This window comes from Coregonus clupeaformis, unplaced genomic scaffold (genome assembly GCF_020615455.1).
Source record: "Coregonus clupeaformis isolate EN_2021a unplaced genomic scaffold, ASM2061545v1 scaf3076, whole genome shotgun sequence".
In the NCBI taxonomy this organism is placed as follows: Eukaryota; Metazoa; Chordata; class Actinopteri; order Salmoniformes; family Salmonidae; genus Coregonus; species Coregonus clupeaformis.
The window spans coordinates 1-56456 of NW_025536530.1; the positions used below are offsets into that span (position 1 = coordinate 1).

General features: G+C 43.7%; 2 protein-coding genes and 2 pseudogenes across 2 annotated transcripts; all 4 read right to left on the reverse strand.

Annotated features, from left to right (window-relative positions):
- Positions 1–12394: 12394 nt before the first annotated feature.
- Positions 12395–24303, reverse strand: LOC121543618 (diphosphoinositol polyphosphate phosphohydrolase 3-beta-like). The gene is made up of 5 exons (XM_045220048.1): positions 23861–24303; positions 18224–18334; positions 16492–16536; positions 16144–16231; positions 12395–12676 (listed from the first exon to the last, which is right to left on the reverse strand). The coding sequence occupies exons 1-5, from the start codon at positions 23954–23956 to the stop codon at positions 12468–12470; spliced, it is 549 nt and encodes a 182-aa protein (XP_045075983.1). The 5' UTR covers positions 23957–24303; the 3' UTR covers positions 12395–12467.
- A 16667-nt stretch (positions 24304–40970) lies between these two features.
- Positions 40971–44150, reverse strand: LOC123489621 (ubiquitin-conjugating enzyme E2 N-like). Its single transcript, XM_045220049.1, has 5 exons — positions 44109–44150; positions 43698–43721; positions 42036–42282; positions 41798–41938; positions 40971–41484 (listed from the first exon to the last, which is right to left on the reverse strand). Exons 1-5 carry the CDS (start codon positions 44148–44150, stop codon positions 41438–41440), a joined length of 501 nt encoding a protein of 166 aa, XP_045075984.1. The 3' UTR covers positions 40971–41437.
- A 616-nt stretch (positions 44151–44766) lies between these two features.
- On the reverse strand, positions 44767–48870 carry LOC123489622 (annotated as a pseudogene).
- A 1953-nt stretch (positions 48871–50823) lies between these two features.
- LOC123489623 lies at positions 50824–54949 on the reverse strand (annotated as a pseudogene).
- Positions 54950–56456: the final 1507 nt, after the last annotated feature.

The window sequence follows — 56456 nt, forward strand, 5'->3', positions numbered from 1 at the left end:
ACAGACTCCAACCTCTCCACATGTCATGAGCCCTCTCACTCCACCGGGTTACCACCTTAATTGGTTTCCACTAGCTTCCACTCTGCTCACCTCCCTCTCTCTACTCAGCCTAACTAGCTCCACCTGTCCCTGCTCTGCTCGGCTCTAATTACTCTGCCAGCTGCGCTGCATTACCCACTAACCTCTCCCAGTATTTAAGGCCCTGTCTTTCAGCTCTCCGGTGTCAGATCGTCTGCAAAGCTCACACCCGGAACCTGTTTGCTCGCGCTTCTGGCTCACCCTGGTTTTGTGACCCCGGACCTGCCTGGTTTTGGATACTCTTCTGCCTCAGGAGATCCAGACCTGCTTCTGCCATTACGACTCCTGACTACTCTTCAATCCCGGTAACTCTGACCAGCCTTCTGCCTTGCTACTACGTATTTTGGATTTCCCTTGAACTGTACTGCTGCCTGGTTTCATTCCGCCCGTTGTGTCTGTGTTTCCTCCCCCCAGGACTTCTGGACCACTAACCACCGGCGTCATCGGACGCATCGCTGCCACTGGGGGGAGGCACAGACCCAGCACATCGGACGGGATAACCCCTGGAGCCTTCACTCACTCCCTACATCCCTTTCCCCTTAAGTTTAAATAAACTTTCTGGTGTGACGCAATTGTGGTCCTCTTGTCGTCTGTCTGAACCGTGACAGTACGATCTGACCATCATGGACTCAGCGCACACTTCCCCCGACATGGAAACCGAAGAGCCTGAGCAACCCACCGCCATGCTACGCCTGGAACACACTGAGAGAGAGCTAAGCCGCATGAGCGGCGTCATCTCCTCTCTGCTTCAGGTCGGCCACCAACAGCATCAGCAGTTCCAGCAGCACCAGCAGCAGTCCCAGCAGCAGCAACAACAACTCGCCATGATCATTCAACTCCTCACCAACCTGACCCCAGCCAGTCTGCCCACCAGCCCTGCCCCCGAGTTACCTGCCCGGTCATTGCAGCGCTGCTCCGGAACCCAAGATTGGAAACCCCGAGCGGTTCAACGGCGATTCAACCCAGGTCCGGCCATTCCTGACTAGCTGCCGACTTCAGTTCTCCTTGCAGCCAAGGACCTTCGCCACGGAGGGGGCTAAAGTTGGGTATGCCATCACTCACCTGACGGGCCGAGCTCGACTCTGGGGAACAGCAGAGTTCGAACGTCAAACCCCCGCATGTGCAACCTTCGACCTGTTTGCTGAGGAGATGCTGAAGGTGTTTGACCTGGATTCCCCAACCGCAGAGGCGTCTCGTGAACTGTTCAGTATTCGACAAGGCAGACGTACAGTCGCAGACCATTCCATCGACTTCCGAACCCTGGCTAGACGAAGTTCTTGGAACACACCATCGTTGGTGGACGCGTTCTTCCATAGTTTGGCTGACTATATCAAGGACGAGTTGGTCTCCCATGAACTGCCTTCCACTCTTGATGAAGCCATCGCACTGACTGTCAGGATCGACAGTAGGATACAGACCCGTCGGTCGTGGGAGGGGGCGCCAAGGTCCACCTACTACCGGCATTCGGGAGATCCGACTGGGCTCCTGTCATCTACTGCCACTCACCCAGGTCAGCTTGATCAGTCTGAGCCTATGGAGATTGGGCGAGCCTCTCTCACTCCTGCAGAGCGCCAGCGACAGCTTCACCTCAAACCTCTGCCTCTATTGTGGAGGTGATGGACATCGTGTGGTAACCTGCCCTTTAAAGGGCCGAAGCTCACCGGGCATAGGGGGAGTCCGGTTGAGTTCAATGACCATCCAGTCCTCCGACCGCAAACCCCTGCTGCAAGTTCACCTCCGCCTCCCTGACTCAACTCACACCCTGGCTGCTCTGGTGGATTCTGGCGCCGAAGCCAACATAATGGACATCAAGCTGGCACGCCAACTGGGACTGGAGAACCTCCGTTTGACACCTCCTATTCCTGCCCGGGCACTGGACGGACACTTACTCGGATCGGTCACTCATGTCACGGCCCCGGTCTCGATGGGTCTGTCCGAAACCATCAAGAAACTATCCAGTTTCACCTGCTCCCCTCTCCAGGCCAACCCCTCATCCTGGGTTACCCATGGCTCCGCCCGGCACAACCCTCAGCTCGACTGGGTGACCGGGGTGATCAGGGGAGTGGGGAGAGGACTGCCACCGAACCTGCCTGCTTGCCGCCGCACTACCCCTCGGCCAGTACCTACTAACTCCGCTCCTGACCCCTCCAAGGACCCTGTGGTCGATTCTGCCAAGTCCCTGCATCGTTGCAGCTCTGACCTGGGCTGTTGAGGAACAGGTGCTGGAGGCTCTCCGTAACCAGCCAGGTCCCAGCACTTGCCCAGCTGACCGCCTTTTTGTCCCCGAAGACCTGAGGTCCCAGGTCGTTCAGTGGGGACATGACTCCCCGCCTAGCTTGTCACCCTGGCTCCACCCGCACTTACAACCTGCTCGCCCAGAGGTTCTGGTGGCCCTCTCTGAGGAAGGATGTCGGGAATTCGTCCCAAGCCTGCCCCATCTGCAACCAACACAAGTCGTTCTGCCAGCCCCCAGCCGGATTGCTGCAGCCCCTGCCTGTGCCCAGGAGTCCGCTGGTCCCTGCTGCGCCTTGCCCTCCTCCTCCACGGCTCGTCGATGGTGGTCTGGTTTACACCGTCCGCCGCCTGCTTCGGTCCAGACGGAGGGGTAGGGGTCTCCAGTACCTCATTGACTGGGAGGGCTATGGACCTGAGGAAAGGACCTGGGTGCCAGCTAGTCGGATTGTGGATAGGACTCTCATCACCGCTTTCCACCAACGGCATCCTGATCAACCTGCAATCCGTAGGGGCCGCCCCAGAGGGGTCCCTAACCGTCCGGCCCGCTCGGCTTCCTGTCCTGTGCCTGATCCTGTCTCGGGACCTGTCCCATCTCCCGACCACGGCCCTCCGGCTTCCTCCGAGGATGAGGACGTTCACTGGACCGTTCGGAGGAGTTCCAGCCCTCCTCGGCTCCCCTCCTCCCGCCCGGCGTGGTGTTGCTCTTGGGACTTCTGGGGCCGTCCCTTGGGGGGGGGGTTCTGTCATGAGCCCTCTCACTCCACCGGGTTACCACCTTAATTGGTTTCCACTAGCTTCCACTCTGCTCACCTCCCTCTCTCTACTCAGCCTAACCAGCTCCACCTGTCCCTGCTCTGCTCGGCTCTAATTACTCTGCCAGCTGCGCTGCATTACCCACTAACCTCTCCCAGTATTTAAGGCCCTGTCTTTCAGCTCTCCGGTGTCAGATCGTCTGCAAAGCTCACACCCGGAACCTGTTTGCTCGCGCTTCTGGCTCACCCTGGTTTTGTGACCCCGGACCTGCCTGGTTTTGGATACTCTTCTGCCTCAGGAGATCCAGACCTGCTTCTGCCATTACGACTCCTGACTACTCTTCAATCCCGGTAACTCTGACCAGCCTTCTGCCTTGCTACTACGTATTTTGGATTTCCCTTGAACTGTACTGCTGCCTGGTTTCATTCCGCCCCGTTGTGTCTGTGTTTCTCCCCCCAGGACTTCTGGACCACCAACCACCGCGTCATCGGACGCATCGCTGCCACTGGGGGGAGGCACAGACCCAGCACATCGGACGGGATAACCCCTGGAGCCTTCACTCACTCCCTACATCCCTTTCCCCTTAAGTTTAAATAAACTTTCTGGTGTGACGCAATTGTGGTCCTCTTGTCGTCTGTCTGAACCGTGACACCACAATGGCCAAGACCAGAGAGCTGTGTAAGGACATCAGGGATAACATTGTAGACCTGTATTTTAAGAATAATGACTAAAGGATTTCACCCCAAATACAGTATAAATGTGTAAACTGTGTTATAATTATAATGTAGTATCAACCCACTAACAGAGGGGGGCGAGACTAAACATTCCAGGGTGAAGGAGAAGGTGGAAACTGTTTAAGAAAGCCTCCTAAAGGTGGGCGGAGCAAAGTGCGCAGGTACGAAGCGATTATTTGAGAGGTACCTATAAAATTCCAACGATATCGGGAGTTGGAGCCGGCGACCTTGGTTACTGACACGGTGCTCTTGGTTACTGGGCTACCAGCCGGCCGAAATGAGTTTAAGGTTGTGCCGTTGTTTGATTAGGTGATAAGGTTATGTGATAAAATGTAATGGGTAATCGGACCATAACTAAAGTGGTTATAGAAGTAATGTATAAATAGTAGAGAGCCAATAGAGGGTTCCATTGAACTATTATGTTGTGTTGGGCATTTGAATGGCATAAGGTGAGATCTGTGTATATGAGGGAATTCAATGGCTGGTATGAATGATAACCGGATACTACTTAGTATTTGGTTGGTTAAATGCTGAATAAAAGATTTGAGGCGTAGTTGGGGGGTAACTAGGAAGACACACTTATTCAATGGTGTCACGATCGTTCAAGGAAGTGACGGACCAAGGCGCAGCGTGGTAAGCGTACATTTTATTTGTACTCAACAGGAACAGGCCGGACCGGGCCGACGACGCGCACCCCTGGCTTGGTGCGGGGAGCAGGAACAGGCCGGACTGGGCTGACGACGCGCACCACTAGCTTGGTGCGGGGAGCAGGAACAGGCCGGACCGGGCTGTCGACGTGCACCACTGGCTTGGTGCGAGGGACAGGAACAGGCCGGACCGGGCTGGCGACGCGCACCACTGGCTTGGTGCGGGGAGCAGGAACAGGCCGTACCGGGCCAACGACGCGCACCCCTGGTTTGGTGCGAGGGACAGGAACAGGCCGGACCGGGCTGGCGACGCGCACCACTAGCTTGGTGTGGGGAGCAGGAACAGGCCGGACCGGGCTGACGACGCGCACCACTGGCTTGGTGCGGGGAGCAGGAACAGGCCGGACCGGGCTGGCGACGCGCACCACTGGCTTGGTGCGGGGAGCAGGAACAGGCCGGGCTGGACTGGGAACACGCACCATTGGCTTGGTGCGGGGAGCAGGAACAGGCCGGGCTGGACTGGGAACACGCACCATTGGCTTGGTGCGGGGAGCAGGAACGGGCCGGGCTGGACTGGGAACACGCACCATTGGCTTGTTGCGGGGAGCCGGAACGGGCCGGGCCGGACTGTGGATACGCACCACTGGCTTGGTGCAGGGAGCAGGAACGGGCCGGGCCGGACTGGGAAAACGCACCACTGGCTTAGTGCGAGGAGCAGGAACGGGTCGGGCCGTACTGGGAACACACACCACTGGCCTTGTGCGGGAAGCAGGAATGGGTCGAGCCGTACTGGGAACACGCACCACTGGCTTAGTGCGGGGATCAGGAACGGCCCGGACTGGACTGGTGACACACACCACTTGCTTGGTGCGAGGAGCGGGACTGGGTTTCCTTATAAACCTCCGCTCCCTTCGCTCCCTCTGCTGCCTAACCAGCTCCTCTCACCGTGCCTCTACACTCTCCTTCTCCCTTAACGCCTCCTGTAGCTCCTCCCTCTGACCAATTAACTCCTGCTCCCTCTGGACCAATAGCCCCGTAACCTGGTGGCCTCCCTCCTAGTCTGCAGATACGCCCTGTCACTGCCTCCTGCTGCCCCGTCGTCCACGGCGTGTGCCCCCCCAAAAAAAATTATTGGGGTTGCCTCTCGGGTGTCTGTCGTCGGCACGGTTGGCGCCGTTTCTCCTCTCCTGCCTGGGCATTTTCATTCATCGCCCTCTGGTAACGGACGGCCTCCTCCTCCATGATTCTCCCCCAACCGAGGAGGACATCTACTAACGTAACCTCCGGCGTTTGCTCCTGGACACGCTGCTTGGTCCTCTTTTGGTGGGATCTTCTGTCACGATCGTTCAAGGAAGTGACGGACCAAGGCGCAGCGTGGTAAGCGTACATTTTATTTGTACTCAATACACGATCAAAACAACAAACCAAACGATACGTGAAGTCCTAGGTTAACACCAAAACAAACCTTACGGAACAAGATCCCACAATGACTAGTGCCAAACATGCTGCCTAAGTATGGTCCCCAATCAGAGACAACGAGAAACAGCTGCCTCTGATTGGGAACCACCCTGGCCAACATAGATCTACACGATCTAGATCAACAACATAGAAAATACAACATAGACACTACACACACTGGCTCAACATTTAAGAGTCCCCAGAGCCAGGGCGTGACAAATGGGGAATGGGTGTAGGGAGAGAGAGTTTTTACGTGTATTAAAAGTTGCATTAGATAGCTCTAGTAGTATTCTAGATAGGTCTATGAAAATATGTTACAAGTACGAATGACATTATTTCCTAAGAAGGAAGATTTGTAGGGAAGGTCCCCGCGCCTCCCCCATAATGTAGGAAGGAGCAGGAGAGGGGGGGAGAGGTGAGAGACAGTACATAGTTCAGATGGTAGGAATGTCATTAAGTGTATGCTTATCAACGATATCAAGTATTTGTTTTATTGATTGGGGCCGAATCAGAGAGAACGGTTAAAGAGATTGAATAGCGAACTGAAATGGGTTAGCGGGAAAATACAAATAGTTGGTACATTTTATAACGATAATTTATTTTCGTTACGGGGAATCAAGTGGCATTGGCTGTTGTGCTGGGGAAATAGCACCAGCCTGTGGTGGGTTCTGGATTTGTTACAAATAAACTTATATTTTAAACTAAAGTGATGGAATAGGCTACAATTATAACATTATCAGAAAAAGGGCACAATATAATTTGTAATAGTTATTACAATTATTATTGATAGTTATTACAGTTACTATCATTGATTCAGTAATGATATAAGGATAGTAGAGGAAAGGCAAGGAATTAAATCTCATTTATGGAAATAAGTAGAGTATGAAATATTAGGGAGAAAATGCCATTAACTGAGGGAACATTTGATGTAACCGTGATTGTATTGGCTAAAAACTGAAATATGACATTTACAAGGGGGACAGGAACAATAGAAGGGGAGACAGATTTTCCTAGGGGGTTGAACAAATAATTGATAATGGATCATTTGAAATGAGATCACATGTAGCAGATTTAGGGTAATCAATTAAATAATAATTGGATACTCGAGGAATTTTGAGTGGTTTTATGGATTAGTTATGAGGAATTAGATTGATACAAACATTATTGATGGGTTAGGACTGGGGATATCTGTATCATGTTTTGTGCGTACTACCATCTTTAGATTACTGATGGTAATTGAAGGTTAACAAAATGTATAACCAGGAGAAAGAGATTAGTTTATCTCATTGGAACATTGTGAAGGGAGCGGCACCAGGATTAAGCAAAGTTCAGGCTAAAACCTGTCTCTCATTTGCTATCTTCTTGATTGATTACAGCAGGAGGGGGGGTTGTGTTAGGTTTGAAATATTTAAATATGGACTTGTCATGTCTAACAATCAGTCTTCAGGTCAAGCCCGGGAGAGCCGGGGTAGAACAGAGTTTGAACTAAACATAAGTGTTTTTACAAGATAAGAGATTGATTGATTGGATTACTAATTGATTCTGAACTGAATGAAAGTCGAATTTAGCCACCATAAAGACAAAGGAAGTGGGAGGAGCAATAAAGATGCAAAAGACAGTCTCAAAAATGAAAGGCATGGCAATTGGTTGATAAATTACCTAAGTGATTGTTTAGGTAGGTGGTAATATTGACACATGAGCAGAACTATGTGTCAAGAGGGGGGAAGAGGCTAATTGTAGGATTAAATAATATACGAAGGAGAGGACAAAATACTTTAAAAAAAAAACATTTTTCCCAGGGAGGGGAAAAATTAGGAACCTTACCATCCCTCTGACTGATGTGTGGTGGGCATGCACTAACAAAGGGAGCATTCGACAGACATTACCAGAAGGATGGGTGGGTACTTGTGCACCAGTATTGTTGGTCCAACCTGTAAGAATTAGTCATCAAAGACCAGTGACAGGAATAATAATCAGGAGGAAAAGAAATATAGGTCAGGAAGGAAATAGCCCAATTTGGATAGATGGTATAGGCATCCCCAGGGGTGTTCCAGACTAATACAAAGCTATGAATCAAATATGGGAGGGGTTTACCACAAAATTTTTCTGGTGGGTGACAATAAACAAAAATGTGGATTGGATTAATTATATCTATTACAACCAACAACGATTTATTAACCAGACTAGAGATGCAGTAAAGGGGATCTCCGAACAATTATCCACTACCTCACTAATGACTTGGGAAAATCGGTTGGCTCTGGATATGTTGCTGGCAGAAAGGGGTGGAGTCTGTAAAATGGTGGGGGGCCATTGTTGCACATTTATCCCTAACAACACCGCACCGGAGGGGACGGTCACCAGAGCTCTTACAGAATTAACTGCACTAAGTGAAGAATGAACTGAGAACTCAGAAGTTAGTACATCGTGGATAGGGTGGTTTGATGAAATATTTGGTAAATGGAAAACCATAGCAGCCACCATCTTAGGAGCGGTCAGTGTTTGTATGGGTATTCTTGTATTATGTGGTTGTTGTCTTGTTCCCTGTGTCCGAGGATTTGGGAGTCAGGCGTTGGTGAAATGCAGTATCTAAAACAATGATGAGAGATGGACTGACTCCGGACTCTGACCAGGGGAATGTGAAAAACGATCCTCCAGGCTTGGTGGATGACGAGTATTTGGACCCTGAAAGACCGCAATTGGATGAAATGTTTATTAGTTCTGACGTGATCTCTGAGATTAATCATGCTTGTAAAATACATTTATCCTGAATGTGAAGACATTTAGTCAAAGGGGTGGATTGTTAGATTAATTTGTATTTTAAGAATAATGACTAAAGGATTTCACCCCAAATACAGTATAAATGTGTAAACTGTGTTATAATTATAATGTAGTATCAACCCACTAACAGAGGGGGGCGAGACTAAACATTCCAGGAGAAGGAGAAGGTGGAAACTGTTTAAGAAAGCCTCCTAAAGGTGGGCGGAGCAAAGTGCCTTTGTGTGTCAAGGGGTATAAAACAGGAGTGTATGGGTTTTGGCGCCAGAGCTCTCCATGAATAAAAATACAGATCATTCTTGCTGGTTGTGGACCTTGAATCATTTATGATTAAAACCAGAGCCTTACAACCTCTGGTAATGATTCAAGCTTAGGTTGAATTAGAGATAGAAATTCTCGTGACAACCGTATTGAGGGGAGGATGGATGGGGCCATGTATCGCGAGATCTTGGCCAACAACCTCCTTCCCTCAGTAAGAGCATTGAAGATGGGTTGTGGCTGGGTCTTCCAGCATGACAACGACCCGACAAACACAGCCAGGGCAACTAAGGAGTGGCTCCGTAAGAAGCATCTCAAGGTCCTGGAGTGGCCTAGCCAGTCTCCAGACCTGAACCCAATAGAAAATCTTTGGAGGGAGCTGAAAGTCCGTATTGCCCAGCGACAGCCCCGAAACCTGAAGGATCTGGAGAAGGTCTGTATGGAGGAGTGGGACAAAATCCCTGCTGCAGTGTGTGCGAACCTGGTCAAGACCTACAGGAAACATATGATCTCTGTAATTGCAAACAAAGGTTTCTGTACCAAATATTAAGTTCTGCTTTTCTGATGTATCAAATACTTATGTCATGCAATAAAATGCAAATTAATTACTTAAAAATCATACAATGTGATTTTCTGGATTTTTATTTGCAGTTGATTCACAGTTGAAGTGTACCTATGATAAAAATTACAGACCTCTACATGCTTTGTAAGTAGGAAAACCTGCAAAATCGGCAGTGTATCAAATACTTGTTCTCCCCACTGTATATGGGCCATATGACAACCTTAAAAATATTGAGGGCCATACAGTAAGTCTCATGCATCCCTCCTAAGTGCCCTGGACCAGTCATCTTGTGTCTGTTTCCATCAAGCATCCTTGTGGACTTCCTGTTCTATACTGTCTTTTTATTGGAAGATTAACACAAAGTAACAACTGACCCACCCACTAACACAACCATGCACCAACAATGTACCAAAAGACTGGAGAAACACTGAACAAAATGAGTAGATGCAGTACAGACAGGCTGGAGTCAAGTAATTCCCTTTTAATTAATGATTATTCCAAACAGAATAGTCTTCAATCCACTTTATCCAATTTCACTGTACATATGATCATAAAGGAAATTCTGTTTGCATTGATAAACAAGTGAGTGCTTCAACACACCCTAGTGAGACAGTGCCTGGCACAATCAGCACACATTCACAGCAGTCCCCCACACATTCATTATACAGGGACTGTTTAGTGTCAGTAATAAGGGTCCATGGGAGTTATTCATTCAAAATAAAACTACAGCTGCTGTAAATGTGTCACTCCCCCCAATTCAGGACAAATAGCATTAATGTCCTTACTTTCCTTCCTGAATGTAGTGTACCAATATGCATCAATCCTATCGATATTAATTGTTATATCCATTAAAATTAAAACGGTTTAAAGGTGATAGTTTCATGAATAACCATGTATTTTTAGAAATCCTTAGAACATTACCAAATGTACCAATTATTATCACATATTAGACATGGCTAGAGTAAGTAGATTTTGACTTTATCATTCTGCCTGGCCAATTATATAAAAAATAATTATTTTCGCCCAGGATTTATATTTATTTAATTGTCACACAGACACAATGTATGCAACATACACCACATGTAGTCTGACCAAGTGGCAGACTTTATCCAATCACAGGCTTTATAGAAAGACTGGACCAGCCAGACGACTGTCCAATCACACATGCCGGTGAAATCTTTTCATGCAACAGATTTTGAGAAGGGTCAATATCAATCTCACAATAGATCCCACCTTCATCTTTTAACACGGTTTCTTGGGTTACTTACTGGCTCCTAAACGCTCTCTCCCAAATAACTGCTTTGATGAGGCATGAGCTCAAAACAAAACAAGCATTATCCACTATGGCAGACCTGGGTCAAGTACACATATAAAATACAGTGCACTTGATTTAGCTTGCCTAGTAAAATGGAACCAATGGAATAATCCCCAAAATACAAAGTCCGCCCACCCTACAATACCTCATGTATTTGAAAGTTGACATACTGGTATGTATTTGATCCAAGTCTGCCCCAGAGGGGTGTTCTTGTAATAATGTTAATGCTGGGAGTCTGGGTGAGATAGTGGTTGAGTAATAAGATTAAAAAGTGAAACCACTTTTATGCTTGTGTAATCTCCAGTAAAGCAGTACAATTTACAAGTGTGTTCTCAACTACAATATCTCACATCCATGTCCATCGTAAGAACATTTCCAGGTTCAGCCTAACCACCATTGCCGTTCCACCATAAATCCAACAACGAAAGCACCAATTTCCATCCACTCCCTTTCTCTTTCAGACAACTTTCCTATTCGTTGTTCCATGTCATCTCATCTCTGTTCTTAAGTGGAACTGAAAGGAGGAACATTTTTACTGTCAGACCTTCACTACATGGCACAGCATTTCTCCATGAAACACACACTTACAACAATTTTATATATACAGTATATATATTTTACATCATTAGAAAAACAATCTAAAAGATGGAGAGGAGAAAAGTTAATATGGTTGCATTTCTGTTAACCAGACAAATAACTCTACACTTCTCTGCAGCAAAGTATTTACAGATCCCCTGTGTGGGGGGTTCAATCCTCATTCAGTGGTCAGACAAGATGCACAAGTGTGGATTAAGGTACATTATCTCAGCATTGAGGAGACATCATTTGTGGCAATTTAATGAAATATAGATATTATTATTTTAAAGAGGGCCTGCCTTCAACTTGTAAAGAGACTCTTTTGAAGATTGAAGTGATCATATATGGGGCGGGGTTAATAATTAAATGAGTTTATCAAATTAGTGTTATTCATGATGATGATAGATGATGACAATCAATGCAACACAATTAAAGGCAATTAAATGTGAAATGTCCGTATATAAATAAAATAAAATAAAAATGTTTGTTGTTTTTACAACTACTTGAAGAAGGGCACCAATTACTGAGGTGAAGGGGGGAGGGATAATAGTGAGCCCTTGTCTTCTGTCCACACTTTATGGTCCTACTTGAAGTAGATAAACAGTCATATTTTTGAGCTGTAGTTTGTTAGTATAGGTTAAACACCAGCCAAAGGGAATCCGACACCGTGCTAAGACGGTCCTTCCAGTGCTTTCGTCAACTGAGGTAGCATCTCTTTGTTGTCAATATTGTGCCAGCTCCCGAGGTCCAGTGACACCACCATTTTCCATCCTATTGTCAGCCAATGACCCCTTTTCTGTGGCAGCCATGTTGTGTGATTTACTTAATTATGGAAGAAAATAATAATACAATTGACCCCAATAGAACATTCTTAAAGAAGTTACTGAAAGGCATTCCTTAACTGAATCATCCAGACAGTTCCAAGTATGGCTTTGGTTTGTCCAAGTATACAGTCATTTACATACATGTCGCGTGAGTCGTGACTCTGAGGATTCGGGTATATTCATGCAAAATGTCCGTTTTCAGTGTATCTGTACAGGTAGAAGATAGTTCATGGGCGTGGGAAGGGGCCAGTCCTATCTGCGCGAGGGGCCCAGAACAGATCCCGTGGTGGGGGGGCCGTAACGGGGGAAGTTGTCATTAGGGGGCGGGCTGGGGAGCAGGGAGTTCCCGTTAGTTGGGGAGCAGCTGAGATTAAGCCGCTTCAGGTACTCAGCGTGGTCCGGCTTGTGGTGCTGCAGGACTTTGATGGCCTCGTCCACCGTGAACCACTCCCGTTTACGACCTGCAGGGGAGACAGAAACACAGAGTGTGAATCACTCCTGCTGTTGACCACCAGGGGAGACAGATGAAAAGAGTGAATCACTCCTGCTGTTGACCACCAGGGGGCCAAGCAGTGGACATTTTACACCAACCACCTGAAGGCTTTGTCCTGAGTCATTTTGAAATTGACGATCACCTGTGAAATGTTAACTTGTTTAAGGGTTTCATAAAAATGTTGACTTTGAGACTCTGGGACACTCAAAATGACTGAAATATCCCAGTATGCATTTCAAACACAAATATGGGGCTAATAACACAGAAATGGCCTGTAACCTATTGCACATTTTTACACTTTGTATTTGTATAAGTGAGGAAAGAAAGATCAACCTTGTTGAAACTGAGTTTAGATAAGAAAGAGGTTGTTAGAACATTGATACCATACAACAGGATTAGTGGAGGCCCCGGGCCTCTTCCCCTTCCTGGGGGTGCCTCCTCGTCCACACATACTTACTGGGAAACTTGTTAGTAAAGAGCAGGAATTACTGTTTCATTAATTATACCCCTACAATATCTATTCCTGCAACAACAAAAGCCTACATAAAGAGACTATCCGGTACTTTTGTATACTCTTTAGCCAGTAGTTCTGAAAGAGGCCCCCATAAATTGCGTACTATGTCACATATATGCAGATGTGTGCACCACGTCACTGGCCCAAAGCGCTTAACCGCTAGGCTACACATCCAGCCCAAAGTGGGAGGTTTAAAAAATACTTACTAGTCGCCAAAGTTCCGGAGCATGTCTTCAATACAGTCCCAATAACCAGTCAGCATTCAGAACTACTGGTGATCTCCACATGAACTTAAAGTGACATTTGCCCTTTGAGGGGTGGAGATCTTCTCACAAAAAAAATGGGATCTGGATCAACCCCATGTGGCACTGTCAATAAAATATTCTGGTATCCCTTACCAATCTGCAAACACGCCCAACCTTTGTCATATTCAACATTTATTTCCCTATTAATTTCAGCCTACCTAAAGTATTGTGAAGGGTGCTAATAGCCAGTTTAAATACATGTTTCCAGAATAGATGTTATCAGAATACATTGATTATCTCTAACAACAGCTACAGTGAGGGAAAAAAGTATTTGATCCCCTGCTGATTTTGTACGTTTGCCCACTGACAAAGATATGATCAGTCTATAATTTTAATGGTAGGTTTATCTGAACAGTGAGAGACAGAATAATAACAAAAAAATCAAGAAAAAGCATGTCAAAAATGTTATAAATTGATTTGCATTTTAATGAGGGAAATAAGTATTTGACCCCTCTGCAAAACATGACTTAGTACTTGGTGGCTAAAACCCTTGTTGGCAATCACAGAGGTCAGACGTTTCTTGTAGTTGGCCACCAGGTTTGCACACATCTCAGGAGGGATTTTGTCCCACTCCTCTTTGCAGATCTTCTCCAAGTCATTAAGGTTTCAAGCCTGACGCTTTGGCGACTCAAACCTTCAGCTCCCTCCACAGATGTTCTATGAGAGATTAAGGTCTGGAGACTGGCTAGTCCACTCCAGGACCTTAATGTGCTTCTTCTTGAGCCACTCCTTTGTTGCCTTGGCCGTGTGTTTTGGGTCATTGTCATGCTGGAATACCCATCCACGACCCATTTTCAATGCCCTGGCTGAGGGAAGGAGCTTCTCACCCAAGATTTGACGGTATATGGCCCCGTCCATCGTCCCTTTGATGCGGTGAAGTTGTCCTGTCCCCTTAGCAGAAAAACACCCCCAAAGCAAATGTTTCCACCTCCATGTTTGACGGTGGAGATGTTGTTCTTGGGGTCATAGGCAGCATTCCTCCTCCTCCAAACACGGCGAGTTGAGTTGATGCCAAAGAGCTCCATTTTGGTCTCATCTGACCACTAACACTTTTCACCCCAGTTCTCCTCTGAATCATTCAGATGTTCGGTTGGCAAACTTCAGGACGAACCCTGTATATGTGCTTTCCTTCTATATGTGCAACTATTGTCACCTTCTCACCAAGCTGCTTGGCGATGGTCTTGTAACCCATTCCAGCCTTGTGTAGGTCTACAATCTTGTCCCTGACATCCTTGGAGAGCTCTTTGGTCTTGGCCATGGTGGAGAGTTTGGTATCTGATTGATTGATTGCTTCTGTGGACAGGTGTCTTTTATACAGGTAACAAGCTGAGATTAGGAGCACTCCATTTAAGAGTGTGCTCCTAATCTCAGCTCGTTACCTGTATAAAAGACACCTGGGAGCCAGAAATCTTTGTGATTGAGAGGGGGTCAAATACTTATTTCCCTCATTAAAATGCAAATCAATTTATAACATTTTTGACATGCGTTTTTCTGGATTTTTGTTGTTGTTATTCTGTCTCTCACTGTTCAAATAAACCTACCATTGAAATTATAGACTGATCATTTCTTTGTCAGTGAGCAAACGTACAAAATCAGCAGGGGATCAAATACTTTTTTCCCTCACTGTACATTGTTATTGCCATAGACATAAGCTCATTTAAAGGAAAGGTCATTCACAGTGGCATGCTTTCACAACATTATTTTTGAGGAACAGGTCGTAGCCCATGTTTGGTAATCCTGTGTGTTAACAGGAATGAGGATTATTAGTGCAAAGGAACAAGTACCGGTATTGGTGCGGTTAAGTCGGTAAACAAAAATGAAAGAAAGACTGAGGCTGATATACTGAGTACTGTAAGATCTATAAGGACTAAAAGCTCCAGCCACTCAGGAGAAAGACTGAGGCTGATATACTGAGTACTGTAAGATCTATAAGGACTAAAAGCTCCAGCCACTCAGGAGAAAGACTGAGGCTGATATACTGAGTACTGTCAGCTCTATAAGGACTAAAAGCTCCAGCCACTCAGGAGAAAGACTGAGGCTGATATACTGAGTACTGTAAGATCTATAAGGACTAAAAGCTCCAGCCACTCAGGAGAAAGACTGAGGCTGATATACTGAGTACTGTAAGATCTATAAGGACTAAAAGCTCCAGCCACTCAGGAGAAAGACTGATGAAGTCTAAAGGGTGTTTAGTGGATTTCAGAGGTCAGGTCACACGGTTCGGTGCAGTCAGTGGTGAGTCAAGGTCTGTTTGGGAAGGCCTGGGGTAGATGACCTGCTGAGTAATCCAATCACACGTTCACATTTTACTCAACCTTTTAGCAGCTATTTTAGTCCAACTCTCCAAGGCCAGAAGGCTGGTATGGTTTAGCAGTTAGTAGCATAAGTTGAGTCTAAATCAGCCACTTTGGAATTGATGTGTTATGACTCCAAACTTTAGATTACGTGAAGCCGGATGTTATTGGAGAAATATTGAACTTGTTTGTTGCTTGTTTTCTGCAATCGCAGGCCTTTTAGTCAGTGAGACCTGTTGGTGCTGCCAATATCCTTCCTGGAATAACAGATTATTATAATAGACATTGAAGTCCTGATGTCATGTGACATTATATCGCTCACCTATGTTGACCGAGTCCTCCCATGCTTCCAATGTCTCCGTCACAGTCAATACGTAAACGTACGTTCGGTGCTTTCGGTCTTGGTTCTGCTGTAAAGTGAAAAATAAAAATACATTTCAAAATCCAGGTCGGAAGAACCTCTACCTGTGCCACCTCAAGAAAAAAAAGCCGCTTTCAGAGGGTGCACATGCTTTAGGGAAGTTTGTCAACCCTTGACTAGGCATCAACCAAATCCACTCACTTGAATTTAATTCATGTGACAATGTACACTTAGATAGCAATGACAGTTTTGCAGGGAGTAAAAACGTAACTGTCTTATAATTACTGTCAGCCCAGAGTCACGCCTTACCTCGAACACACCTAGCAGACGTCCCAACTTGCCTTTCACTCCAGCCTGGTGGGAGAGAGGAGAGAGGTATTAGGAGGATGTGAGATGACAGTATTGGGCCTATGGCAATTTGACAAACCAAAACACTGGTGTTAGATTAAAAAGGAAAGTAGAGAAATCCCAATTCTTGACAATACAGTGTGGGGGTTTAGTATGAAAACCTTTGACTGGAGTTAGGAGTGTGTGTTGAGATGTGAAGAGTGGGTGTTGTGTGCGTGTGTGCGGGTGTGTGGTGTGTGTGTGTGTGTGATGTGTGTGTGTGTGTGTGTGTGTGTGTGTGTGTGTGTGTGTGTGTGTGATCAGAACGTTGACCGATATAATGTGATTGAATATCATAACACAAACCCACCCAGTCCTGCTGTATATTTAGAGGTCAAAATCAGAGAGACTGTTTCCAAAAGACAACACCCCCTATTCCCCTTCCCTTCCCCTTTAACAAGCTTCACAAAGACAATCTGTCCACGTCCACTGGACAGGCTTTAGGACCTGTGAAGGTGCGGGAGCCAAGTTTAGCCTGCTGACGCAGCCAAGTATGTTAGGTCTCCCACCAGCTGGACCTTTGGAATACCACCAGCTCCTCAGTCACTACCCAAACCAAATCCTTCTGACCCCTTTCTCTACAAACCCACTTTGGACCCACTAAAATGTACCTCCCAACCCCTATTTCACATAGTAGAATTGCCATTTACTTCAAACAGAGGGCTCATAGAATCCCCCCAAAAAAGCCCCCTACCTGGTTTGTCTGTTTAAAAATAGAGATTTGGTTGGTTTTAAGGCGGCATGCCAGCCTACACCCAGCTGTCAACACGGTATTCACCCCAAAAGCACCTCTGCCAAAATGTGTCCTCTGTAACCGTTTTGGGAAAATAATAACTAACCCAAAAACGAGACAGCCGTCGAAAAAGTACATGCCAAAATAGGAAGTGGGTATGTGACTCCCACACTGTTGGAATACAAAGCTAAAACAGGGTCACAGCCAAGATAAAAAAGAAGTGGGGAAAATATGGTGACATGTCATAAGTGCGTTCCCGTCACCCACAATCATTGCATACATCGTGTCTCTCAGAGCTGAACCCTTTAGCGGTGAAGCCACTTTGGAGAGGACATGCTGTGAAGTGCCATTGAGATATCCCAGAAGATCGGCAAGGTCAGTCACATGCCACAAGGAAGGCAGTGGTGAATTATAGAGGGTCTCTCTCTCTCTCTCATAGTGTATATGAGAATATTTAGGGCCTACAGACATTCCTGCACGTTGCCTGTAAATGACCAATCAGGGGCCAGCAAAACGTCTGATACTCATATAGATGACATGATCACTACATGACTTGAAGCCAGAGTTTACAACTAACACATTACAATAGTCTCACCCATCGCTAAAAGGCATGTTCTTTACAGACAAATCAATGAACGACCATCAGATCAATGTGTGTTTTGTGCGTGCATATAGCTATTAGTTATACACCCATTTTGTGATTCATTTAAATGTCATCATCATTGATGATTATGGTGATCATTGATTGGATTAAAGGAAAGATTCAACCATTTTGAATGTTATATTGTTTTTGTGCATCTCTGAGTGATGTTCTATCGACTCCCGGGGTCATTATTTTAATTTTTATGTGTATTATAACATTCAAATGGGTAAATCTTTCCTTTAATATATCATGATGATGATGATGACAGGTGAACTCACCTCTTCAAACACCTCTCTGACTGCTGCGCCACAGGGCTCCTCCTCCGGCTCCATCCCTCCACCTGGGACGATCCACTGGTCCGGGTGCCGACTGCTACTCACCAGCAACACCTGGCAGAGAAAACACAATAGCTCTGTGAGTCCAGCTCCGACACAGGGCTCTATGCTCCATCACAGGGCTCTATGCTCCACCACAGGGCTCTATCTCCACCACAGGGCTCTATGCTCCATCACAATGCTCCACATAGGGCCTATGCTCCATCACAGGGCTCTATGCTCCATCACAGGGCTCTATGCTCCATCACAGGGCTCTATGCTCCACCACAGGGCTCTATCTCCATCACAGGGCTCTATGCTCCACCACAGGGCTCTATGCTCCACCACAGGGCTCTATGCTCCACCACAGGGCTCTATGCTCCACCACAGGGCCCTCTGCTCCACCACAGGCTCTATGCTCCACCACAGGGCTCTATGCTCCATCACAGGGCTCTATGCTACAGGGCTCTCTGCTCCACCACGGGGCTCTATGCTCCATCACAGGGCTTCTGCTCCACCACAGGGCTCTATGCTCCACCACAGGGCTCTCTGCTCCACCACAGGGCTCTATGCTCCACCACAGGGCTCTATGCTCCACCACAGGGCCCTCTGCTCCACCACAGGGCTCTATGCTCCACCACAGGGCCCTCTTCTCCACCACAAGGCCCTCTGCTCCACCACAGGGCCCTCTGCTCCACCTTTGCTGATAGATTGACCAGGATCAGGTCCTTTTGGGAGCATCCAAGCAGGTGCCTGAGCTTAAATTACACCACAGTCTGCAGTGTACAACGATCCATACTGATTGAATGAGCCTGTATCTGAATTTTCATGATGCAATACACACACATGACCTACACACACACACTCATGACATAGTTGCTCAGTTGTCTCTTTCACCATGCTGAGGAAACACCCAGTAGGGCAGGTCAAGTTACTGGATGCTTTAGGTAGCTTGCCTTCTGCTCCTAAAGGCTGATCCCAGATCAGCTCATCCAACCCAAGTCAGTCGAATACGACTGACGACAGTGATCCAGCTTCAGCAGCAGCTTGTGTGGCTTTCACCTTCCATCTCCCCCATCCCGACCCTCTATATCGGACCAGTGTGTCAGCATGACAGCCAGGTAATAAAAGCTAGCAGTGCGGCTTTGAGACTCCTCCGTGCTGCTCTAATGGGATTGCTGGAGGAGGCCCGTTGAGGTCCGAGCCAGGAGCCAGACAGTGACAAGTCGAGTGACCAAGAGTGGCCACACAGAGGATATGGCACGTGTCACCCTTCCACTTTAGGTCACCACGTCATGTTCCCGGGCCTTAACCGAGCCGACATCTCATCTGGCTCGTCCTGGGCTAAGAGGGGATGGAGGGTGGACAGAGGGTGGGACGGTTAGCTATATTTACGGGCGCCACATACAGATGAGGGAATCCAACTGAAGCAGCAGGGTAGCCTACAGTATGAGCCCTAAAGCCACAAAACATGAGGATAGAATGAACCTACTAACCTATTTATACTAGACTGCTAGCGCTTCAGAATGTGTACGTGTGTGTGTACGTGTGTGTGTGTGTGTGTGTGTTGGGGGGGGGGGGGTACTGTCTGTGTTTATATATGGGGGTGGGGCACTGCTGTGTGCCTTTTGCAAATAGTTTTCTTCGGGCTTTAAGCAGCTCAGGGAGGGATGTCACTGCGTTTTACAATGTCTACCGTGGAGTTTACAAAACAAAGCTAGCTAGACTACATCCCGCCCAGTGTTATTTTTGCCTCACTTTTCAAGTCCTATGTTTTCTATTTCTTGCTCAAAATGTGGTTGGATATGAGCTGCTACGAATTTAATTATTTCCAGGAAAGACATAAGCACCTCATACAAATTAATGCAATACACAAAACATTGTTAATTTCATTTATGTCAACAGCTTAGGCTAGCAAGGTATGCTCCCCTAAACAATCATGGAACACTAGGCATGGTGAGGAGCAAAACTCCACACCAACATATTAGATAGGTCAAAGGTCAGGTGCCGAGGGAGCGGGGGTGGAAAAAGCCCAAAGGGAATAGAGCAGCGTCTCCCAGCGAGATTCCACTGCGTTTTGTAAGCCTGCTGAACGGGCCAGGAATCTCAGGGAGGAAATAAACACCTACTCTCTCGGAGGAGCAACACGATGGAGGAACTCCTGTGGCTGTCAAATAAGCCAGTCTCCTACATGCCAGCCTAAGGAGGTTAGAAGTTTTAGACTGGAGTATTTTAATGCATTAGGAGAGTGGTTAGTGGTAACCAAAATAGACCTATGAAGTCAACATACGGAAGTTTGCTGCCCCTTATTTTACACCAAATACACCTACTTTCAGCCTAGTCGGTATAAAAAAACAAAGGCCAAATATATGCCCATTCCAGACCACACACATTCAATACAGCTTTAAATCCTATCTAGCAATGTACAGGTAGGGCAACATAATGTGCCTAGTAATAGGCTACCCTTTAGTCCATCCAGACCAACAATAAACTGTACTTTACCAAGTGTCAACAAACCCTTAATCTTGTAGTGACACAGTGGACTGAAAAGACACAGTGTACTGTAATACAGCCTCAGGAATGTTTCAGGGAGACACCCATTGCTGGATGAAGGCACCCATAACAGATCGCTCCTACCCTCCGGCATGAACACTCTTCTAGTCTCTACTGTTGTTGGAGGCAAATGGCCCGCCCACTGCCACTGACCCGCCCACTGCCACTGGCCCTGAGGGATGTAATGTTCCTGTTTTCCCTTGTTGGGCTTTAATCCTTGTCACTGAACACCTGACCATAGAGGGTTCATCTTTCTCCTTTTCCATTCCTTAAACAAAGTCTCTGACATCACAGGGGAGTTCCTATTAACCTACTCAGGCCCATCTAACATGTTGTGTGTGTGTGTGTGTGTGTGTGTGTGTGTGTGTGTGTGTGTGTGTGTGTGTGTGTGTGTGTGTGTGTGTGTGTGTGTGTGTGTGTGTGTGTGTGTGTGTGTGTGTGTGTGTGTGTGTGTGTGTGTGTGTGTGTGTGTGTGTGTGTGTGTGTGTGTGTGTGTGTGTATATGTGTATATGTGTATATGTGTGTGTGTGTGTGTGTGTGTGTATGTGTGTGTGTGTGTGTGTGTTTGTGCTGGAGAAGCTACATTTTTGTTCCATCTCCACAAACGGGACTGAGATTTGATTGCTGAGATCTGACCAAAGCAGGTTGAGACAAGTTCTTCAGATACAGATGGGCCGCAATCCTTCAGGGATTCAACAGCATGGGATTGGCACAAAGAGGTGGCATTGGCAAAGACAGTATTGGCCATGCAAGAGCCACAGAGGCTTTACTCCTGTTCAGGCTTAATGAGTGCATGCAAGTACGGCAGAGTAGCTGGACAGATCTAGAGCAAACTCTGTAAAGATGTTCCTGGATGGCTGCTATACATTACAACAGCTCAGTAACAGTTGGACAGACACAGGCGAAGCATTTCTTGACCTAACAATACCCTTGACCAGAGACACAGGTGGGTGACTGAAGATGGTCTCCATTAGTTCCACCACAGGTATCTTAAATATTAAAACAAGCTAAGACATTACATCAAGGTTGACTTGTTTTATAGCATGAAAAATGAATGTCAGCAACAAGACTATATGTGTAGGTAATTACTAATGTTTATAAATACTTCACAAGTAAAAATCTAAGTGGAGATTGGAATAAAGCATTGAGACTGAGATTGGGCAGTCTCATTAATATAACTCAGTGAGAAAGCCTTCCAGCTACCCAGCTGCTCTACCACAATGCAATGGGCCTATGGCACGGCACACACTGACACACAGCAAACTGATATATCTCGATTCCTTGTTCCTGAAAGAACTGGCTATGCATGAGGGAGAGAACAAGGCTCCCGCAGACTGAAGGGACAACAATTTCTCCTTGAGGCCATCTCTCTCTCTCTCTTTGTGTGTGTGTGTGTGTGTGTGTGTGTGTGTGTGTGTGTGTGTGTGTGTGTGTGTGTGTGTGTGGTGTGTTGTACAAATACTTGAGTGCTCTGATAGAGTTCTTAATGACAGATACAGACAGATAAAGTCTGCAGCTTATATATTGCATAACAGTGGTGCAGGGGAAGTCAGAGGCTGCAGTGTCTTGAACTGTCTGACACAAATGTGGATTTGAAATCCAAACTAAGGAGCCTTTCATAAACAAGTATGTTGCTCAGTAAGAAATGAAAAGCATCGCCTCTTTTACATTAATGGCCAACCTTAATAGTCTTCTCGACCTTAGTTCATGCACTGAAAAATTACATAATTTGCTTACTAAGTCTTCTATGACCAACAAATCAAATCAATGAAATTGTATTTATCACATGCGCGGAATACAACTGGTGTAGTGTAGACTTTACCGTGAAATGCCTGCTTACAAGCCCTACCCAACAATGCAGTTTAGAAATAAAAATTAAATAGTAACACAAGATATGACAACAAAGTAAAGTCATAAACAATGGAATTGGTCCTTAGATTTTGGTTATGATAAAGTGGGCCTATTTAACTTATTATGGTAGTAGGCCTAAGTCATATTCTGTACATATTGTGGCTTTAAACATTTAAATAGACCTAGGCAGAAACAATTGGAGCATGCTATATTGAATGAAAGAACACATGCACAACAATATAGCCTATAACATGGAAATAATTGCTTCCCATTTAATAAAATAAAAAAAAGTATGGAACGAGTCCTATATGTTGCTATAACTTCGGGGAAATTGACTTCGGCAGACAGTCCATTTTGTCAAACCATAGTCAGTGAACGCTTGCATCATGATGGCGCGTATAGGCTATCATGGTGAAGCCCACTTAAAACCCAGAAACTATTACGAGGCATATGTCTAAGTCTACAGCTTTTTGTTAAAGATATTCTCTCAAAACAGAAATATAAAAAACAAAGCAATAATTGAGACTACTTTTCAGTGGACTACCTTTGGTTTTAGCCTAGGATCCTGAAAACCTGTCCAACAAAATGGCCACTTCATCAATAACGCATTTTATTTTCAGGCAGCAGAGATTATAAAGTGTTAAATGATAAAGGTGATATTGTTACTAGTTTTTAAAATCGTATGCATTCGTACAGTGTTAGTGTCATACAATGTAGCAATGGCTGCACTGATGTCCCGCCCGTCATATGAAACATGCAACAGAGCGCCTCGCCCCCCTCGCTTTGCAATCAAACTAGCCCAAACTGGATAGCCGCGGGCAGTCACACACCAGTAAGGATGTATTACTAAAGCTATCGAACGTAGGCCCATAAAAAGCGTATTAATAGACTATAACACACCTGTTGTTTTTTTGTTTTTGTTTTGTTTAACATCAGGTCTACATCTCGAATCATTAGGTTTTAAAAACTCCGCAGAAGCATTTCTTTCAGACACGGCAAGACAGCCCCCGCACATCGACATTTTCTGATGAATTAAGTGGGAAAACCACAATGAAAACCTATTCAAGTCTATTACAATAGGCAAATATAGATACAATATGGACAATTGTAGGTTATAGCCGAGAGCAGTGGTTTGGTTTAAAGACAGGACAGCATCGGTCCCCTGAACTGTCAATGAGAAATATAACCATATTTACCTCTTCTTCACGTTCATTCTTGAAGCACAAGCATGCCGCTCGCTTCTTGAAGCCCTCGCCATCATAAGTCCTAGTCTGGTTCGGCTTGAACTTCATTATGTAGGTTACTCCTCTCCTCACCGGGCAGGCAACGAGATCCAGCAAATTAACTAACGAAGAGTGAGTCACCGAACCAAGGTTCTGAATGGCGAAGAGAAAACCGACATCTGTTTATCACTGAGGTCCAAGAACGCGATATACCGACAATCTACCCATTGGCGGTGTATTATCCCATTCACTCCAATCGCGTTTAGTGCGTTCTTGTCAGGGAATTCCCTCCGTGATGTTGGGTTATTGAATGCAGTTCAGTCCCCCATACTCTCTACTTCTATGTGCAATCTCTTATTTAAGTAGAGGGAGTCAATACTGTACCCTCCTCCGAAGTCCTCCCACCTTGGGTAGTGGGCTACAAGGTAGGCTTTGCGCAGTCGCTGACTGTCAATAGACAGAAGGCAACCTAGCGAGCGCTGTTACGCACGTCACCATACGTCTGATAATTGTTGGAGGATAGGATAAATGTAGGACAAATCTAGCTGTGATTGAACATCTAAGTAGTGCACACTCCATCTGACTTTATGCTTTCTTGAAAAGTAGCCTATCCTGTTTGTTCCATAGGACCATCCATTTGGATATGCTATCTAGAAATGGCACGGTTACAATTTTCTACCCTTAGGCCTATAACTTAATCAGAGTATTTTCTCAATATAACATCTAATGCATCATAATGCATATTATTTGTGACATATTGCCCTGAAATGTCAGTAACCAAGGTCTTTAAAAGACTACTTATAATAGCCTCCACTATAAACCACTGTCTTGGGGTTGGGGTTGGTGGAAGAGGGTTTCTGAGCTTCCATTTTTTCTGTATTTACACAGTGGTGGAAAAAGTACCCAATTGTCATACTTGAGTAAAAGTAAAGATACCTTAATAGAAATTGACTCAAGTAAAAGTCACCCAGTAAAATACTACTTGAGTAAAAGTCAAAAAGTATTTGGTTTTAAATATACTTAAGTATCAAAAGTAAAAGTATGAATCATTTCAAATTCTATTTTAACAATTTTATTTTTTTTTTATGTACGGATAGCCAGGGGCACACTCCAACACTAGACATCATTTACAAACGAAGCATTTGTGTTTAGTGAGTCCGCCAGATCAGAGGCAGGTAGGGATGTTCTCTTGATAAGTGAGTGAATTGGACCATTTTCTGTCCTGCTAAGCATTCAAAATGTAACAAGTACTTTTGGGTGTCAGGGAAAATGTATGGAGTAAAAAGTACATTATTTTCTTTAGGAATGTAGTGAAGTACAAGTAAAAGTAGTCAAAAATACAGATACACAAAAAAATACTTAAGTAGTACTTTAAAGTATTTTTACTTAAGTATTATACACCACTGCATTTACATCAGAAAAATAAAAAAAGAATTTCACAAATAAAGCACTGTCAATTTTATAGCCTACCTTAGCTAATCTGTGACGACTATTCATGCTATCGACTGAAAGCAAGTTGGGGAGATATAGGCATAGTCTAGGGTTGTTCTGTTTATAGCCTATAAAGGAAGGTGGGCCTACTTGAAGATGTCTAGTTTTGTGTGTTAATGTATAGCTTCTTACATCATATAAGACAGGTCCCACCTACCTTCCACTCATAGAAAAAGGTTATTTGGGGTTCTATATAGAACCTTCTTGGGGTTCCATAGATGAAGCAAGCAATATAACCGTTTTTGGTTCTACAAGGAACCATTTTTAAAAAGTGTATACACATACCAAATATATTTTTTATAGGAGTTCCTCATCATAGTCACTCAGTCTGCTTGCATTTCACTGTTAGTCTACACTTGTTGTTTAAGAAGCATGTGACAAGTATTTGCTGAGGGTGTTGTAAACAACAGTTTATTATTGAGCCAATGTTTTAGCAACTGTAAATGCACATTTGTTTTCTTACTTACTGAAACGAGTATTGCATAGCATTAGACAAAATGTACAGACTATACATTCAACAACATCTCTACTGGAACCTGAATATTATATTTGTCATTACTGGTACAGGGATCCTTTAGTTGGTATTGAAATACAAATTCTCCTGAACACACTTTTTTTCCTCTGCAGAATCTATTATCAATGTTTCGGTCAGAGACCTTTGTCAAGACAAAGTGATATACACACCTCTGAGTTCATTCATTACACCTGTGTTTCGGCGCTGTAACTCCCTGCATCACAAGCAAGAAAAGCATGTTATTGTAAGTGTTAACCCTCACCTCTAAAGATGTTGAAATACCAGTAAGACCAACATAGCCATCTATCAAACCTATGATCTCGTCAAAATTGGAATTAAATGACTAAATCAAAAGAGCTGTTTTGAGGTGTACATTAACATGTCAACTTGATTTACTTTTATAACTTGATGCCTGCAGGACAAGCAACCTACCTCACACTCTTCATCAAAGAGATTGTCACTCACAGAGTATCAGAGTTTTGGAACTGACAACCAGTGTATCATGATGTGATTGTTTTTAAGAGATTATGGATTGGATTTAAAGAAAGAAAAATTGATTAGGTCAAGGGGTGAGATAGCCTGCTTTTTCTTAACATAATTGATCATTACAGTTTGAAATGACTAATCAAAACCTTATCAGGGTAGCCTCATTGTCTTACGTCAGATAGAGCAACGATTCCGCCTGCACTGAGTGACGAGCATCGTGTAGGAGTGACGCAAGGCAACAGGGTAGCCTACTTTGATGTGTAAAAAATCTCATATGAGCGGAATTGCAAAGATGTCAGACTGTGTTGTGGAACACCAAAATAACAGATGTCTCACTGCTATCTTCCCTGTTTCAATGGATCTCTAGCATCTTTTCAGAACTTGAATTGGTCTCTAAAATTACATTTACCGAAATTATAACTTTTTTCTACCCCCTTCTCTTACACAAGTACTGTATATCTCTATCACGATCTTAGAATAGACAGGGTCTCAAAAGTCAACCCTCCCAAAGAATAGACCTGCAGAAACCTCTAGACGAAAAGTCAATATCTGTCACCACTCTAATGATAGTCTAACACATCTGTTCTCTGCCATCGCCCAGGCAATCTCAAAACACACAGAGCTTGGCTGGCTAGTCCGACTCTTCTTCATCCATTCTGTCACTTTCCTCGTTTGCTAATGATCCACTCTCTCACCACAGCCGGCCCAGATTGCCCGCGGTGCCAATTAGAGTCCAAGATGATTAAGTCACTTACTGTAAGTCACTTTTTGACAGTATTAAAGGGGAGGTGCTTTGGTCTTTGAATCTCCCAGAATCATGAGGGCATGGCCCATTGCCAGTTAATTCTGAGAGCAGCAGGCTCTTGAGCGGCAATAGCACAGCCCCCACCACCACCCATAAACCTATCCCTAATATGTCATATTAGGATATTTATATATGGCTTGTTGCGCAGCATGGGGTGTAATGTATAGGTCGTTACTACTGCCTGGTTGGGGTTAGCGAAAGCTAATGGTCCGTTAAGCGTAATTTATTCTATATCACACATCCACACTCTCTCTCTCACACACACACCACAACTGCTGCAACCAGACTCTTATTTACTATTGCTAATACTGCTAAATTTAAACACTTGCCCCCAATGCTCCCCTTTATCTGATACATGTAAATATTGGACTATAAATTGTGCCTTTCTGTATTATACTTGTGCTAAAAGTTATATTCTATTCTACTGAGCCATTTACTTGATGTTCATATTCTTATCTTTTATTATTTATTATTGTTGTTGATTGTCCAGATGGAAACTGCAAGTAAGCATTTCATTGGACCATGTGTATCCTGTACATGTGACTAATAAAAACTTGAAACTTGAAATTGAAACTATATATCATGTGATATAGTGAGTTAAGTACATTCAGATATTTGAAAGTATGGGTGAGAATTTACCAGAACTGCAACAATGTGTAATGTGAAATACTACCACCATTACTACGAAGAATAATAACAGTAATCAAAATAATGATAGTCATTATCATTAAATTATCATTGTTATATCTGTTCTTTAAAATCGTTCTGCATGTTTTAATGTTGAGACCATTGTGTTTTTTTTTCTCTAGATGTTTCTGAGCAATAATAGGTATCCATCCACCTGATGCCAGTTTTTCTTGACGTCATACTCTGACAGTGTGTGTCCTCAATGAGAGACAAATAACGGATGATGAAGTGAACTCTGGCCGTCTGCTTCGACGGCCATGATGGATCTAATGTTGCTGTTGTCACTATTGAATATAGAACTCCCCTCTATCTGTGTGAAACTGAATCCTCTCCCTCCATATCAGTATTTACCAATGAATGATCAGTGACCCAAAAATAGAACCACAAAGAGTAAAATCATGCAGTGCCATTCTAAGTTAGCATATAAGACTGTTATAAAGCCGTTATAATCATAATATGACACATGTACTCACAGTAATTGTCATAACTGATCACCAGGAAACCTGGTACATGTTCTATACCCAACCAAACAAATGGCTGTTGGCTTGATTTTAGATTTTTTTTTAAATATTCCCTGCCCTCAGGTCAATAGTACATTGCCCTCTGACCCTAACCCATAAATTGAAGGGTCAAACAAGCAAACAAACAAAATGATAGCATTACGGAATGTCACAAGGTAAAGGAAACAGAGCAACTATTGTGACAAGGAATGAGGGCCATAAGTAAACACAGCTTTCACAATTATTATATCATCACAATAACCTGCTCTTAAAGACATAAGACTGACAATGGGTGTTTATCACAGCCAGGTCTTTCTCAGGGCCTTTCATTAGGATAGGAGGAGAGCCTGAGAGAAAACATCACTTAGACACTGACCACCTGACATTATAAGTACACTATTATATGGTTGTGTGTGTGTGTCTCTGTGTGATATGTGTCTCTCTGTGTGCTTATGTGTGTCTCTCTCTGTGTGGGTATGTGTGTGCACATGTGTGTGTTTGTGTGCTTCACTGCCTCTCTGTGTATGTCTCTGTGTGTGTCGTGTGTGTGTGTGTGTGTGTGTGTGTCTGTGTGTGTGTGTCTCTGTGTGTGTGTGTGTGTGTGTGAGGTGTGTCTGTGTGTGTGTGTGTGTGTGTGTGTGTGTGTGTGTGTGTGTGTGTGTGTGTGTGTGCGCTCTCTCTCTCGTGTGTGTGTGTGTGTGTGTGTGTGTGTGTGTGTGTGTGTGTGTGTGTGTGTGTGTGTGTGTGTGTGTGTGTGTGTGTGTGTGTGTGTCTGTAATGGTATAATATTACCAACTACTGTCACCTATAGGCCTGTATCACCTCCCCCTGAGGAAAACAATTTAGTCACAATGATAGCTCTGTCTCCTTGAGCTGGAACAAACATGGACATGCTGTAATCATGGGAAGAACAGTGTGCTGAGACATAAACAAGGCCAGGGAGCGACAGATTGTGGGAAAGTTCTCTGAATCAAAAACACACAGCATGGACAGAGGATATTGTGGAGAACAGTCTGACCTCCTCCAGGTTTTTTGCAAGGAAGACAAAGGTAGTTCACTTCATTCTTTCAATGGGCATTGGGTTAATACTTGTTTTGTTATGCTTAGGGCTTCTGAAGTAGACTTGAACTGAAATAGAAACCTTTATGGTGTGGTGCCTTGAGGGGTAGAAACTTAACGGGTACCTTAAGACATGTAGTCAGCCTGGAACGTGCATGTTTATTAACCCATTACAGCCCTGTCTAAACTGGGGGAGAGCGGTCTACTAAGCTATATGGAATTGTTTTAAGAATGTCAAACCAAAGATCATTTAGCTATTTGATTTTGAATTTTAAGACGCCTTGAAGTATAAAAATAAATAAAATATTATTTTTGGCACTAAACATTCTCCATATATACTTCAACTGGTACTGGGGGACCTTCAGACAAGTATTGTGAGGTCTGTGGGTATCCTAGAGCAAACAACTGACATGTACGTGTTTGTGAGATCATAATAGTTTTGTAGGCCAAAACCGTTTGGACTCTACAGACGATTTTGTGAGAAGATCGATTTTCGGGATGTCTCAGTGGTCTGACAAACACGCTCTAGCTCTGTCACCTTTCACCGCAGATCGGAGGTGCTGAAGTATCGGCGGATGCGGTGGATTGAGACGTATACAATGCAAAACAACAGATCTCTCTAGCTTAAAATGACAGATTCTAATGGGGATTTTATCATTATGCTAATTAGATTTCCCACAGGGGTGCGGACATCAACTCTAGGGGGTTTAAGGGTGTGGCTCACAGCTCATTCAACCAACAGACCATGGGTTCCATCCCCCATCATCTCTCCTTCCTCCTGAAGTGTGCACTGTTCACTGTTCTCCACAAGTTTAAAAGCATTGAATTGGTGTATGCTAGAGGGAGTTTACATTCAACAGTAATTTCCTTTCAAATCCATGAAAGGAAGTGAATAGGTCCACACGTTGGGAGAAAGGAGATGTTATTGGGACATAACCCATTGTCAGTGACTTGTCTCCTTCATTTTGAGCAGGTCATACCAACTCCAGTCCCCTTCAGTACCCCCAACAGCACAAGCATTTTAGTTGTAGCCTCTGACAAACTCACCTGATTTAACTCATTGAGGGCTCTATGATTAGTTGACAAGTTGAATCAGGTGTGTTTGTCCGGGGCTACAAATAAAAATGTGAGCTGTTGGGGGTACTGGAGGACGAGTTAATAGGGAAACATTGATTTAGGAGGGAGAGAACTGAAAGAGCAGGTAGCTCTGTTTGCACGTTTGTGTTGCTGGAACATTTAAGTTGTATTAATTATTGATCCTTTAGGTTATAAACTTCATAGGCAATAAAGCTCTTTTGTTTTGAATTTACCCTGTCTCATGAGCATCTGTAATGGAAGCCTAAATTTGGTCAGTGGCAGCACTTCTCGGCTGACACAATTGCTTTAACCTGGCTTTATAAAAAATATGTAAATTTTAACATGAATAATAATAAAGCAAAAATGACAAATCAAATGTGACTGCAGAGAGGGTTTAGACGGACAGTGGAATTTGAGAGGTATATTATAGAGCAAGTACACCAAGTGAAAAAGGAGAAAGAGATGAAACATGCAGGACAGCATATCATCTAAGAGTAATATTTTCCACCATTGTGACTCAATTTGACCTTGGTACAGAGTGCTCTCAAGGGGGATGTCTGCAGGCCTGCGAGAGAACTACAAGATGGAGAGATGACACATAAGAGGCTCATGAAATGAATTGTAGCCCCCCTCAGTGTTAGAGTATTTGCTACTTATGTAATGCCTCATTCGAAATAAATGCTGCTGGGAAACGGAATGCCGACTCAGTTCTGGATTTGGAAGTGAAAATGGGTTGATTGGAATCTTTGGGACATCCCTACACCATTGAAGTTGAAATTTATAAAGGTTAAGGTAAGGGTAAAGGTTAGGATTAGGGGTTTAGCAAGGGTTATGAATAAGGTTAGGGATATGGTTTAGGGTATGGACGTCCCACGGATCCGAGATAGTACTAACCGTGGTAAAATGGGCAGTAAGAAAGCAGGAATTCACTGCAGCTTCTAAATTTGTCTTGCTCCAACATATGCTAGCATCAGTTGTGTGTTGCAAGCACTTAGCTAACAGTATACTAATTCTCTCTCCACCTTTTAAAGCAGATTATTCCTCCTCTGTGAGATTGTTGGGTGATGTACCCATCCTTGCTATAATCTCTGTCCAGATATTGGGGTCTTAAGCACGATCTAAACATATCCAAATAGTGTAATATAGCTTTTATCTAATCACACACAAAGCTCTCCTACTGAGTAATATTAGTTCAATAGATGTCGACAACACTTTGACCCTAAATGCCCAACACCTACAATTAGTAAGTCTACATGAACAAAAGTATCAATTCTATTTGAATTTAACAGGACATGTAATTATACTGCACGTGGTTGTTATTAAGTGAGGGAAAAAAAGTATTTGATACCCTGCTGATTTTGTACGGTTGCCCACTGAAAGAATGATGTATAATTTAATGTAGGTTTATTTGAACAGTGAGAGACAGAATAACAACAACAAATCAGAAAAACACAGTAAAATGTAAAATTGATTTGCATTTTTAATGAGAAATAAGTATTTGACCCTCTGCAAAACATGACTTAGTACTTGGTGGTAAAACCCTTGTTGGCAATCACAGAGGTAGACATTTGTAGATGGCACCAAGTTTGAACATCCAAAGGATTTTGTCCCACTACTTGCAAAGATAAGGTCACTGACTTGGAACCGAACTCAGCTCCTCCACAGATTTTTATGGGATTAAGTTGGAGACTGGCTAGGCCACTCCAGGACCTTAATGTGCCTTCTTCTGAGCCACCAAAGTTGCCTTGGCCGGGTGTTTTGGGTCATTGTATGTGGAATACGCATCCACTCGACCCATTTTCAGTGCCCTGGCTGAGGGAAGGAGGTTCTCACCCAAGATTTGACGGTACATGGCCCTGTTCATTGTCCCTTTGAGGCGGTGAAGTTGTCCTGTCCCCTTAGCAGAAAAAACACCCCCAAAAGAGCGATAATGTTTCCAACTCCATGTTTGACGGTGGGGTTGGTGTTCTTGGGGTCATAGGAAGCATTCTCCTCCTCCAAACACGGAAAGTTGAGTTGATGCCAAAGAGCTCGATTTGGTCTCATCGTGACACAACACTTTCACCCAGTTCTCCTCTGAATCATTCAGATGTTCATTGGCAAACTTCAGACGGCCCTGTATATGTGCTTTCTTGAGCAGGGGGACCTTGCGGGCGCTGCAGGATTTCAGTCCTTCACGGCGTAGTGTGTTACCAATTGTTTTCTTGGTGACTATGGTCCCAGCTTCCTTAGGATCACTGCCAAGATCATCCCGTGTAGTTCTGGGCTGATTCTTACCGTTCTCATGATCATTGCATGGAGCCCCAGGCCGAGGGAGATTGACAGTTATTTTGTGTTTCTTCCATTTGCGAATAATCGCACCAACTGTTGTCACCTTCTCACCAAGCTGCTTGACGATGGTCTTGTAGCCCATTCCAGCCTTGTGTAGGTCTACAATCTTGTCAATGACATCTTTGGAGAGCTCTTTGGTCTTGGCCATGTGGAGAGTTTGGAATCTGATTGATTGATTGCTTCTGTGGACAGGTGTCTTTTATACAGGAACAAGCTGAGATTAGGAGCACTCCTTTAAGAGTGTGCTCTAATCTCAGCCCGTTACCTGTATAAAAAGACACCTGGGAGCCAGAAATCTTTCTGATTGAGAGGGGGTCAAATACTTATTTCCCTCATTAAAATGCCCAAATCAATTTATAACATTTTTGATTTGTTTTTCTGGATTTTTTAGTTGTTGTTCTGTCTTTCACTTGTTCAAATAAACCTACTCATTAAAATTATAGACCGATCATTTATTTGTCAGTGGGCAAACATACAAAATCAGCAGGGGATCAAAATTTTTTCCCTCACTGTATGAATATAGTGCTATTTCTATTGTTCTTATGACCATTTTGATTGTTTTATTTCACTAGTCCTGCATGTTGGAGCTCAAGTCTAAGATTTTCACTGTACCCTGCAATCCCACCTGCAACCCTATACATGTGACTATTAAACATATTGCCATGGTTTCACCACTGAGCTGTGGCTTGTTTTCTTCCTGATAACACTCGGTATTTCACAACCTCATTTCAAAACGTACAGTATCTACATGAATACAGGATGTTAATCATTGGCATTTAACACAATGGTGTGTGCATGCGTGTGTGCTTCCTCTGTACCTTTGTTTGTGTCTGCTGTATATTCTGATAATATAATGCAGTGAATCGCTGTTCATACTGCGTCACACCCATGTCATCCTCCATTCTTATCACACCAATACCAAAATAAGACATCTTACACCATTATTCCATACAGCACTCTTGGAGGCCATGCACGCCACCCCTTTCCCTGCAGTCTGCACCTCGGTGGCTGGTTATATGTAAAGGTCAGCGAAGGAGAAGCCTGGCACAGCACAGTCTGTTTTTCCACTGCAGATGAAATATTCTACATAGGAAGAGATCCTCCCCCCACCCCCCACCCCCACCCCCAACCGCTCCCTGTCTTGTGGAGAGTGGATCTCCAGGCAGTGCAGACATTCACAGTCACAGTTCACTCTCATACTGACTGCAGAAGGAGAGGAATCCCATCACAACAAACAAATACTTCATAACGACGTCAGATCAAAAACAGTTATTACCATGCAACCACTAAGACTAGAGCATCACACCACAAATAATATATTTCTACTAGCGAACAAGCATAAACAATCAGAAAGTGTTATATTTCCGTGACACATTGATGACATGACACCCAAAACATACTGTCTACTGTCACTGCGAGTGGCCAGACAGTGTCCTACCCCTGTGCCGTAAGCACCTGGTGATGAGTAATGTTCACCTGTCAGGTCAAGAAATCAATGCCGGTCACGAAGGTTCTGTTTATATTTTGAGTTTTCTGAGCTGTCAGCAGTAAGTTGCCCTGTAACAACAGATAGCCTACCCTGTAACAATGCCCAGTAACAATGGATAAACTAATAACTTGTCATAAGGTAACAACCTTTTCATATACAGTACCAGTCAAAAAGTGTTAAACAAATCAAAATATATTTTATATTTGAGATTCTTCAAATAACCACCCTTTGCCTTGATGACAACTTTGCACACTCTTGGCATTCTCTCAAACAGCTTCACCTGGAATGCTTTTCCAACGGTCTTGAAGGAGTTCATACATATGCTGAGCACTTCTTGGCTGCTTTTCCTTCACTCTGCAGTCCGACTCATCCCAAACCATCTCAATTGGATTGAGGTCGGGGGATTGTGGAGGGTAAGTCATCTGATGCAGCACTCCATCACTCTCCTTCTTGGTCAAATGGCCCTTACACAGCCTGGAGGTGTGTTGGGTCATTGTCCTGTTGAAAAACAAATGATAGTCCCACTAAGCCCAAACCAGATGGGATGGTGTATGCGCTGCAGAATGCTGTGATAGCCATGCTGGTTAAGTGTGCCTTGAATTCTAAATAAATCGCAGACAGTGTCACCAGCAAAGCACCCCCACACCATAACACCTCCTCCTCCATGCTTTACGGTGGGAAATATACATGCGGAGATCATCCGTTCACCCACACCGCGTCTCACAAAGACACGGCGGTTGGAACCAAAAACCTCCAATTTGGACTCCAGACCAAAGGACACATTTCCACCGGTCTAATGTCCATTGCTCATGTTTCTTGGCCCAAGCAAGTCTCTTCTTCCTATTGTTGTCCTTTAGTAGTGGTTTCTTTGCAGCAATTCGACCATGAATGCCTGATTCACACAGTCTCCTCTGAACAGTTGATGCTGAGATGTGTCTGTTACAGTGAGGGAAAAAAGTATTTGATCCCCTGCTGATTTTGTACATTTGCCCACTGACAATGAAATGATCAGTCTATAATTTTAATGGTAGATTTATTTGAACATTGAGAGACAGAATAACAACAAAAAAATCCAGAAAAACGCATGTCAAAAATGTTATAAATTGATTTGCAATTTAATGAGGGAAATAAGTATTTGACCCCTCTGCAAAACATGACTTAGTACTTGGTGGCAAAACCCTTGTTGGCAATCACAGAGGTCAGACGTTTCTTGTAGTTGGCCACCAGGTTTGCACACATCTCAGGAGGGATTTTGTCCCACTCCACTTCGCAGATCTTCTCCAAGTCATTAAAGTTTCGAGGCTGACGTTTGGCAACTTGAACCTTCAGCTCCTCCACAGATTTTCTATGGGATTAAGGTCTGAGACTGGCAAGGTCACTCCAGGACCTTAATGTGCTTCTTATTGAGCCACTCCTTTATTGCCTTGGCCGTGTGTTTTGGGTAATTGTCATGCTGGAACACCCATCCACAACCCATTTTCAGTGCCCTGGCTGAGGGAAGGAGGTTCTCACCCAAGATTTGACGGTATATGACCCCGTCCATCATCCCTTCGATACGGTGAAGTTGTCCTGTCCCCTTAGCAGAAAAACACCCCCCAAAGCATAATGTTTCCACCTCCATGTCTGACGTGGGGATGGTGTTCTTGGGGTCATAGGCAGCATTCCTCCTCCTCCAAACATGGCGAGTTGAGTTGATGCCAAAGAGCTCAATTTTGGTCTCATCTGACCACAACACTTTCACCCAGTTCTCCTCTGAATCATTCAGATGTTCATTGGCAAACTTCAGACGGCCCTGTATATGTGCTTTCTTGAGCAGGGGGACCTTGCGGGCGCTGCAGGATTTCAGTCCTTCACGGCGTAGTGTGTTACCAATTGTTTTCTTGGTGACTATGGTCCCAGCTGCCTTGAGATCATTGACAAGATCCTCCCGTGTAGTTCTGGGCTGATTCCTCATCGTTCTCATGATCATTGCAACTCCACGAGGTGAGATCTTGCATGGAGCCCCAGGCCAAGGGAGATTGACAGTTCTTTTGTGTTTCTTCCATTTGCGAATAATCGCACCAACTGTTGTCACCTTCTCACCAAGCTGCTTGGCGATGGTCTTGTAGCCCATTCCAGCCTTGTGTAGGTCTACAATCTTGTCCCTGACATCCTTGGAGAGCACTTTGGTCTTGGCCATGGTGGAGAGTTTGGAATCTGATTGATTGATTGCTTCTGTGGACAGGTGTCTTTTATACAGGACGAGCTGAGATTAGGAGCACTCCTTTAAGAGTGTGCTCCTAATCTCAGCTCATTACCTGTATAAAAGACACCTGGGAGCCAGAAATCTTTCTGATTGAGAGGGGGTCAAATACTTATTTCCCTCATTAAAATGCAAATCAATTTATAACATTTTTTTGACATGCGTTTTTCTGGATTTTTTTTGTTATTCTGTCTCTCACTGTTCAAATAAACCTAGCATTAAAATTATAGACTGATAATTTCTTTGTCAGTGGGCAAACGTACAAAATCAGCAGGGGATCAAATACTTTTTTCCCTCACTGTACTTGAACTCTGTGAAGCATTTATTTGGGCTGCAATTTCTGAGGCTGGTAACTCTTATGAACTTATCCTCTTCAGCAGAGGTAACTCTGGGTCTTCCTTTCCTGTGGCGGTCCTCATGAGAGCCAGTTTCATAATAGCGCTTGATGGTTTTTGCGACTGCACTTGAAGAAACTTTCAAAGTTTTTGACATTTTCCATATTGACTGACCTTCGTGTCTAAAGGTAATGATGGACTGTCGCTTCTCTTTGTTAATTTGAGCTGCTATTGCCATAATATGGACTTGGTCGTTTACCAAATAGGGATATCTTCTGTATACCCCCCCTACCTTGTCACAACACAACTGATTTGCTCAAACGCATTAAGAAGGAAAGAAATTCCACAAATTAACTTTTAAGAAGGCACGCCTGTTAATTGAAATGCATTCCAGGTGACTACCTCAAGAAGCTGGTTGAGAGAATGCCAAGACTGTGCAAAGCTGTCATCAAGGCAAAGGGTGACTATTTGAAGAATCTCAAATATAAAATACATTTTGATTAGTTTAACACTTTTTTGGTTACTACATGATTCCATATGTGTTATTTCATAGTTGTGATGTCTTCACTATTATTCTACAATGTAGAAAATAGTAAAAAATAAAGAAAAACCCTTGAATGAGTAGGTGTGTCCAAACTTTTGACTGGTGCTGTGTATATATAGGTATACATATATACACAGTCTATTAACACAAAACACTTAAAATTAAACAAACATTTTGTGTCATTATCTCACACGTGTTTTTCCCTGGTGGTTAAGACGTGGAAAGGAAAGCCACCATTTTCGTAGAATGACCCATGTGCCCATCCTCAGAATGTAAATGCAGGAAATGATTCATTGTATTATGGTCCTGTCTTCGTTTATATGGCAACAGTGACAGTGAGTCACTCAGTGTATGCACTAATCCTCAGAATTTTGGTTCCAACTGCCATGTCTTTGTGAGACGTAAAGTAGATGAACGGATGATCTCTGCATGTGTGGTTCCCACCGTGAAGCACGGAGGAGGAGGTGTGATGGTGTGGAGGTGCTTTGCTGGTGACACTGTCTGTGATTTATTTAGAATTAAGGCACACTTAACCAGCATGGCTACCACAGCATTCTGCAGCGACACGCCATCACATCTGGTTTGCGCTTAGGGGGACTATAATTTGTTTTTCAACAGGACAATGACCAAACACACCTCCAGGCTGTGTAAGGGCTTTTTGACCAAGAAGGAGAGTGATGGAGTGCTGCATCAGATGACCTGGCCTCCACAATCACCTGACCTCAACCCAATTGAGATGGTTTGGGATGAGTTGGACCGCAGAGTGAAGGAAAAGCAGCCAACAAGTGCTCAGCATATGTGGGAACTCCTTCAAGACTGTTGGAAAAGTGTTCCAGGTGAAGCTGGTTGAGAGAATGCCAAGAGTGTACAAAGCTGTCATCAAGGCAAAGGGTGGCTACTTTGAAGAACACTTTTTTTGGTAACTACATTTACATTTTACATTTTAGTCATTTAGCAGACACCCTTATCCAGAGCGACTTACAGTTAGTGAGTACATTATTCCATATGTATTATTTCATAGTTTTGATGTCTTCACTATTATTCTACAATGTAGAAAATAGTAAAAATAAAGAAAAATTCTTGAATGAGTAGGTGTGTCCAAACTTTTGACTGGTACTGTATATTTATAGTACAACATGCTCATTACCATGAAATTGGCTTGTCCCACACCCTAGGGTCATGAATGAGTCGTGGTTTAGTGACATATTTTGAGTAAAAATATATATTTTCTCTGACTTTAAATGTAATAATACAAAATAAAGTATTTAGTGGAATACTTAAACTAAAATATCAACTATATATTATAATTTACAGGAATAGCTGTCCCTCAATTTCATGTCACTTGTGTTACCCCATTACAAAGACCACACATCTTTGCCAACTTCTTCCTGGGTCAAAGGTTCATTGGAGGCAGGGCTGTTTTGAAAAGAACATGATGGGTCTGCACTCTCTCTTCATATGTTAGCAATTTGAAGATTAAGATTTAGCATGAAATTACCAAATTAAAGACATGCTCTGGAACTTTGGCAACTAGTATTTTTATTTTTTTTAAACCTCCCGCTTTTGAGCTGGATGTGCCAATGTGTAGTTCATTTATGAATAATCTATGAGCAGAATTATGATTTGACCTAGATTAGCCACAAAATCCCTAGTTTGAAAGCGACTGTTTCTGGAAGCTGTGCAATGACATTTTCCCTACATTTCCACCCATGCAATTAGAGTTTCAGACAATGAGCTTCAGCCCCTCTCCATTTGAGTAACAGCTAGCAAGATGCACACAACACAGCGTAGAGAGAGAGCAATGACACACTGGGGACCACTTTTGGCTCGTGGCGCTACTTTCAGAACTACTGGCTAGAAAGTAGACAAAGAAGTACCGGAGAATGTCTTTAAGATGTGTCACTAGTGTTACAGTTTATAGTAAAGGGAAAGGAAAGTTCAGTAAAACAATTTACAAACACAGCTGTAGCTCGGCCACCTTCCACCGCAGATGCGGAAGGACGACATTGGCGGATGTGATGGATTGAGACGCAGCCCATGCAAAAAGCCAGATATTTTGATCTTAAATTGACAGATTTTAAGGATTACGGGATTTATTTAAGAAGTGTGGTTTGAGCTACTGTGGCCGACATCTTAGCTATGCCATCTTACCTGCAAATTTGCATATTGTTTAAAGTAAATTATTACTAATCAAAACGTCTTAATATTATCATTAACCTTTTTCTGTCCTTGATTATATATGCAAATTAAATAGTCAAATTACATGGTGCAAAGCCTGAATTGTCATTAAAATATAGGTAACACTAATGACAAAAAGGGAACACAATATTTTTTTTAATGTAATGTAGTAACAAATATTAAAATGCATTAAGCTGTCATTTATGGTGATTTACAATGTTAAGGGGGTGTTAATTATTATCTGACTAAGTTTTGGTAAAAAAAAGGTCAAAAAAGCCACCATTTTCATGGAACGACCACTAAGTGGCTCACGGTTGCCATATAAACAAAGACAGGACCATTAAACCATTGTGTCATACTGGCCCCGAAAGACAAACATGGCCCTGACATACGGTACCCATCTACTCAGACAGAGCAAGTGTGTCAGTAAACAAAGCAAGTGTGTCGTGACCCCACCCCCACAACGGCACACGGACACATTCACAGGAGTCTTACTCAACTTATTTTATTTACAGGAGCCACGTGTGCAAATGCATTGTTGTTTTCTTCATATCATTTCAGACACCGGTAATACACAATTCTCTTGGCCTTTTTCACATGAAGAGTGGACTAACCAGAGATATGGAAGCCATTCTCAATCTAAAGGCCAGATGCTTGGATGATGAGTCATCATTGATATTTAATTCCAAATCCCCTTAGAAAAATATAACAAATAAATTAGAACGTTCTCACGACTTTCTCCCCTCTTTCAGGATGTTGGTTGAAGTAAACGGTGGATACACTTGCAGTAGAGAATTGTGGAAAAAGACAAAGGTGAGGACAGAGTATGGGAAAATCTATTAAAACACCTCCTACCAGAATATATAGGTACAGTGCTAGCAAGAAAGAGATCAAACAAAATGGCATAACAAAAATATTTTTACTACAACATAACATTTACAGATGTATTTTTTCATAGAAAATCAGTACAGAAGCCACACAAGCCTGTGAGGATCTCAGCAATGAAGTGACGATGATATTGTTTCGTGCCTCGTTGTTTCATGTCAGAATTGGGTGTGCATTTCCCCCATCCCCACCCCAAAGTAATACTTCTCAGTATCAATACGGAGCAAACTTGTTTGAACAGTCATGTTCTGGGCTTGGTTAAGTACATGCTTTTAATGAAGTATCATAGGAGAAAAAGAGACATTTGACAAAATCGACATTAAAAGAAAATGAAAAAGAACACCTTTCTCCACAGAAGGACGTCGTAACCGACACCCCCACCTCCCTAAACTGAGCTTCCGCCAAGGGCTTGCAAACACAGGGGCTTCCGAACCCACAACGTTAACTGTCTGACGGGAAACAAAGGTTACGCTAAATTCAACAAGGGGCTAGGCGGCATAACCTCAAGTGGACATTTCTCAAATGGGTGGGTACCTGGTGGCTGTGTCACCAACTCCCCAGTTTATTGACCTTTGACTAAACTGACCCGTTCTATGACTGTGGGTCCAGGGCGATTTCCTGTGTTTGCAACCCCTCGGTGGTGGGCCGAGACTTGTCGCTCACCCCCCAGTGGAGAAACAGAAAGCTGTGGTTGGGCATCAGCCTCTGTCCATGCATTCGAGCGGTGAGCAGGGACAAAGACAAAACACATTGCTATGTGTCATAAAATCACCAGAGGTCTGCAGTAGTCTCGTTTTCTTTTAAATATATTCTTTACTGTTTTTTTGCTTGCTTTTATCTTGTTTTTTGTCTAAGACTGTGTCCTTTAAATGCAAATAAAGGAGATCATCTTGGTTGTGTTTACATCCAGCGCCCGTCTGCTTTCTTCTATACCTCAATGCTGTTTCCCGCGTAAAGCCTGGTCCATGTCCGAGCTGCAATGTGCACAGAGAGGGGGTTCATTAACTACCGGTATTAGCATTCTTCTTGAAGGAATGTCTTGCCATCTCTGAATTGATTTGACCTGCAGTGGCACTTTAGGAGGCTGAAGTGAAGAGCACTACAAGAGCAGTAAGTCATTGGTTCCTTCTCACACTCACTGCCTTTGTTTAAAACTAGGCTTTGTTCACATTCAGAGATGGGTAATCTTGATCAGAGGATGCAATAGAATTTAAATGCCAAGGGGTGAGACAATTTAAACTGGGTTCACGTCAAACATGAACATGACACACACAAGCCATCTCTCACCTGTCTCAATGGCTTGGGCTTCGTTTGATTTCCACTGCTCTGCAACATCGTTTGCAAGTGGGTCATCAGGGTTAGGAGCGCTTAATAATGCTTGGATTGATAGCAGCACTGTGCGGATCTGCAAGGCTGGGGACCACTTATCTGTGAGAGAAAAGGAAAATGGTGGAGGAAGGAGTCATACTTTGAGTCAGGACATGACTGTGACAGTGATGATAATTGTGAAATCTGGATAACTCACCTTTCAAGATGTCTAGGCATATCCTACCCAGCTTGTCCACATTGGGATGGTAGATTTTGGTCATGAATCGCACTTTGGGAGCTGCCATGGGATATTCTTCTGGCAGAAAGAGTTCAAGTTTAAAGGTGCCTCCTTCGAAAGGGGAGTCCTGGGGTCCTGAAATCACCACATGGAAGTAGCGTGCATTCGCCTCATCAGGCTCTGCCTTTATTCCAGGAACGGGTTCGGCCAGCAAACGCTGAGTCTCCTGAACACGGACAGAGATACAGATAGAGACATGCAGGTAGATAGACAGACAAACACATGCAAACATAAACAGGAAGACAAGCAGAATTGACACACATGCAGCGAGACAGATAAGCACAAACAACCAGATGTCAGGTCATTTACATTTTAGTCATTTAGCAGACGCTCTTATCCAGAGCGACTTACAGTTAGTGAGTGCATACATTTTATTTTATTTTTCATACTGGCCCCCCGTGGGAATCGAAACCAACAACCCTGGCGTTGCAAGCGCCATGCTCTACCAACTGAGCTACAGGTCAGGGTCGATAGTAACCAAGGTTTTGGACAACTATGTTTTGATGCAAGGACAGCCATCCACACATTCAAGCTCAGGTTTGACATTTTGTTTCAGAACTTTTTAGGGCCAATGTACAATCACTCTGTCTTGTCTCTTTCAAGAGCAAGTAATGGTGACTCACCCAGTGTTTTAGATCCTCAGCTAAGAGCTCATAGTGATACATGCCTGGAGGTGAACTAGATGCAAAGTCTGTTTTTTGTGAAATATGTCTGAGGCCTAGTCATAATGTCCGGTGAGAACCAACATGTAACATCTTCATGGTATGATGGTCATTTTGATGGAAATAAATATATTATCAATAACTATCTAATAGAACTCACTGATAGGCCTATGTCCACTATAACACCCACTGAAACTGTTTGTCTTGTCAAAGTAAGTTAGGCTAGTTGAGTAGGCTGATCATTGAATGTTTCTGCCAAACATTTGTTTTTGCAGCCACCTAGTATGTGTATGACAAACTATTGTCCCATGTCGCCTCATTCATTTGTGACACAGAACTCCTGCAAGACCAACAAGATCTCGCTCATTGGGCCTGGACACAGTTTGAGAGAAATACCTGCACTACCACCGGCTTCTCTACTATTGCCGAGTTAGCTTTGCTACCCAAAGCACTTTCAAACACAGTAAACCAAGCAAGTAAATGTGAGAGTTTATAATACATACTCTGGAGTCCAGCAGTAAGTTCCATCAATATCTAACTAGCTAAATTAGCTAGCTGTATGTATGTAGCTAACGTTAGCTAGCTAGCAGTGCCAGCCGAGTGTCACTGTGTTCAGATCGCTAACTTGAGAGACCATAGCAAGGTTATTTCAATACATGTACAATAAGAAAATTATTAATTTCAACACAAATAGGCAATTAAGCAGAATCGGGCCATATTTGTGGAAAGAGTAATACATTTGACCCAAAGTTCCACTGATTTGGGGCTGAGCCTGAGACATACAGTCCCTAGCTAACGGAAGTAGTTAGCTAGCAAATACATGGCAATGCACGTGCCGAGTCCTAGTTTTCTTCTGAACTCAAAGGGGGACCGAACTACCGCTTGTGAGCTATTTATCGCATGGGGTTTTTGGAATTACCTTTATAATCCTGCAGGGGTAGTCCTGCCATTTTGTTTTACTGTATACAGTATTTATGTATGTTCACTCCTTCGCCGTCGACGCACACGCCTTCCTGTGAATGGTGTTGGCCTCTAACGGGATTGTGAATGCTGGGAAATGTATTTTGGTCAACGACTAAGCGTTAACATATTTCAATTTAACGAACTACATGTCCCAAGAGTGGGTGCTTTCTAAATCTGAGAGAAAAGACTAGAAATATGAACGTACTCTTTGTCATTTATTTGAATCCCATACATTTGAAAGACATGGACTGAATTGAAATGATCGTAAAAATTGACAGTTATCATTATCAAAATCAATATAACATTGTTCTGCACCGTATGAGCCAAAGTTCGAGTCCCAGTTGCAGCTTTTTCTTCCTCCCGCTACACTGGTGGCAGCTGTGGGATCACTTCTGTGGTCTGGTGGCATTGGGGGAACTGTGCTCTGTACACGTTTCAAATCAAATCAAATCAAATTTTATTGGTCACATGCGCCGAATACAACAGGTGCAGACATTACAGTGAAATGCTTACTTACAGCCCTTAACCAACAGTGCATTTATTTTAAACAAAAAAGTAAGAATAAAACAACAAAAAGTGTTGAGAAAAAAAAGAGCAGAAGTAAAATAAAGTGACAGTAGGGGAGGCTATATATACAGTAAAATAAAGTGACAGTAGGGAGGCTATATATACAGGGGGGCACGTTGCATTGTCAATGTGCGGGGGCACGGCTCTGCACCCTAGGAGCCACGGTTGAGTCCCGATTGCAGCGCTCTCCTTCTTCCTCCACAATAACATGCAGATATCCTAACTATGTCCCAGAATTTCATGAAATAAAAGGTATTCAGCAAATAGGGAAAATATATGTTTCACTTACAGCTTTGGTAATCTGCTTCAAAATATAAGTGCGCAACTTCAGATTTGTTAATTTTTATTTTACAGCACAAACAATTGCACAAAAAAACAGTTTGGGATTTGGGGGGTGAGCCAAACTAAGAATTCTGTAAGGTATCAATGATTTTGAAAGGAAGACATGCTCTTAACAACTATCGGTCTTTTGGGGGATCTCTCTTTCTGCGTAAGCGTATGGTACCTAAGAAAAAAATTGAACAAAAGTTAAAATTTTCAATATATAAAAAAAGACTGAGTGAGGATTGTACCCAACTTTATGCAAGTTTCTCACTCAATACATTAGCATTACATAAAATTACAAATGAGCAACATAAGGTACATTTTGGATACTTAAAATGGCACAATGCAAACGTTATCTCAATATCAAATCATTTCTGGGTAACAATTAAGTACCTTACTGGGATTATTTTCAATCAAAATGGTTTTAGCAAGAGCAATTTCTCAAGCAAGAATTTTGCTAGGACTGTCGAAGTGGGGAGGGGGAAAACTGAAGCCTAGCTGTTATTGGCAGAGACGTTTGGAACTCTTTCATATTGGTCTATTAACTAATACACTGCCTGGTGATGTCACCAAGCAGGCCAAAACTCCACACCACCAAAACAGGCTGAACTTTCAGGCAACCTTTTCAAACAGCTCTTACACTAAAAGGGCATTATCATTTTCACAGCATTCTTCCAACCTCAGCATGGAAATATATATATTCTCTCCAAAACTCTTGAGCATGCCGTCTCTAGCCAACTCTCCCTGCTATCTCTCTCAGAATGACCTTCTTGATCCAAACCAGTCAGGTTTCAAGACTGGTCATTCAACTGAGACTGCTCTTCTCTGTGTCATGGAGGCTCTCCGCACAGCTAAAGCTAAATCTGCTGCCTTTGATACTGTGAACCATCAGATGCTCCTCTCCACCCTCTCCGAGTTGGGCATCTCCGGCACTGCTCACTCTTGGATTGCATCCTACCTGACAGGTCGCTCCTACCAGGTGGCGTGGCGAGAATCTGTCTCCGCACCACGTGCTCTCACCACTGGTGTCCCCCAGGGCTCAGTTCTAGGCCCTCTCCTATTCTCTCTATACACCAAGTCACTTGGCTCTGTCATATCCTCACATGGTCTCCTATCATTGGTACGCAGATGACACACAATTAATTTTCTCCTTTCCCCCTTCTGATAACCAGGTGGCGAATCGCATCTCTGGCGGACATATCAGTGTGGATGTCGGATAACCACCTCCAAGCTGAACCTCGGCAAGACGGAGCTGCTCTTCCTCCCGGGAAGGACTGCCCGCTCCATGATCTCGCCATCACGGTTGACAACTCCATTGTGTCCTCCTCCCAGAGTGCAAGGAACCTTGGCGTGACCCTGGACAACACCCTGTCGTTCTCCACTAACATCAAAGTAGTGACCCAATCCTGCAGGTTCATGCTCTACAACATTCGCAGAGTACGACCCTACCTTACACAGAAAGCGGCACAGGTCCTAATCCAGGCACTTGTCATCTCCCGTCTGGATTACTGCAACTCGCTGTTGGCTGGGATCCCTGCCTGTGCCATTAAACCCCTACAACTTATCCAGAACGCTGCAGCCCGTCTGGTGTTCAACCTTCTCAAGTTCTCTCATGTCACCCCGCTCCTCCGCACACTCCACTGGCTTCCAGTTGAAGCTCGCATCTACTACAAAACCATGGTGCTTGCCTACAGAGCTGTGAGGGGAACGGCACCTCCTTACCTTCAGGCTCTGATCAGACCCTACACCCAAACGAGGGCACTACGTTCATCCACCTCTGGCCTGCTAGTCCCCCTACCTCTACGGAAGCACAGTTCCCGCTCAGCCCAGTCAAAGCTATTCGCTGCTCTGGCACCCCAATGGTGGAACAAGCTCCCCCACGACAGCGGAGTCACTGACAACCTCGGGAGACACTTGAAACCCTACCTCTTTAAGGAATACCTGGAATAGTATAACAGTAATCCTTCTACCCCCCACCCCCCACCCCCATAAAAAAAAAAGTGGTCGTCCCACTGGCTGTCCTAAATTAGAATGCACCAATTTGTAAGTTGCTCTGGATAAGAGCGTCTGCTAAATGACTTCAATGTAAAATAAAACACAGGAAAATCACATTTTGACTGTACTGGGCCCTTAATACTAAGGAAGTGCCACTGAGTTCAGTACCAATATTTAATATGGAACGGGTGTGGCTTCTATCTATTGCCCTGCTTTGAGCAATCATCAACATCACTTTATAATTTAGACAGTGCCCAGTTAGTACTGACTATCACTAAAGTGATTCAATCATAGAAGGTGTACTTACTGTCCCACTGGGTACCAGCGGTGCTTGGTGGTGTGAAACATTTTGCTGAGCCTCCTCGATGGTGGGGGCCTGTTTGTTCTGCAGCACCTCCCTGCCGAGGTGGGCCTTCAGCACCTGGTCGTATGCTCTCTGCCGGATTGGTCAGGGGGTCTGGCCGTGGAATAGGCTACAGTGTCACAAATACATAAGAAAGCAATAACAATCAAAACCATTTATGCTGTTTTTCTACCTAAATCGCAGGGGTTTATTTTTTGCAGTTTAATAGCTGGCATGGTGAGAAAAGGGGTATATTGCTGGCAGGTAAATCTCAGCCTCCCACGGACATCATTTTTATTTTATTTTTTCACCTTTATTTAACCAGGTAAGCCAGTTGAGAACAGGTTCTCATTTACAACTGCGACCTGGCCAAGATAAAGCAAAGTAGTGCAATAAAAACAACACAGAGTTACATATGGGGTAAAAAAACATAAAGTCAGAAATACAAACAGAAAAATATATATACAGCGTGTGCAAATGTAGCAAGTTATGGAGGTAAGGCAATAAATAGGCTATAGTGCAGAATAATTACAATAGTATTAACACTGGAATGCTAGATGTGCAGAGATTATGTGCAAATAGAGATACTGGGGTGCAAAAGAGCAAAATAAATAATATAGGGATGAGGTAGTTGGGTGGGCTAATTTCAGATGGGCTGTGTACAGGTGCAGTGATCGGTAAGGTGCTCTGACAACTGATGCTTAAAGTTATTGAGGGAGATAAGAGTCTCCAGCTTCAGAGATTTTTGCAATTGTTCCAGTCATTGGCAGCAGAGAACTGGAAGGAATGGCGGCCAAAGGAGGTGTTGGCTTTGGGAATGACCAGTGAGATATACCTGCTGGAGCGCAGACTACGGGTGGGTGCTGCTATGGTGACCAATGAGCTAAGATAAGGCGGGGATTTGCCTAGCAGTGATTTATAGATGGCCTGGAGCCAGTGGGTTTGACGACGGACCTGTAGTGAGGGACCAGCCAACAAGAGCGTACAGGTCACAGTGGTGGGTAGTGTATGGGGCTTTGGAGACAAAACGGATGGCACTGTGATAGACTACATCCAATTTGCTGAGTAGAGTGATTTTACAGATCAATCTCTGCAGGGCTAATTGTGTTTGCAAATGCAGTATTTACTGTATTAAAGGGGTTCCCTTTTCCTCATCAGCTCTGTTATAGTCAGTATCGGCAAATCCAAGTTCTAACTTCTTACCTGGGTAAGTTCATAGGAACATCCCCAGAGGGATGGTAGCACACTATGGTCTTCCCATCAGATGTCACACCAATTTCCACCTTACTGCAATGAAGAAGGTGACAAGAAATTAACATCAAGTCATCGTAATACACACACTAAACATTATGATTTACTAGCTAGGCTACTTACCAGTCATCATCAATGCAAGGTCCACGGATAGTTGACTTGTGAAGGACGGGGCACAACGCCTGTTGTGGATATATTCGTTGACATTAATCAAAAGGTACAGTATGATGTGATTGAATAACAGCCAAGCTACAGTCACAAGATTGCTAGCTAGCTGGGTTCTCTGCCTCAAAAAGGCTTGCTAATAGATGTGCGCTAACGTTAACTAACTGACAAAACCTTTCAGCACTTGAGATTTTGTTCACAAAACGTGTTTCTTAATCTTGCAAGTTTTACAATAGAGGGCACTCACCTGTGCAGTGTTTAAGTTGAGTAACAGTTGAAAACCGTGTAAATAAACAACTCAACCTATTTAAATGACCTGTAGTAGCCATGCTCAACAAAAATGTTGTATTTGTGCTACATGGACATATTTCCGTGTGGATACGTAAACCCTAAACGTTTGTTCCGCTGTGCAAACGTTTATGAACAACTCCTTTTTCTTTAGCAAAGCCAAAGTAAAAATGCAAAAATAAAACAACTGGGACAGTTTAACTGTAAAATGTATGTGGGAAAAAGTATTTATCACATTTGTAGAAATGTATTATGACATCATAAATATCCTTTTTAGAATTGGAACTGAGGAATAATGGGATTTTAACATTTTACTCATTCGTTAACATGAAACTCAAGTTGCAGCATTGCTCTTAACCTCCATATAATGGCAACTGAACATCACGAAGGTTACCGATGTGACCTCATACTGGAATCCTCTCAGTACTCCACAGTTCCACCGCCAGTGGAGGAGGGGAAGGCAAAGGTATCAGTGAAACTTCAGCCAGAGGTTTTTAACCCATTCACCCTGTCTCCTCTGCCAGAACAGACGATCCGTGATGTTCTTGTTGACTGGGTGCGAAACAAACCGCTCCTTTCACCCGCTGCAGCCAGAGGAATGGTCATCACTGGTGTAACCCATGAGGTTGCATACTGCTACAAACTGGAAACATTTACAGAGCACAGGTCTGTGTGCTTAAGATTTGAACCGCACTGCAAAGCTTCCAAAGCACCAGTGTCTCCAAAACCAGCAGGGGAAGTGCAAGGAGCCACGACCCTGGAAGGTGCCTATGACCCCGGCCAAGATGTTCCACAACCAGGTGTTAAATTACAGGCTGATTCACACAGACCGAGTGACCGGGTGCTCTTACTGCCAGGAGCAGAAGTGGGTTATGTGCAAGGCATGCTGTGCTTCTACAGGGTGCGCTGCCCTGTGTGTCACGGGCGAGGCAGGGGCAGCAAAAAAGCCCTGCAGAGAGTGCAAGGGTGAGAAGATGGTGCCCTGCATGTCCTGCATGTCCCTGGGCCGGGTTTGCTGCGAGATGTGCGTGGGGAAAGGGCCAGCTGTGCTACTTCAAAGAGCTGCGGGTGGACTACCGTTGTCATGTCGACAGGTACCTGCTAGGGTGTCCCAGGCGGCATCCCAGAGGAGAGGATATCCCATGCCATAGGAGAGATCCTCCACACTGGCTTGGGCCAAAAGGTGTGCCCCATTAGCACCCTTCTCTGTGGAAGAGGTCAACGCAACCTCTAGGCGGATGGTGCGGGCGTCCCACTCCAGCTGGCCCCAGTGCCGCATCATTCAACAGAGACATCTGCTGGAGGGCAGTGCAAGTGACTCGGGTCCAGTATCGCTGGAGGGACACTTCTGGGAGTGTGTTTATTTATGGAGTAGACCACTCCATCTACTCGGAGACTACCCCGAGAGGTGGATACGCCTCTGGTGCCCCTGGTTATAGAACTGGTAATGCTCAATTCCTGATAAAAGCTTCCTCAACCAAATGAGTATGATAAAAAAGATTGTCGTTTTTTTCCTTCCTCTTCAAATATCAGAGTTACTATATTTTCACAAGTTGGTCAAATCCTTATTTCCCATTGTTTCCCTGATGGGCCTTTCAGTAACTGTTTGACCAGATATTTCAGATTCTTTCACACATTTCTCTTTGAACCAATGCAGGAATGTCACTGACATTATACATAGTTTATTCTGGGGTGAAAAAATTCAACTTCTCAGGGATCTCAGGCCAAGATTAGCAAATTGCACATAAATAATCATTGATAACACTAAACCAGATACCTGTGCTTCGAAAATCACATTTCAATAGTTATTCCATTTATTGTTAGTCAAAACAAATATCTATTGAATTGTTTAGATATAAAAAATATATATATATATATATATATATATATATATATATATATATATATATATATATATATATATATATATATATTCAGATTGATATTGACCTTCCTTGTTGCAAAGACATTTCAGCACACAAAACTAATATTTATGTGGTGCTTAATTATTAAGGGATCTGTTTGAGAAGAAAAGTATGAAGAGAGAAAGTCCATCCACAGTTCTGGCGATGTTCTTGAGGTGCCTTCTTGGCCCGTTGACAGAACGTCTTTGGCTATGTGGATCTCTGTGTGAGTCCAAGGTGCGCTCTATGTTGATTGGAAGTTGGTCCAGAGTGGCTCACTAGGAAAGCTCCATATCTGCTGTGGAGGAGGTGCTGCTGGATGCCTCAGGCACTGTGGTCACTACCAACCGCTCCCGATTGCCAAACACCTCAGCAACTGGAGACACATACAGGATGAGACACACCATGTTGATAACCATCGCTACTTCATACTGATCTAACACCTCAGTGACCAGGCGGACACACAGATATACAAACCCATTACTCTCTACTACCAAGCAGGAGAGATGATACTTACATAAACTTAACAGTCAAAGCCCATAATAAATAAATGTTCAACAGAGGGAGATAAATACTGCTTAAGAAAGTGTCAAGGCTAGTTGCCATATTCTAAATAAACGTTTTTTTCTGGATCAAAAAGAAAATACATGATAGGCTAGCTAGATAGACTTGGCACCCTGTCAGACCTAGAGTAGAAGGTAAGGACATTGACACTGTACCTGCTGCCACATCACTTATGTCCCAAACCCGCAGGCCATCCCTCTGTCCTCCAAAGGCATATACAAAGGGCATGTCAGGACAGCACGCTGCACAGAACAGCACCCCCTAGCAACAGAAAGAGAGCATCTTACCACAACATCCACATATACAGCACATATCCAAACATTCACTGTTAGGAAGACAGAAACGTGATGGATCTTATTGCAATGACATGGCAATGATTACAGCGACAGAGAAACCATCTTTACCATTTTCATGTACCGGGTGTGAACCAGATTGGGCTTTTGTTCCCCAAGATGTCCCAAATCTTAACGTGTTTGTCTGCTGACGAGGTGACCAAGCATCCCCGGATCTGGCTGCTAAGGTCCAAGCCTACAGGGCAAGAGACAACTGACTTCAATTCTGTTTCCCTGACCTTGACTGCCATGTTTGTGTACCAGTACTCATCCAGTATTTTAAAGTCTGTGAATATGAAGGGGTAGGGGCTAGAGGAAGTAGGGGCAGAAATTGGCCTGTAACCACACCCACCTGACACCTCTCCATCATGTGCCCTTAGCGTAAACACTGGCTTGTCCGAGCGTGCAGTCCAGACAGTAAACAAAGCCGTCCTCCGTGCTCGACTCAAAACACAGCCAAACATCAGTGAGAGTGGAAACAGGAAAGTCCACCAAGCATTTTCCATGAAAGTTAGCCAATATGCTATGCTAGGTGAGAGATGGCAAGAGGGCAGCTTACCAAAAGTTGCAGGGTGAGAAGTGGTTTCAGGCGACCGCCCTTTCCACCCTGCCCACTAAACCTCCAGGTGCGATGGCTGCTGGTCGGGACTGCGGAAGTCATACAGGATTGCCGACCTGGCCAGAAGAAGAAGATGCAGGTTAAGACTTGTTCGTTTTTCTACATTCACAATCCCGACCTCCTATATACAGGAGATGAGAATTTATTTTTACAATTTCTGAGTTGTAACAGATTGAGATTGGACATACTTATCGTATGATCCTGATATCAGGGTCTGAGCTTCAAAGGGGGTGGAACATCAATGTCTGAACCTATAAGAGACTTGACTTTAATGTTTGAGATCAACATTACAAGTAAGCAGGTGAGGCTACATCCAAAATCTATTTCACATTGGATTTTATTTAGAGTAAATCTATCAGGCCCATTGTGGGACGTTAAAGAGGTTGTGATTGCTGTACCTTGTCAGTGTGTCTGCACAGTGTTGTGGCCGGCTTGCCCTGTGTCAGATCCCACAGGATCACGGTTTCGTCGGCTGACCCACTGGCCAAGATGTTGCTGTGGAAAGAGAAGCAACACACACAAAAACTCAGGAATAAAGGTGCAGGGCTAGGTTTGTGACAACATTAGTGACATTGTGATCGTGTGGTTACACTGACATGAGTGGAAAGGTCTGGGGCCTAGGGGTGAGAGGTAACGGATACAACTCACCGGACCAGTTTGTTCCAGGATAAGTCCAGTACAGCGTCTGTATGACCTTCCACTGGCTCTGCAGCCTAAAAATTCAAATTGCATGTTAGGATTCGGGTCATAGTGAGGAGACACCAACACCATAAACATAACAGTTAAACTATCACATCCAAGTCCTTGTGGGAAAACAACCTTTTTGCTCTTCTTCTTCTTCTTGGAGGCCTTCTTGCTCCCCAGGGTGAAGGCAGGCTCCAGGCAGTCCACCACATCCAAGTCCCACACGTCGATCTGCGATGTCATGTTGCCTACAGCCGCATAATTGCCTGTACAAAATGTATGGGGTTAATGTGAAGTAAAAAATTACATGTTATACACTGAGAAAACACAATTTAATTTCCATTTCGCAGAGTCGGGTTGAGATAAACTGCTGTTTGAGCTTAACTCAATAAAGTAAAATCTGAGAATCCATTCAACACTATAAAAAGTGAATGCACTCACCTGTGCCTTCTGGACTAGGGTCAAAGTTGAGCCACTCCACACACAGTGGATAGGCTGGCAGCAGTATGTCAATGATGAACATAGAGGGATTCTTCTTCGGCATTGTATACTGTGCAGAGGGAAGTAAATATCAATACATTCATTTAAACAACCTTTGTTTTTATACTGGCATGTACAGTATACCAAACATTAAGAAAACCTTCCTAATACTGATTGTAACCCCCCTTTTGCCCTCAGAACAGCCTACAACGTGTCGAAGCGTCCACAGGGGATGCTGGCCCATGTTGACTCCAATGCTTCCCACAGTTGTGTCAAATTGGCTGGAATGTCCTTTGGGTGGTGGACCATGTCTCTCCAATTGTCTCAAGAGCTTACAAATCCTTATTTAACCTGTCTCCTCCCCTTCATCTACACTGATTTAAGTGGATTTAACAGGTGACATTAATATGGGATCATAGCTTTCACCTGGTCAGGTCTATGTCATGGAAAGAGCAGGTGTTCACTAATTTTTGTCCACTTACTGTACATCTACACTGATGCTATTTGATGCTGTGAAGCAAGAGTTTGTTCAAGTCTAAGCTGAGAGTCAAAGTGCCAGTTAGAACAACAGTCCCTGCAACTCACCGTGAATCTCCAGGTTGCAGCAGTCCTTCTCTGCTCTGCCTGAAATTATGAGGTTATCATTGGGCTTGATTTGAAAGTCCTCTCGCTCATACTGGTCCTGAAGACACAAAGAAAGATGACAACAACTATAAGTCTGAATGACACAGAATTACCAGAAATGAAGAGCTGGGACGATAAACCAAAAATTATCGACACCTAACACTTATCGCAGGCATTTTGTTGATATCGTTAATTGCGATAACTCCCCTATACTAGAGAAATGTGAAGTTTGAAATGAAATAAGTTTGCTAAATGCCGGTGATTGTTAATGGGACAACTGATGGCTACAACCATCAAACTAATAGTAGTAGTTTAAAGGATAATAAAAAATACTGTTGTGCACATTGTTGTTATAAACGTATCGTTTCTATTTATCAGTATCACATCAATTAGGCAATTTATCACGATATGGATTTTTAGGGCGCAGGAAGCCTAGCGGTTAGAGGTTGGGCCGGTAACCAAAAGGCTGCTGGATCAAATACCTGGAGCCGAAATGGTGAAAAATCTATACCCTAATTTGCTAGTCCCAGGGGCGCCATACTACTATGGCTGACCCTGTAAAACAACATTTCACTGCACCTTTCCAGTGTATGTGACAATAAAACATATTTCATGTGATATGTTTGGCACTACTTAGTTGGTACCAAACCAGACTGGTGAGATGTTTCATCACTTTGAACAGGCACACAGCCCTGGACTCACTGTGTCTTTGATGGCAATGTAAGGATCCTCCTCATTGGTGTGGAACACTGTGAGGCCGGGCAAGGCTGTCACCAAGGTTGGGCAGTCACTGTGCCAGAAAAAAGAAGAAGAAAAATTATGGGAATAAAAACATTGATTAACACATTTCTCTTGGCATATTAACAGACAGAGATAAAGCCATGAATTTAAGATCATACATAATCGGAGCAGATGGGAACTATATTTACCCAGCCGTCCCTCGTCATATCTATCCAAGCCATACTCTGGGTATCGGCTTCCTCCCGTCCTGCTTCGCTTTTCATCCTGCTCTGGCTCCTGTCCCTGAACAGCTTCTGCCTCGCCACTCTGTTCCTGCCCGCTGGCCATGCCTTCATCCTCCTCCTCCTCCTCTTCAACCTACGCTGGCTCACTGAGCAAACACAAAATACATTGACACAAAAACATTAATTGTTAATCCTGGAACAAGAGCTCAAAGAAATCACAATTGATATAATGTTGGGGTCAATCTCCATTTTGAACTAGTTTGATTTGATTAAAATCCTACCCCCCATTGAGGAAAGTATTTGAGTCACCATGTGGTCAGAAATAATGAGTATTTCAAACATTTAGTTACACATTTCAATTCATTTCTGATTGATGGAGCTGGAATAGCAGTTTGCAGTCTCACAGTCCCACTCAGGTCAGTGTTGTTATTTTGCTGAAGCCCTCCAAACAAACAAAGAAATGTGAAGTAAGTAAACCAAAACTCAAACTAACCCTAATTGTTCGTTTGCCTCAAGCATGATGCGCCGATACCCTTCTTTGCTCAACTCCACCTGTAACAAACTGGCAGCAGGTTAAAACAGAAATTACCTACTTGGTGCCATTCATTTTATTTGCCATTCATGTTGTTGATAAAAATATATGGACAGGAAAACGTTTATAAACTATAAATGCTGTAATTCCAATGTAATGTATTAGCCAGTTTGCTAGCTGGGGTGTATTCATTAATTTGATTATGTTGCAAAACGTTTTGCAACGGAACCCGTTAGCTCCAAATATAAAACGGTTTGAAACGAAAACCAGTTTATGAAAATTCAGGTAGGTTCCTTCCTTTCCGTGATCCCGTTAGGTTCCAGAGTTAACGGTGTAAACGGTTTCGTTTTGCAACAGACAAAACTTTTGCAACGGAATCAACTAATGAATACAATTCCCAAATGTATTTTCTGTCTGTTGACATGTTGGCTATTTAGCTAGCCAGCTACTTACCTTATCTGCAAGCACGCCTCGGCTTTACCCATCCAACACAAGTAATGAGAACCTATTATTGACAAAGTATTAGTTTATATTAATTCTCACGAAATTCAATGTAATGTACAACTCTAAAGTGTACAAAAACACTTTGAAAAGATCCAGAAGCTACATTCAAATTGCACGCATTGACATGTGAGTTGGAGGTCCTACACCGTCTAGACAGGCAGTGCCGCAGAGTGATGACGTAGTTGGGGGTCTTCTTCTTCTTCTTCTTCTTCTTCTTTTTTGAGTTTTATTGGCAGATCGCAATCAACTAACAGGTGCATACACCGCCACGTACTGTACTGGAGTGTGAGGCCGGTCACGACCCGGTCTATACCACTATAATATCTAAATAATCAAACCCTGAACTTCGAACAAAAACAAAAAACTGTACTCTTTCAGTTAAATTTAAATGTTTATTCATTGCCCAGACAGTTTGTGACTCGAATGGGAACCTCTTTTAATTCAGTATTCCCTGTACCATTTCTGCTTTAGAGTCCCGAGATCCAGAAATCTATTTGCTGCCTTACATAGATGTTAACTTTAGATGTTTTATTATTTGATAGTAATTTATTATTGCGCTATAAACGCAGCAATG

Coding starts and splice junctions, on each gene's coding strand:
- LOC123489621 (XM_045220049.1), bottom strand. CDS start 44,150: ATGCCACCAGACCACAGAAGTGATCCCACAGCTGCCACCAGT. Junction 42,283..43,697: donor ACCCCTGCAGGATTATAAAG/GTAATTCCAAAA, acceptor GTCCGTGTTCAG/GAGACTCAGCGTTTGCTGGC. Junction 41,939..42,035: donor ATGCCTAGACATCTTGAAAG/GTGAGTTATCCA, acceptor TTTCTCTCACAG/ATAAGTGGTCCCCAGCCTTG.
- LOC121543618 (XM_045220048.1), bottom strand. CDS start 23,956: ATGAAGTTCAAGCCGAACCAGACTAGGACTTATGATGGCGAGGGCTTC. Junction 18,335..23,860: donor AGAATGAACGTGAAGAAGAG/GTAAATATGGTT, acceptor TTTCTCTGCCAG/GTGTTGCTGGTGAGTAGCAG. Junction 12,677..16,143: donor GGAGGACTCGGTCAACATAG/GTGAGCGATATA, acceptor TCTCCCCTGCAG/GTCGTAAACGGGAGTGGTTC.